The following is a 60,948-nucleotide window of genomic DNA, read 5'->3' as shown; positions in this document are numbered from 1 at the left end:
TTCGCAGTGACTTACAAGCTCCAAAGAGGGGAAACGCGAGCACATAAAACTTAAACATCTCCGCCGTTCAGATCTGCCCAGTGCGATGGCAGTTTAGGTAAAGGGGTCAAATACAACAGCTACGCCGTCAGTGGAAAGAATGTCTGCAAGTGACCCAAGTGGAACACATTCTGTGGGTGTCAGTGCTCCGACTGAAGGAAGTGAGAAGCTGTGATTTTCCGACCGCTATTACAATCGGTCCGTCGACCCCAACTAACCCCACATCTTTCTAGAGCGCCCTCAGCAGTTTATTAATTTTACATTTGTTGCATGTTTTGCAGTTTTGATGTCTTTGCACAAGGCTTGAAAGCACTAATCGTCTGCGTACATGCAAATCACGTCACATGTTTTCCTATATTTTTTCTTCTTCTTCTCTTAGACAGGGCAAGTTCATCTGTAAAGCACCTTTCAACAACAATTCAATACATTAAACTGAAAAATTGCTTTAAGAAAACACATAAGCAGTATAACAAGATGCATATGAATAGGATTTTAATAGAGTACAATTAGGATAAGATCAAATATAAAAATTAAACAAAATTAAAAAACATAGTAAAAATTACAGCACAGTTACAGTGATGGTCAAGGTGTGAATGAGGTGAACAGAATCTTTGATTCTGTGACTTTGTTCCAGATTAAATGATGCTTCTCCATATTTAGTGAACGATACAGGAAGATTTACAGAGAGTCATTTAAGTTTATGAAGTTTTATCCAAAGACCCCTTCATCAATATGTACTGCATTCTGCTATCTGAGGTAAAGTAGGCTGCTGAACCTTCTGGGATATTTTCTGACTTGGATGGATGGATTAATTACTCTGTATTTGTTTCATATTCAGAGTATTTCATATTTACAAAACAAAGGAGTGAATTTTACTCTATGTTGCTCTGCTCTAGATAAAGAACAGGGCGTGGGTTTTACTGTCACTGTCTAGGTAGCTCTGTACAGACATGGTCTCTCTTTCACACACACACACACACACACACACACACACACACTACAGAGAGATCTCTCGTTGCGATGGCACCCAATTTAGCACCGTGTTGGTTATTTATTTATTTTTAATGATATCTAGTAGAGATATATTTTTTATTTAATTTGAGATATAACATCTATACTGAATGTATCAGAACCAGTGGGAACCAGCAGGTGTCAGTGTAGCCTAAAACACAATACAAGTCAGTATTGTATTTGCTCTGTGACTCACCATTGGCAAAAAACAAATGTGAGTCCATATCTCTCAGCATTCTCTCAGCATTTACACAAAAGTGATTTCTCTCCTGGTGCTTACTAGAGTGAGGCACCTCTAGTACTGATTAGGTTTACACATAATCAGTAAATTAGAGTTTTACAATAAAACACAATTTTCTCAAAGTCTGCAAAGAGGGACGTTGTTGGTCGGTGAAGCTATCATACACTAGTTTTAAACCGTAAGGCGTCAAATCTGTGTGCCGCTCTTTACATCTTGTGATCATCCTCCAGGGTTAAGGTGATTTCTGGGGCATATAATATACTAATTAACCTAATGTTGTTGCCATCTTGCTTCAAAAAGAAGTGTTGCAACGAGAGTTTTTTTTTTTACGTCATTACAAGTTTGAGAACACTGAATATATCAGAACCACAGGGAGCCAGCAGGTGTCAGTGTAGCCCAAATCACAATACAAGTGAGTATTGTATTTGCTCTGTGCTAACTCACCATCAGCATTTACACAATCATAAGGGGGGGAAGCAACAAAAGTGTTGCAACACTTTTCAATTTAAATTTAATTGTATTTTCTATTGTTAATGAATTACTTATAAATGCCTTAATTAGATCCATCAACAAGATCAACATTTGGATACACATAGTGTACTCACCTTAAGTTACAGCCTATGAAGAGTTTTTCAGTATTCGTTTTGAAGTCAAATGAAACAGAAAAACAGATAATTTACATGCAAAAGCCAGAGTAGCTGCAATACGACAAACACATGTGTTTCCCACCCTTTGCTGTGTTTTTTGGTGCTGGGGAAACACTTACAAATGTGTTCGAGCCTAAAAAATGGTTTATGCCTAAAAAGGACAACCACAAACTGAGAATTGTAGAATACATAGGTGTCATGTAATGAGCTTTAAACTGTTTTTTGCATGAATTAAAACTAGTTATTGTTATAGCATTATCTAAATACCTCAATGGGCATAGAAGTTTTCCCTTTGAGCCCTGAATTGGACATTCATGACATTTTTTTTTTTTCAAACTTTTTTTGTTGTTGTTGCAATTACCAAGACACAAACACTGGTACTTGTGGCACAGTTATTGAAAGCGCTATCTCATGCAGCCCAGCTATAGACCAGGTATGATGCACCATAAGCATATTGGGCATCATGCAAGAACCACTCGTACGAACAGATTGGTTCTGTGACGAGTTATCAGTGATTTAGGAGAACTTGTCGCATTCACCATTTCTTTCTCGAATTATGGAATTATCGACATTAGCAGCTTGTGCAGACCTATCGAAGGAGTCATGTGCAATTAGTACACTGCTATCCAAACAGAAGTATTTCACTAGTGTATTGTATATTTCATTAATTTAAAGTGATTTTGAATTTGAAAACCGTGTATAAATTACACCTCATAATTATGTTGACATGATTCTGGTTGTGTAAATAAGGTCAGTTGTGAGAAAAGTGTTCAACCAAATTCAACAATCATTGTGTTCATGTGCTCACACATACACTGCTTCATGTCTTTGAAATGAAGTTATGCAAAGCACGCTTAAGGTACAAAATATACTTCCTTAAAATTAAGCTGTAAGTTATCCCCCAAGCACCTGAATAGTATTTCCTATAATGAATTCAAGAAATTCAAGATGGGAGTAAGAGATGATAACGCAAACCAGAAAATACATCCTATTTAACAGGCTTCATAGTTATGTTACAGATGGATTAAATAGTATTAGAACAAAATGCATGTGTATGTATATATACATATATATATATATATATATATATATATATATATATATATATATATAATGTATTTTTTCTCCCTCATTTGGCGCGCCTTGTGGATGGATGGCACCCTTAGCATTCACTTTTACTGCCGCATAAGCGTATATACGGCTCAGAGTTGGAACTTCAAAGCTCTGTGTTACAGCAGTGCAAGAAATACACCAAATACATATACAACGGAGCAAAGGAAGGAATTAAGAAAAAAAGAAAATATTTGAAGAATCACTAATTTCCATTTTCCAAGTTGCTTTTCAGAAACCAGTTGACCAAACATAATTCATGTATGTACTCGAGGTCGAGTCAAATTAGGTTAGTGTCACACTCAGCTCTACTTGGAGGTTTGTGACTTCCTATTTCTGCACTCATACGCCCAATGAGGCAAGGGCACCGTGAGGTACCATGTGATACAGAAACAGAACCCGACAGAGATCTCTTCAGACCTGCCAGGGACAGAGGAAAAGGTGAGAGATGTTTTTTTCTCCAGAAGGTCTGCGTGCTGAGCACGAGGGGGTGAGCGCATTTCACAAGTGTAAGAATCTTGCAATGAAATTAATCCACTGAAATTAATCCATTAATCCACTTTTTTTCACTCCTTACAAATAAAATGTGCATTGGATATGGCTGAAATGCATTTCATTATTAAGACATGGCACCAGACAGAACACTCCATTTATTGTGTGTCTTTGCTTCTGCAGAGTTTGCAACTGAGTAGTGACCACAAATGGCCGAGCTAAACTTGCTTCACTCAGGGCTGAAAAGTGATACATTTTCAGAGTGACACTTTTTATTTAAAATGTGAATGCCTCAGCTTTAACGGGATAAGCATGCATTGAGTTTCATCAGAAATCGTGTGAGCCTCTTGAGTTGATTACTATACGTTGAACGTATTCAAACGCAGAGATATTTGGCGATATCTTTCTGAAGGTTCCACAAGTGACAACGAACAAAACTATAGAGAGGATGTGGGAAATGTGAAAGATACGACTGCAAAGACTCACAATGGCACCACGCGGTCTGCAATCAGAAAGATAATTATCTTTCAGCTGTTGAACTGCAAATAAAAATGCTGTTCTTCAATTCAAGGTTCACACATAATCAGTAAATTAGAGTTTTACAATAAAACACAATTTTCTGCAAAAAAGTCTGCAAAGAGGGACGTTGTTGGTCGGTGAAGCTATCATACACTAGTTTTAAACCGTAAGGTGTAAAATCTGTGTGCCGCTCCTTTCATCTTGTGATCATCCTCCGGGGTTACCACATTTGAAAGATAGTAATAGTGTCAAAGCAATGAGTATTAAAGGTGAACTAGCTTGGGTCTGATCCTTGTATGTTCTGCCCCGAGAATTTGATTTGATAAAAAACTTGTGTCTTGAGGAAGTTTGGTTTTGGCATCAAGGTGATTTCTTAGTCATATAATATACTATTTAACCTAATGTTGTTGCCATCTTGCTTCAAAAAAAGTGTTTCGCAACTAGTGTTTTATTTTTATTTCATTTTAGTTTCTATTGTTAATGAACTACTTATAAATGCCTTAATTAGGTCATCAACAAGATCAACATTTGGATCACCAGGTTGTAAACAATTGGCTGGATGTTTTTATTTCTTTCACAACCTGACAAGCCAAAAAGTATTCTAATTAAATGCTTATGCCTAAACACAGTGTACTCGCCTTAAGTTACAGCCTATGAAGAGTTTTACAGTATTCGTTTAGAAGGTTCTGCAAAAGAGTCAAATGAAACAGAAAAACAGATCATTTGCATGCACAAGCCAGAATAGCTGCAAAACGACCAACACGTGTGTTTCCCACCCTTTGCTATGTTTTTTGTTTTTGGTGGTTGGGAAACACGTACAAATGTGTTTAAGCCTAAAAAACGGCTTATGCATAAAAAGGACAACCACAAACTGAGAATTGTAGAACACATATGTGTCATGTAATGAGCTTTAAACTGTTTTTGCATGAATTAAAACTTGTTATTGTTATAGCATTATCTAAATACCTCAGTATTCCCTCTCAGACCTGAATTGGACATTCATTGTACATGTTCTAATCTCTGTTGTAGATCGTATCAGCGTGAAGCAAAAGACGGAGTTAAAGTTGGACATCAAGACTTCTGCCCTCCAAGATGGTGCACTGTCCTGTCGGCCCGAGGGCAAATATCAGCATTTATCAGCCATCAAACCAAATGGACAGGTTGAGCTCTTTGAGCGTGTTCACCATTTCCCTCCATGGCTTGTTCTCCTCCATTGGAATCCTGGAGAACCTCTTCATCCTGGGGGTAGTGGGATTCCATGTCCGCCGCTCTGTCATTAGCGTCTGGATCCTGAACCTCGCAGCCTCAGACCTGCTGGCCACTGCCTCCCTGCCCTTCTTCACCCTCTACATGGCCCGCGGCAACACCTGGACCTTGGGCACAACCTTCTGCCGCATCCATTCCTCCATCTTCTTTCTCAACATGTTTGTCAGTGGCTTCCTGCTGGCGGCCATTTCTATGGACCGCTGCCTGGTGGTGCTGAGACCTGTCTGGGCCCAGAACTACAGGAACGTCGAACTGGTGGAGAGGGTATGTGGGGTGATTTGGGCCTTGGCTGTGGTCTTCACCATCCCTTTCTACATATTCCGTGATACCATTGATCAACCTAACGGCAAGATCCAGTGTTACTACAATTATGCTCAATTCCTCCCTACTGAACCGTTTGACCTGGGATTGTTATGTAAGCAGCGCAAAGAGGCCTTAGCCTTCACAAAGCTCTTTCTGTCCTTCCTGATCCCTCTACTGATCATCATCCTTAGCTATGTCGCTGTGAATACCGGCTTGGCACGCAGAGGCTACCGCCGCCCTTTCCGTTTTGTTCGGCTTGTGGTGGCAGTGGTGGTGAGCTTCGTACTCTGCTGGGCTCCGTACCACTTCTTCATTATCATGGAGGTGATGGCTCCCAGCGGGCATCCTGCCCAGAGACTGGCAGGCAAGGCCCTCCCAATCTCAGCAACCATCAGCTTCCTGAACAGTGTCCTTAACCCCATTTTGTACGTGTTCAGCTGCCCTGACCTGTGCAAGAAAATCCAACATTCTCTGGGTGCGGTGATGGAGAGTGTCCTGGCTGAGGATCTGGCAGAGCTGGCCCGCCGCCGCAGCACCGCCCGCAACTCTATCTCCACCACTGAGATTGTGTTGAAGGAGAGGAGTTTGACTACAGCTTTTTGTCTGAAAGGAGAGGCTCGGGAGAAAAAGAAAAGTCTTGCTAAACCTGCTGAGAACTGAACGAAAACGTACGTCAATAATAGGCTTTGGTTTAATTCTTGGCTTAGTATCAATACATCAGTACATTTAAAGTTAACTTCCTGTATGCCCCTTTCACAGCAGCCATTATGTCATGTGATCAATTAGACTTGTGTGTACCCTTCAATAACATGTCAAAATGACTGCTGTGAAAAGGGCCTATTGAAAGTGAGTAGAGTTGGGCAGGTAGGCCATGGTCAGATGGATGACTAGAGGCAGATACATAAATAAACAGAGCTGGTAAATTAATAATGGTAATGAAGAAATATCCTAAACAGGCACAACAAAAGGTCTGTAACATTTAACATGATTACCTAAAACATGCCCCCAATCCACCCAAAACCTAAATAAAACCAAAAATAATTTCTTCTTTCTAGGCTTTTATTTTGAAACATGGACAGGATGTATTACATTTCATTGATGGAAAGATCCCCATGACTAGAATTGATGGTACTTTAATTGTCTTGACCATTCTTCAAACTGATTGTTGATCTGTCTGATGTCACTATATAATTTTTTGTTTTATTCACACGAACATTCAAGGATTTATTCAGCATTACTCTGCAGTGTGTACTCATAACCTCCAAATGAATGACTGCTAGAACAATCATACAGCATTCTGCATGATTTTCTTATTTTGACTCTGATGCTTTGCTGATGTGTGTATTTTGTTGAATGACCCATACATTATTGTTCCTTTTTAGTTTCATGCTTTGTACACCAAAGGTGTCTCTCACTAGATGTTATCAGCAGGAGCTGACACAAGCAACATTTTGGAGATGCATAATGCACTTTTTATTTTTGGCCCATAATGCTTAAACTAGATAATTGTCTTAAATTTCCATTATTGTTATAGTTTCCATTCATGTAGTGTCTATATATATTAATGTAATGACATTTCTGAACATTAATAAACGAAAAGAAATATTCATGTGTGGTACTTTGCAATCATGTAGCCCCATGCAGTCATGCTCTTGTTTACACCCGTTCTATTTTCAGAATGACTGACAGCAAACACTATCACATTTTTGTTGCATTTTTAATCGTAACATGACAGTAAAAGAAACATGGCTTGATTGTAAAATGATCGCTTAATTGCCATACACTAGTCAGAAAACCAATCCAGTAAATAGATGGATCTTCTTTTGGCTGTACAATTTGAAGCCACATCGGGTATAGATTTCACAAAAGAGTGCATTTTTGGCATATTTGTACAAAATTAAGTAGTGTTGAGTTTATGTCAGCAACACTTTAAGATCTGTGTGCTGCACACACATGCTTCTATTCTCATCCTCTGAAACAGTATTTAGATCATCACAAGTAACTGGAAAGTGAACTAGTGGAAGTCTTTTAGCTGATGCGGTCGAAGCACCCTGAAAAAAATGAATGCAGTTAAAACACACTGTACACATGCACTTCCACTTGGTGGCACAGTTGCTTTGACTAGATTCCAGGAGCTCAGCTCTGAGGTCGAATCCAAGTCACATTTCTAGAAGATTGTTATGTCCAGTTTCCCTCTCCCTCTGGTTGTTTGAGGGCGCTCTGGTACTGAGGCCAATCTTTTTGGCTGTGCTTTGCCCCCTTCCCAAACAGGGCAGGGATCTTTGCAGCTCCAGCCGGGCATCGGGGCACAGGAAGATGTAGAAGAGGGGATCCAGCAGGGTGTTAAGGCTGGTCAGACCGTAGCACAGGCGATAGATGAGGAAAATGGAACGCTCCATTCCACACGGCTCGTCGGTCAGCAGCAAGGACACAAATCTGTATCCGCCCACGAGGTGATAGGGTCCAAACACAACGATGAAGTTGACGGTGATCAGGACAAGGATGCCCATGATTTTGTGCCGCTCATGGTCAGAGAGAGACGGAGATCGTCGGAGTGTCACCCCAATGTGGGCTGAGGTGTAGCTGAGGGAGGAAGCAGAGTTGCAGATAAGAACTCAGAATAAACTTGATTATCTAATGTCCCCCAAGGACATTTTAGCATTTCCCTTTGTCAAACTGAACCACTCATAAACAAGGAGAAGTAGCTCTCTATCACAAAGCGGGCCCTTCTGTTATTGGATTATTTTAACTTGAGGTTGGTAAAAAAGTATGCTTCCCTTCTGCCAAAGCACAATTTTGACCATTTGTATTATTTTGACACAAAATTCTTGTGCATTCTAAAAGGTCGACTCATTTGACCCCAGAACAGACTAGTTATGGAAACGCAACATGCGTGAGTGTCGTCACTGGGGTTAACTCACCCGAGTATGGCGCATGGCAGCAGGAAGCCCAGGGCCACTGTTGCGATCTTGAAGTGGGCGTATCTGGGGCTGACGGGGTATTGCTCCAGACACAGCAGTCTGTCAGAGTCGAACACTGACGGCAGCAGCCCGCTCAGACAGAACAGGAAGGTGAGGGTCCAAACGGCCACGCCGGACAACGCTGCCACCCGGACTGTGCGCACTCTGCGGCTGCTCAGCGGATACACAATGGCCAGGCAGCGGTCCAGCGCTATCAGGCACAAGAACATGACGCTGGCGTAGACGTTTACGTAAAACACGTAGCCCACCAGCTCGCACGTTAGCTGGCTGTAGGTCCAGTGGTGACTGGCTTGGAGATAGAGGATCCACAGTGGCAGGGTGAGCAGCTGGAGGAGGTCTGAAAGCAGCAGGTTGAGGATGTAGACCAGCTGGCAGCCTCCTCCCCCAGAGCGGCCCAGGTGGTACAGTCCCCAGAGAGACAGCAGGTTGCTGGGGAGACCCAAAGAGAAGATCAGGCCATAGATACAGGTCAGGCCAAACGTGTCCGTGTCCAACGGAAGGTTGCAGCTGTCATTGGACATGTCTCTGTTGGTAAAAGCACCTGATATGGGGAACTACAGATGCAGGATGATGAGTTGTAGAAATACCCATTAATTCACTCAAAGCAAAACCCTGATGAGTTTAATCCATCTGTTTGATGCATCCACTTATCATTTGTCCATTGCATATTATACATGAATGCATTCTCCTGAGTAAAAGGTCTGGCTCTCAGATTATGTGCCGTCAGTAAACCAATCTCCAAAGCAACCAGGATCCATCAGGGGAGAAAAACACCTGCAGAGCAGAAATCAAGAGCATTCTCAGATGGTTTAGTATCAGCGGATGAAACCCATATAATCCAAAACAAGAAGTTTTCACTCACCACTGGAGGCTGTGAGACCAACGTTGTCCCACAAAAGTGTGCTGCCCGCTCTGCAGCTGGGTGACCTGTGCTCAAGAAATGTTGGGAACACGGTGTCTCGACCAAGCCTCGTCTATTCTGTGATCGTTTCCTCCACAGGAAACCCACTTCTTCAGCTTGAAAGGCAACATCCTGAGGCAGGAGCCTTTCTGTCCCAGAACAAAAACATATACTCTGTCTTTTCTCTCTGTCTCCGGCTCTCTTACTCCAGTAGCAGACAGGATGATTGAGGTGGACAGAGGCTCCGAGGGAGGGGGCTAAGGTAGTGTCCACTAATGCCCTTTATATTGTCGGCCGCTGGCTGCGTGCCATTGTACACATTAACCCTTCTGCTATGCTGTTTGAATGTGAGGTGTGTTTTTACTATGTAAGTACTTAGAAATTGAATTTAGCAGATTTTGATTTTGTTTCCATAACTGAATAGAGAAGTGTATTTTAGTGGCTTGTCTCATACATAGTGGGGTAGGTCTCCAGAGAATTAATGTAAGTCAAAGTACTCTGCCGTAAGTGACAAAAATCAAGAATATAGTTGAATAACGGAATTACAGAAAGAGAGAGCATACAAAAAGCCCTGTAGAACAATAATATATTCATTGCACTAAAATTGGAAGTATTAAATTAAATCCTTTAAAAATAGACAGTGACTGAATGTAATTTACCCAGGGTGAACTCTGCTTGTGCACCAGTGGGAAAAAATAAATCTCCCACAATTGAAATTGTTTTGGGGAAGAATGGGTTTGTTGAGACAATGGGTGTTAGGCAGTATTTTGAACATGGCTTCAAGGGGAGGAGGGCCTAATCACTCACTCTGCTTCCTTTAAAAGTGTCACCAATGCCTGATTTATTTAATAATCCCAGATGGTAACTAATATACTGACTATTCCCCTGAGACATTACTACCAATCTATGCTCTCCAGAGCTCTGCATTAAGGTCATCATGCCTCTATTTATACACACTACATTGGACATGGAGGGAAATATATCAGCTGGTTGGTATTATTGTCATGAAACAGGGAGATCTACATAGAAAGACGGGGATGAAGCCATCCAAGGTACCGGGCTGAGCCAAACAAATTCTAATCTTTAATTCTTAAGCTTTGGCGCCAGAGTTCTGCAAAATATATAATCACACAGGAAACTGCAGTGAGAAGAAAAAAAACGGGTAACTGCATTGCGACATCTTTCTGTCACTCAAAATGTCAGTCAGTATACTGGTGACAGGAGACAGAACTACAAGAACATACTGCTCTTTCTTCTAATATCTACTTGATTAGTCCTTCTGAAAATGCATTATCACCATAGGACTACATCTGGGGCTTGTTGGTGGCTCAGTGGAATAAGGTGTGTACTACAGTATCTGGACATACTGCATATGTTAAGCCCATTTTCCATGTCCTTTAAGATCTGAATCACCACCTTACCAATGCCCAATCACTGAACACAAACATTTGTTTAATAATCTGTGTAGGTGGGATACAAATTCCAAACGGGGTTGTAAAAACATTTTACCATATTGTGTTGATTGATCGTCAGCTCTGTTACAGCCTAGTGATCAAAGTATGTGTTTAGGCCCTCTGTTTGACCTGGCCAGATTTAGCTTCTACAAAAACAATTGTGAACACCACAACTTCATATTGTTTGTAGTGTGCGCTGAAGTGATCTCATGATAAGACTCCATGTGTGTTTGCAATTACAATCTGTTTAAAGGTACAGTATAGCATTCTTATAGTGTGTGACATTATATGTCATGTACATTTTGTGTTGGTATTTTAGCACAGACTGTTTTTGCTATAACATGCAACTTCTTGCCCGATGTGAGTGATCAACTTGCATACAAAAAATTGTATAAAAATCATAATATGGTGTTCCTTTTTTGTCTCCACAGTCCGTGATGTGAGCTCTAAGTAGGTTCCTCTTCAAAGTGTTTGTTTCAAACAGGAAGTGAGGATGGTGTCAGATGGCACACTTTCTGTCTGTGAGATCTCAGATAAACCACTTTGAATGATATGATGGCATACTTATGCAGTTATTAAACAAATCCATTGTATTATTACAATTTGATGATACATTACCATTCGAGCATTTTGATAACACATTGTGGAGGAAAGTTATGGACTTTTCCCATTTAGTTGTTTTTGAAAATCTTCTTAGAAAGGCTTGAAAAAAGCAGACTATGATTTACGTTTGAGACTAATTGTATGATATCAAAACAGTTCCAGATAAATCCCCCAAACTGCCAAATCTCATTGAAACAACCCACGTCTTCTCATCTGCATTTATTTTACGTCTCTGGCATTTTACAAAATTGTCTGTATCTCCAACAAACATGATTCATATTGTGAATTTTAAATAGTTAGAATATGAGGCAGAAAGGTTTCCAAACTCTAATTGAGAATCAGTCGCTTTTAAACTCTTGGATGCTTTAGTGTTTATTCCCCCAACAAACACTGGGTAGTCACTAAGCATGAGTTATGTTCCAATCAGTTACTCTGCTTTCATCTTCCTCCGGGACCTTCGGCAGCAGAAAATTTTACAGATGGAGACTGAAGCCCAGACAAAGACTCCAATGAGGGCCATAAGTAAAACTGCCACATCCAGGCAGAAGTAGGAATACCAAGGCAGATTAAAACCTGCTGACTGCAGATGGGCTGCTCCTTTGTTCCGGATGACGTACTCAATCCAAAAGATGGCGGTGTCCATGGGAGACATTGGCCGATCCCGGTGTAGCTGTGAAAGACGCTGTATGTTTTCACGGTACGAGGGAGTCTCCAGGATATCCTGTAAAGCCTCCAGGAAGTCTTCTTTCGTGATTGATTTGGCCTCCACCACCTGGGCTGCCCCGCGTACCTTCAGCCGTAGTACGTTGTCGAACTGGTCAAAGAGCAGGGGCAGGCCCAGAACGGGAACGCCGTGGTAAATGGCCTCGTACATGCCGTTGGTGCCTCCATGGGCTACAAAGGCGCGAGTCTTGGAATGTCCCAGGAGGTCTCTCTGAGGCATCCAGTTCACCAGCAGGGTGTTGTTCCCCAGGGATGAAGGTTTTTCACCCACAAACCTCCACACCACCTTCTGAGGGAGTTGAGCAAAAGCAGCAGCGATGGCCTCTGTGGCCTCACGATGCAGGGCCGACACCAGCGTCCCTAGAGACATGACCACGACTCCATGCTCCCCAGAGCTCTGCATGAAGGCCTCCAGCTCGGTCGGAAGGGGACGGGACTGTCTGCACTGGAACCCCCCTACGTAGACCACGTTGGGCATGGTTGGTCGAGGGAACTCAAAGACAAAATCCGTCCTCACCAGCCAGATATCAGCGGCCCGCTCCAACGACAGCAGGTCAGTCCCAGGAGGGAAATGCCGCCGGAACAGATCGGAGTAGGGATGGTTGATGAAAAAGTGGTATTCAATAAAACTATAAATATAATGCAGCATATTCTTGGTTCGTTCAATAAAATCCATCTGATCATGAAGTTCACTTCCTGACACAGGGACATAGGAGACAGGAGAGGGAGCAATGGTGAAATGGCCCTCCCCATTATTAATCCAGCGCACATTGAAAACCATCGGCAGCTTGAGGTAACTACCCAGAAGAACCCCTAAAGACAAAGCAGGGTCCGTTAACATTAAGTCAAACTTGGCATCTTGCAGCTTCATCATAAAAACAGGGTCATCTAACATTGTCGCAGCAGCTCTAGCAAGGACCTCATGGCCCTTTCCCAACATGGATGTGATCAGCTGCTGTTGGCAGAAGGTGCTTATAAAGGACGGTGACTGGCGGCATTCCATAACATTTTGTATCATTTTGTTGTAGAAGTTCCTGTCCGACTCATCCTCCAGCATGGTCACATTAATGGAGGTATACATCGAAGAGGTACTAGGGATGTACCAGCTCTTGGCAGAGCGCAGCACGGTGATATTGTGGCCTCTGGAGTGCAGCTCTTGGAGGATCACCTCCATGTTGATCCAGTGGCTGCCATCGACAGGCACTACCAGAATCCTGCTGCCGCTGCAACAAGTGGGCCTGAGCAATAGGAAGCAGAGCCCCGTCAGGAATATCGGGATGACGCTAGACATTTCCTGGGAAAAGGCAGAAAAATGTAGTCTTCTAAAATCCAGTAATGTACAGAGTATATATTGTGTACGTCTAAACCTGATTGTGACAGACACAAATGTAGTTGTGCTTTAGTAACCGTATCTAATTTATCACACTGTATTATTATCACACAACAAGTACCACGGAGATGGGAGGGGTTTAAAGAATCCTCTGCAGTGATTTACCAAAAAACTAACAATGAAAAAGCAAAGCAGTGCGGGGACCACTTCATTGGCAGATCTTTATTGTGGTTTGTTACTACTACTGCTACATGTGGAATGTCAGAGAGTTTTCTTAGCCACTTCTGCAGTACAGGGCCACAGTGCGCTACAGGCTATTTCAGCACCATATGCCTGCTATTCTGCTGCCTTAGTGAGATATAAACATACCAGTTTATATTCCCATCATATTATTATATTATATTCAGATAATTTTCTGCACGTGACAAAGTTATGACATGCACATAGAATACTGAAACATATATATATATATATATATATATATATATATATATATATATATATATCTATATATATATATATATATATATATATACATATATATATATATATATATATATATATAGATATATATATATATATATATCTATATATATATATATATATATATATATATATTGTGTATATTCCAGTGACATAAAATCTATTTGTTGTTAAATCGTTAAATTAGAAGTGAAACAAATGCCTCACCTGGTTCTTGTTGTTTCAAAATCCAGAAGTTTGGCTTGAGCTGCACGTCCTCTGAGAGCCCGGATACTATCTGAGACTACACACAGGCTCTATTCTAACAGGTCAAAGTCCAGTATGTGGGTTATAAGCTACTCCCAAAGGTACAGTATGTGCATTGTTTTTAAGAGCAAAGGTCAATGTTAAAGGCATGATGTAAGTATGGTAAAGTGCATTTCAATGGATTTGTAATTTGAGTGAGCCAACATTTTGCATTTGTCTTAATTGTGTCAAGTCATTTTCAGAAAATCTGTGCAAAGTAGAGCTATCAGATGGATGTCTGTTTGTTTTTTTGCCGAATCAACACATTGTGTCTCAATGCAAAGTGACTCATCTGTTTACTCCCGCACAGCTCCAGATTGCAGCTCATTTCACATCTTCGGATGAAAGTTATCTTGTAGATTTTATCGGACCTTCTCACACGCAAGTTCAAGGCGCTGACTTTACAATCGGCTTGTTGAGGAAACTTCAGGGGGAACCGGGTAACAATCCAAACTTGGACACAGTGTGTGTGAGACGGGAGTGGCAGGGAACGAGGGAAGGAGGAAACAGCAAGGTTACACAGCGGAGGGAATAATAAAGTGAGCTTTGGCGACAACAGCAAGCGGCACAGTTCAACAGTCATATCAGTGAACCGCAGCCTTTCCCTCCTCTCCGCTGCCTCAGTGGAGTTACATAACCCCGAGCCAGGGAACAATTCCAGTGAATAGCCGACCACAGAGATGCAGCTTGTGGTCAGGGAGAAGTGTTTCATGTACTGTTCAGTAGTTCAATAGTTTACGCTCTGCCTTTATTATGAAATGAAAGTTACTTTTTATGTATTCAATCTTAATCTTCATTACATCTAACAAGTTGAAAAAGGATGAAATTATAGGAAATTGTGTGCAATTTTAAAGAACGTCAGCCTGGAGCAGGGATTCAAGTCTGGTGCTGGTCCAGAAGTTACATGAGAAAAAATATAGTATATATGCTGTTTAATAATAATAAAAAAGGTTTAGTTGCATTAGTCAGATTGCAAACAAATTCTTAAAAAAAGTCTTAAAAATATTGTCCTTTAATAACGAATCAGCCACCGCTGTTCTGAGAACTTTCCTTATTTTACACGGACTGACATGCTAGCAACACAAATTAGACACATTTGTCATTCACATTCATAAAAATAAAAAAAGACTGCACAGTATTTTTTGTTCAATCGACTGCTGATTGGCAAATCATTATTTTGTGTCAGAAGGGGGTGGGGCATCTGAATTTGATTGGATCCTAGAAGATTTCATTTGCAAAGGAAAGGTATCATTTTTTTTCATCAGGCGTATATCCAACACCTTCAAAGGTTCAAATTTGATTTGATGAAGGTAGAGTGAAGTTTAGTATAAAAACATTGCATAATATATATGCATCAAGGCACACATTATATGTTGTCTAAAACTATTATAATTTGTATTTCAACAGGTTCCTCATATTTTTAAAGGGACAATCCAGCAGGGGGAGACAGAAACACTCTGGACAAAGTTAAAGTGTAAACAAGTTATTCTCAGGATATGAAAATAGAATAAACTGTGTGTGTAAGATCCTACTTATGGAAGCAAAGTCATACAGATTATACTTGTTTAAGTGTTATACGTGTGACATGTAATCATAACAGATTACCAAGTCTAAGAGCTGAATTCACCCCATTTGAACTCACTCACATTTCTCTCCCGGTGTTGGACGGTGACTCAAGTCTCTTGACTACAGTCCTAGTTTGAAGTTCAAAGTCAAGTGTCACTTTGACAAGTGGAAGACAAACACACAGGAGGTGGAATGAAACTGCGCCAAAACAGACTTAGAGGCAGCTGGTTGGGCTGGACAACGCTCGGAGTCGCAGACTGAGGCTGCTGGTTGCTGATGAATGCATGCTTTGCCATCGTGATAACTAAAATACGGAAAGGCCTGAGATTGAAAACATGTATTACCGTTTTTCCCTCATGGGAGTCTTTCTACATTCAGTGCACCTTTTCAAAGTTGACCTCAAGCCCAAATATCTTAACAATGCTCCTGGGATGCTCGCTGGTTCAAAACCTTCCCTTCCTTCAATTGTTTCGTGTCATGATATGGCTCATTTCAGTCCTCATGACAGTGTTCACACCATTCACTCACATGCCTGTGTACTATCACTATTAATCAAAACATCCTCCTCATCTACCAGCCTATTGTTCTTAGAGTTGTTCAGTGTTTACTTTTAATTTTAATTATTTTAATAAACACGTGCCTGATGTTGACCGGTTTGATCATATGGCACAAAGGCTAGCATTTAACACTTCTAGACCTGTAATAACCTTGGAAGATATCATGCATGGGATAGAGCACACTGAGATGTATTGTGTTGAACTCGAGACAGAATGAGTTTTATTGCACTGTTAGAGACGACTCGCATGTCATAAAAATACTAGGAACAGACTGAAAGATTCAGGGACATAAATAAGAAGAATGTTTTATCGCAAATGCATCTAAACTAAAGCACAACTTCCTCTAACTAATAATTACAGTATATTCTAATAGTTAGTAATACAATACAACCGTCCGTTCAGGAAAAGTGATCTTCGCACACCTCATGAAAAGTGCCCAGCCATGTTATCACTTTGCCCCATCACTGCTTTGAGCTTAATGCTAACATCAGCATGCTAACATGTTTACAGTGACAATGTTTGTTTTTTACCATGTTCACCATTGTTGCATGTTAACATGCACTAAACCCAACGTAGGTCTGCAGCTGAGGCTGATGGTATTTGGTCAAAAGTTTAGGATAAAATAAATGTCAACCTTGTGGTGGCGCTAGAAAGTCAGAAGGATCCATCCACTGGGGACCATGAGTTTCTCTTCCAAATTTCCATCCAATAGAAATCTCTGTCTGGACCAAAGTGGGAGACTGAACAAGAGTTCAACATTGTCACCCCTAGACCCACGCCGCTAGCATGGCTTAAAATACATGCCTGCACATGACATCTAACGAAGAGTTGCATTTCAGTATGGTGGCCATCTTTGTATTTTGAAAATGAGCCCATACACACACATATACATGCTTCTAAAGGATAACAACCAATACAAAGACAAAGCAATCAATTCATCCAAAAGGTACATGTGAAACAAACATTGTGAAAACAAGTAAAAGAATAAAAAAAACATCCCTTATTTAATGTTAAAGATTTCTGTGAGAAATCTGTGTGCAACGTCAGTAACCTCCCCCCCAAACTGTTCAGTTTACACCACTACTGCCCCTGTTAAGCTCTCATTACTATATCTTAATGTGTGTCACAAAGGTGAAGTGTGTGCTTATCTCTTCTTTCCATCATCAGATGTTGCAACATTTATGGCCCTCATGTGCTGATCCTCAATCAGTTGCTTAGTGACATTCCACAGAGGCAGCCATGCTTGAATCAGCAACGCATCACACGCAACGCTGATGCTGTGGCAAGTCCAGCATTTTGTTCTTATTGGGCGAAGGTGATGGAATTTGTCCTTGTCTTGATCTCTCTTGCTATTTGACACCAGGTGCAGGACAAGCAGAAGCAGGAGTACACACAGTCCCTGCAAACTGTACCCTGTGGAGACCGAGACGCAGTTAGGGGCGGTCGGACGAGGAGATAAGAGGCGTTAGGCATGCAACAGTTAAATTACAGCCAAGCAATCGGCCCTTTACGAACAGGCACTGCACTAGTTTAGTTTAATATGAACTTGTTTTCATTGCCAGCTTGTCAAATACTTTGGCTTGGTCAGGACCCCTTTGGCATCACTTTCTAACGCACAGGGTCGTCCAGGGTGTCAAACAACAAAAGTACTTCAGGAACACATTGTGGTGAGTGTTGAAATTACTGCGTTTGTAAAGCGAATGTGAGACGCAACCTTGTGAACACAAAAACAGCAACACATTGTTGGTTTGTCACGGGACACGGACAGCGGTCTCCTGGGTCAAAGTCCTGTGTTCGTTTGTCCCGCCACCCCGACCTATGTGAGCATTATTCTGGTCTTCTTCTTAACAGAACTCCCAAAGCACTTGCTCTGAGTGTCCACTGCTGACGTCGATGAGTTCACATTGTACAGACACACAAAGTGCCGTGACTAAGTGCGTTTGATGCCCTGGGACCAAGCTGAATAAGAGCTACAGACATTAATCCTGTTCGAGTATACCGAAACGATCACATAAACAGTGAGGCAACAGTGACTTTTATGCTGGTAAACACGATGGTTGTAAGTGCTCTATAAAGAATACACTTAGGTTACGTCTGTACCTCAATGCCATAGCGTTGGCGTACTGACACCCTGAGGGCTGTGGCCATAGAAGGGATGAGTCCAAAACCGTCCAGCAGAGGTAGGCATAGATACTCCCCGGCCTCATGTGCTGGTGAAGCAGGGAAGACACCAAAAGGCGAGGCAGCCTGAAATAAAAATCACAATTAAGCTCAACAGGAGGAATGATCTTCTAAAAGGTTTCACATCTGGACGACATTGGTCACTGAGGTCATAGCCAAACGTCTCTTCTTGGGCTGTAAAGCCTTTTAAAGGTTTACACACATTGTTGTTGCACTTACACTGCGGGAGGTCTTGGAAGCAATCACAGATGCCAGAGGTCCATTGGTTTGATGCACTGGTCTTGATGAAGGGTTGGGTTACGACCATCCGATTAGGCATGACTTAAACTTCTGACAAAAAAGAAACACTGTAAAGACCAAATCTTTGTGGTAAATGATACCATAAAACACAGACATTACTATGTCTGCACGTTTTTTTTAACATTATATTTACGTTTTATTTTAAGATTGCATATCGGTGTATATAGTGTGTTTGTGGTTCATTTTCATATTATTAAAACGCAAGTCTTGGAGATCGGACATGATTTCTTAAAATTAAGTTTATACTCAAACGTTCACAAATGTAAATCGAAGGTTTTCACTTTTGGGAATGAGAAGTACACACTCAGGAGTACACCAAACTGGTCCGGGTCATGAGCGTCACACACTGCTGGTATTGAGCAAACACCCCGTATCTCACACTTTTCAGGTAACAGGATAAACAGACTGGTGCGACGGCAAATTTTACCCTACCCGCTCTTGAGTCTTTTTAAGCTGAAATGATGAATATCGTAAAACCAGAACTTGTCTATGAAATCATGTATTCCCTGCGCAAGAGGCAGCATTACACATAGTTGGTATGAGTCTGCCCAAGGATGCACTGAAGAGTGACAGTTCACATCATACACAGAAGACAAAGGTGCGGGTTATAAGAAGAAAGGAACATGTGGTCTCAGGTAGTAATAAGAGCAGAGGGACTGGATCACCTGTGGGCTAAAAGGTCTTCGTCCTGTCCTTAATGCATGACCTGTCCACACAAGTGATTGATTACTTGATACCAGGTACAGGGATGGTATATTATTTGCATTTGACAGCTGCAGGAGAGAAGATGATTTGCATATAGAGGTTTGTAGGCCACCTCACAAACTAGAAAGAGAGAATGCAACTAAGAATATCAAATGTCCCTTACACTGGTGCATGAACAGGTGGTTGGACTAGAACTACAATCAACTCAATCCTCCACCTCAAGTTAGAGTGTTGAAAAATACAATACAATTCGGAAATAAATGAGAATTTGGTGGATTGTCTTACCTTACTATGAGCGGCCTTAAGTGACAGGATGGATTTTCAGGGCAGTGTGGCATCTTATAGGCCAGCACAGGATGCATGCCATTAACCGGTCGGTCCAGTCTGACGTCCATATCTTTGACAGTCAGACATGTTTTACCGTCTCTGTGGGAGACTTCGTGTCTGATACCTCTCCACTGTCTTGTGGGGTATTATTTGACCGATCCTTGTTGTTTGACCCCCGTGTTAAGCAGCTGTCCAGATCTTGTTTCTTCCACCTAAGAAATATTAGCCAACTAAGATCTGTATTATCAACAGCTGAATTAAAGATGATCATATGCTTTTATCTCTTCTCCTATTAATTCTTCTCATCCACTTTTCTCCTCACTCTGCAATTAACCGGTTACAGGTAATCCAGAATGCTGCCGCCAGATTACTGACGAGGACAAATAGACGGCCTCACATCACCCCATACTCAGGTCTCTTCATTGGCTCCCTGTAGTATATGATCCACTTTAAAATCCACCTTAAAATCCTCAGAGCACTTCGCGGTCAGGCTCATGCTCTATGGTCTGCTTATAATCTGTTTTTATTGAGTATTCTACTATGCCTTCTTAAAATGCATCTTGTGTTAAAGAATTATTGTAATTTATTGGCCCCGTGTATGGTCATATTGTTTTAATTTAGTTGTATTATTACTACTCCTGTCAAGCACTTTGTGACTTCTGCCTGTACTTTTACTTCGTCACACATCCTTTTCAAATCTCAGACGTCATTGTGCCACAAAATGCACATGATCTCATCTTTAAAGTGTGCAGCTCTGTTCTTAGACGTGATAAGAACAAAAGAGACACATGGCTCGATGCCTTTCTTTGACTGTTACAATGTTGATAAATCAGTTGTGTTGCCTCAGAAAGAGGATAATTTAGACGGACTACATATTTTAAACATGCTGCATTATCAGTTCAATTTACAGTTTTATTTTTAAAATAATTCCTCATGTTACATATTAGCTTAGTGAGAGCTGCATTTTTTTATTTAACATGTTTGAATTCTTGTCATTATGAAGGTTTGTCTTAAATAACAATTTCAGGGAATCTGTTTTGATCGCCTGTCATAATGCAGAGGGCTAAAAGATTCATGGAATAACTTCTGAAAATCTCTTTATGCAACATTTTACTGTATAAAGCAGGGGTGTCAAACTCATGTTAGTGAAGGGGCCGCATGCTGCCCAATTTGATCTCAAGTGGGCCGGACCAGTAAAATCACAGCATATAAACGCATACATAATGACAATATTTCTCTATGTTTAAATCATTGGTGAAGGTTTTTGGATGATAAACCCTATTTGAAGGTATTTTTACAATAAACTAGAAACATAAAGACCAAAAATTCAGACATCAGCCCACTGTTTACCTGCCTGGGCTCTCCTCTGCAGATTCCCTCGCAGTTGAGCAATATTTATAGTAATGTCAGTGGTCTAATGAATTCTGACTCTGGGTCAATGTATAGCGTGCCCTAGGGCTGGGCGGTATGGCCAAAAATTCATATCACGGTATTTTGTAAGATTCTGGCGGTTTCGCGGTATATCACGGCATTTTTTTTCCAAATAAACACATTAATTTATTGACGTCGAAAAGGACCGTCACCGCCATCGTTATTCACCACTCGCTCGCAACTTGCCAGCAGCTGTTTTGATTGGTACATAGGGTGCTAACCTGGAGGGATTTAGGACCCAGGGGAATACCTTGATACTAGTGGCGTATGCGCGGCCGTGGCGACTATTGTCATTCTTCAGCCAGCAGCAACATTAAATGTTTACAGTCACAGATACGTGTACAGCGGTCTGAGCTACTTACGTCTCACGGATATAAGTTGACTCAGGGTGTGCAAGACATGACATCGCCAAAAGGCATGATGGGTAAAGCCCGCCCACTGTGCTGCACAGGAAAAGACTTCTTCCTTCACAAGAAAAGTGTTCCTGTGTGGGCGGGTCGCACAGCCCTAGCGTGCCCGTTTTTCAATTAGCGGTCAGTGGTTCGAGACCCAGCTCAGCTTTCTTTCTTTTTTTCTGCAATCATAACAATTATCCCGCAGGCCAGACTGGACCCCCTGGCGGGCCGGATCCTGCCCGCGGGCCGTATGTTTGACACCCCTGGTATAAAGAGTCAATTTTGTCAACCTTATGGCACTCAAACAGTTCATACTATCTGATTCTCGGACCAGTTGCTCAAACACTTTTACATTTCAACTTTTCAAATGACACTTGGTTTGATTATTTCACAGATATTGTTAGAGTAAAATAATATATATATATATATATATTGACCAAACGTAACACAAGATTAGCAATACTGCACACTGATGGAAATCTTTATATCTCTCCACATTGTAAAACCAATCAATAAATCCATGCATGTCCAAAGCTTGCATTTTGCAGTGAAAATCAGAATCAAACATATTCTAAATTGAATATAGAACATAGACACAGCTAAACATTTGAGAAAACTGAGCGTTATGACTCAGAGCGTCATGTGAAGACGATGAACATTCATGCTATTCACCTCCCTGCCTGAGGGGGGTGAACAGCATGAATGTTCTTCCTGTTTTGCTCTGTTTCGTTGCAGGTAATTGGACTTTTGTCTGGATGAGATGTTTAGATTGAAGTTAGCTGGTTGCTTGTACGAAGGTATACTATCCAGTGGTTCTTAACGTGGGGTTGGGCCCCAATGTGTCACAAGATGCATCTTAGGGGCCATGAGATGATTAATGGGAGTAGAAAGTCATCTAAATTTCATAAACTTATTGAATGTTTATTTGTATGTGTAAAAAGTTAATCTGATACAATGGTTCCCTCTAAAATGAAGTGGAGTAAAGTATACAATTAGACTAAAAGTACAGAACATGAGTAAATGCATTTAGTTAATTACCACCATGAACGAATATGCTCATTCTGCTACTCAAAAATACATGCAAAAGTAGCCCCGAGTCTAATATTCAATTATTTTTTTCATCACTTAATTTGAGGGAAAACTGAACTGTCCTCTCTGGGGGACAGATTCAGTCCCTGCTGAATTCTCAGAGGCAACAGGGAGTGGCTGCAGATCAGAGGAAGTGTGATTAAATCAACTCCTGTACACTGGAGGGCTGGCCGCAGGAGTGCTGCATGCATGGTCTAGACCAAGTGCGCCCCCTGCAGGGAGGTCAGAGCAGTGTATCTGGCCGAGGAAGAGGAAGAGGAAGAGGAAGAGGAAGAGGAGGAGGAGGCGTGGGAGGCGGCTCTTCTCTTCAGCTCTCTGGAGATCTGGAGCCAAGATAGCGGGTAGCAGCAGCATCCATATAGGCAGTCGCTCCACACACTCCCCTGTAAGACACATGCAGAACGGCCTGAACACAGGTGGGAGGCTCGAACAAAAGGTGAACATTTGCATTTAGGTGTAAAAAAAACCCGGACATTTGTACTGATATACAATGCAGCAGATCTGTGTTTCATTTGCCTGTTATACACTTTGCAGCATTACACAGAGTTAGTTCGAAGAGACTCTGCAGTATAATTTGGTCGTAGTTTAAACACAGTCCTTTTTTATCATTCAAAAGGACCAAATTCGCAGTAATGTCGTAATGTATATAAAACGGCAGTTTGAACATCATAGATGGCAGTGTAACTGTAATAGTTAAGCTCTTCTGCTTCAGTTGATATCCTCTCTCTGAGGACTCTATGTTTCTTGCAGCCAAGTCTTTGCTCTTAGCAACAGCAACCAAGATAAAGAGCTTGACAGTAATGTCAAGATGGAAATGTTTGTGGGTGAGATTTAATAAATCAATAAAGTCTGAGAAATGCCAAGAAGGCAGATCCATGTGCAGCCTCAGCATGTGACTTCTCAGCATTCTAACTGTTGTCCCTTTTGATTTCTCTTACTTCTCGCTTCATCGCTGTCAAGTCCAAACTTTATTCCTACGTAATATGTAATATGTCTATAATATCAGTAACATCAATTTTTGTTTTGCAATCTGTGAGTTTAATGTTGTACGTGACATAACCTGTGAAATAATCTCTCCACCTGACAAGCATCTTTCTGAGCATCTGACTGCAACTTGTTGATTCCCATGCAACTGTGCTAGCAAAAACAATCTTTATGTTTATGTCCATGTCTTTTTGGAGCAACAGACCTGGGATCTGCTCAGTAGCACACTTTCTCTCTGCTGCGCTGGCTCTCTCGTGGATTCAATGTGGGAGGGTGACATTAACAACTCAAATTATCACTACGCCCCCGGACATCATTACAGGTCTATAAATCTGAATGCAACATGAAATTGTGGTATTTGAAACACCACAATAAACATAAACATTCACAAACAAATGTATCGCCTCAAATACAAGTTTGGAATTATTTGTTGGTTTATTCAGCATCTTAAGATAACCTGACACATGCATTGGCTACTCGTAACAGAATGATCTATTAGTTGCTGAATATACTTTTTTTTCCCAGTTCAGGTCGAAGACTTGTCATCCCTGATTTTGTTCATTTTTATCGAAGCTAAGCAATTGCACCACCGTACTTTGGCACAGCTGTGCTTTGAGCTAAATGCTAACGACAACAGGCTCAGAGACGATGCCAACACGCTGGTGTAATAAGCAGGTGCATTGTTGACCGTGTTTAGCATGCTAACATTTGCTAACAGCACTAAACACAAAGTACAGCCGAGACTGATGAAGAATGTCATTAGTTTTCAGCGATTTGGTAAAACACCAAAGTATGAGACAAATTAAAGGTTTGACCCGATGGCGAGACGAAAAGTTATCGGATCACCAAAGTTGGACGTGAATGTCTGTCCCAAAGTTGATGGGAACCAATCCAACGGTTGTTGAGAATTCATCAAAACTCCAGATGTCAATCTCATGGTGATGCTTGAGGAAAAGTAATCACTTGGGATTCTTCCTCTGAGGACCCTAAATGTCTGTCAGAGATTTGGTGGCATTCCATCTCCTTGTTGTTGAGATATCTCGTCCTGCATCAAAGTGGTAGAAACACCAACTTACATGCCATCCCCTGAGCCGTGTCACCAGCACCGCTACAAAAATACCAAAGTCACGACAGCTTCAGGAAATAAAGACTAGATGATGTAGAATTACTTCATGCACGGGAAGCACAACTTTTAATGAATATGCAAAAAACAAGTGAAGCAATCTGACTGAATCCACAGTTTTATTCTCGTGATACTCCACTGTTACAGCATTGTCTCCTTCCACCCATGAGAGAGCAGCCCACATGCTGTGACTTGTTTTCATAAGAACTTCTGGCACCTTCCTAGCTCGTGCTCTGCGGTATTGACAGCGATCTGCGGCCCACTCCGCCTCCAGAGAAGCCAACATTACCAACCGCCTCCTTCTCTCCGATGGCAGCACTCCAGCTTCTGCCTGCCTGGCCTCCGACCACTCCCACCTCCGGCCTTATCTCTTCTTCTCTTCACCGGTCCAAAAAACGCTCCGCTTATCCAACATCAGGCACACACAGCTTGGGCCGGGCATGTGCTGTTTGCATGTCGAACATCTGTTTGTTTTTTGGGTTATGTGTAGCCGATCAGTGACCGTGATGTCTATTGAGATTTGTGGTCGTGCAGGCAGGTGTGCGAGTGTTTCGGTGTGGACCATCAGTGGGTGGGCATGCTGTTCTACAGCTAGTTGTTTATTCATCAAGTTATTTATGGCTCTCGTGCAGATTTATTATTTTAATAAACGTGTCCTGTTTTCACTGCATCCTCAGCATAAAGCTCAGCTCCATCTGCATCGACTCCCAACATTGTTTGCATTGCTTATGTAATAACCTGTGTTATCAGGCACACCTACGTGGTGTTGCAGCTATTTCCCCCGTGTGCTGTTATTGCGTTTCATCACCAAAACGTCTTTGTCTTCTCAGCAGCAATCCTAATTATCCAAAGCTCCAGCGGCTCTGTGTTATTGAGCTGGGCGCAAAGCGGACGCAATCCGCTGCATTGTTCACGACATCAAGGCGACAGGGGCCACTCCACTTGACTGAAATAATTTAGTCTCACATTCCCCAACCCAGCTCAGGGAAACTTCTCGGGGAGACACTTGTTTATTCATGCAGCGTCTAAGTTCAGTTTGGTTCATTGGCAACTCCAATCAAGTTTTGCTCAAACAAGATGGCAGCGTCCCCATAAACACTGAGGACAAAGGGACAGGGGCAGCAGACGTTGTTCACATTCAGGGCTCTGCCCCAGCCAAGGTGAGGTCTGGGGGGCATCCTCACCCGCAGAGATTGTTTTTCAAATTCACGGCATGCACTATTGCATACTATAGCCACTTGAATAATAGAATGCCTAAAAATATATGAATATATCATTTGGAAAAAACATGACAGGAAAAAAACACTCTCAATCAGAAAATGCAATCACCCACAAGATGGAAAATGCTATCTGTGCGGTATTACCGGTATGCCGTATCGCTCCCTGACAGACGCCCTCATGGCGAGGGAGGCCGGCGGTACGCAGCCGATACAGTCCAGCAGGGGCAGGCAGGGACAGGAGCCCACTGCACTGGTCACCTTACAGGTAAACACTGGGAGGCAGCACAGGGCAAAGCAGCCTGCACACACACACACACACACACACACACACACACACACACACACACACACACACACACACACACACACACACACACACGATCAACTCACAGTACACAATAACATGATGGTTCATCATTTCAGGAAATGTACTTTATTTTGCATTCATAGACAGACAAACTATAGATCTCATCATATTGTATATCATATACTGTATTATGTTTGCACACTTACAGTCTCCCACGTCTTTATGGCACTCACACAGGCCAGTGCTCCATTGACCTTCATCCTGAACCCTGCTCTCCGGCTGGGCTTGGACCACCTGTCGATACATAGCTCAGCTGGCCATCCACGACCGGGAAGGAGAGGTTACATAATGGTTACTGTTTGTTCACACGTCCATTCTAACATGTGAAATGCCTCCAATTTCCAATGGGTTCCCCTCATATTTTGTACTTTTAAAATACAATGTTTAGTCCACGTTGGGCTAAACATTGTAGAATCTTCTCATCAAATGAATTGGATCAACTCATCTTGTATCGTTAATTCATTGTGATTAGATGCATTCATCAGTCTTAACTTGTCTCATTTTACACTCAAGTTAAATCTCCAACTAATGAGCACCAATATTGTTAGTCTTTTAGAATTCTTCCCAGCATGCATTGCATTTGGTTAGCATTCTCACGACAAGTAATGGAGGCTTATTGTGTGTCTTTTTAAACACGTAACCCTATACGTTTAGTTTACGTGTCGTGTCGTGTATACATGTTCATAATAGCATAATATAATCCAGATTGATTAGCATGATTCCTTTTTTTTTATGGTTATCTAAAGGCAACTCAAATTATTTGGTCCTATTAGGTGAAGATTGACAAGTGATGGAAAAAGTATTTTGATATTTTGTTTAGGTATAATAGCAATATCATAATTAAGTAAAAGCTCTGCATTAAAAATGTTAAATACAAGTAGAGTATTATAAGTAAAATGTGCTTAAAGTTGTTAAAGTAAAAGTAGACATTATGCTGCCAGATTGTGAATCTTTCTTAAGCTATTGGTGTATTATTACTGGTGCCTACGTGTTTGAGTGTTTGAATGAGAGATACTCCTTTGTAAAGGAAAGAAGCTAAATATAGTGGAGTGCTAGTATAAAGTAACAAGAAATGTGTCTAATAAAGTACAGAAGAGTACAAATACCTAACAAGTGTACTAAACTATTTGCATTTGAAGCCACCACTTGTTTGATGTCAACACTTCCTGATTTTAAAAGAAACAATACCAGGACGAGGCAGTTATGTTTCCTCCAAAACATATCCAGCTAAATAAAAAAGTAGTAAATACTTCTAAGACTGAGTTGCTATCTGATCTCCTAGTTTGCATCCAAATGAAAACTCTCAACACATTAACACCAGTTTAGAAAAAAAGAGGATACAAATCTGTAAAGCTTTGTAACCGTGGACCATAACTCTGACGGAAGCCAGCATCCGCATGGAAACCATCCTCCCAGTCCAAAGAAAAGCTCAACAAACCAGTGAGGTGCTTGTTCAGAAGAAACATCAACGCCCCTCACTCACTATGGATTAAACACCGTTGTCTCCTGACCCGAGTTATTCTTCAGCTCCAAACTCAGAGGAGAGCAATATTCCTCTGTTTCTGGTTCATGGCTCAGAGCCAGCCTGCTGTACTTCGAATAATGATTTACACCAGTGAAGTACAACTGAAAATATGTAACCAGGTTTGTTTGAAAAAAATAAAGAATAGATGACTTACACGTCTGAGGGTTTAGTTATCAAGATCCCATGCAGGAAAACAAGTGCGGGCCCCTTTTGCTAAGTACTGAGACTTTACTGCTCTTTCCGTCTTCTCACTTTGACGTTCACGTGTGTGCGTGTGTGTGTGTGTGTGCGTGTGTGTGTGTGTGTGTGTGTGTGTGTGTGTGTGTGTGTGTGTGCGTGTGCGTGTGTGCGTGCTCTTTGTGTGACTGCAGTGTTTTGGTGTAAATATGAAAAGGTGGGTAAACAAGGCAATGTGCTCCCATGCCAGTTAATTCTGCTGACCTGTGGTATTTTGTTCAGAGACCTCAGTGAGAGATAAGCTGATGTCTAAAAATATGTCTGAGTTACACACTGGACACTTGAGTGGGCTATGCTCATGTTCATTAATGTCTCTTTTTTAAGGATTCTGCTGAGTTAAAAACACATAAAATCACATTTGAATTTTACCGTAATAAATTGCATTATAGGTATGGGTTTACTTTGAAGCTGTGCAACAATAAAAATTAAAAAGTAAATTCTCTAATGTAATATCCAATGTGCTGAAACAGGAAAGGCCCAGTTGAGTGAATCCTACCCCTATCAAGCCAAACCTGCCTCCTCTTCATAAGGGCTACAGCTGATACAGGTGATCTCACAGAGGATTAGCAAAGGTGACATTCATGGGGGGTGAAAGAGTATCGCATCCACCCAAAAATATAGAACCTGATCATTCCGAGTCAAAACTGGCAAAGACAATTCTACATGTAGGAGGAGGTAAAAGGAAAGGGTAAATTAGGTAAATTATAGGGATTTATTATTAAAAGAACAGATGATCAGAACTTGATGTACAGATGCCTGCAAGTGTGATGATTGTATCAGCAAAGAAGGAATTAGGGCAGTAGTTAAATATTTTAGGAAAATATTTGCTTTTATCTGCCAAGAGTTAGATGAGAAGATTGATACCAATCTCAAGTATGTTTGGTAAATAAAATCATAGCAAGCAGAAGGTTAGCTTGGCTCACCATATAGACAGAAAAGTTTATTTGAGATACTTCTTTTTTGTGCCAGAATACTTTCTGGCACAAAAAAAACATAATACGGCTATTTGTTTTTAACACATTGTGGCTTTACATGTGTTGTTACGTGAATTAATAAATTGGGGTTACGTTGAGACAGAGACAGTGAAGCTGTCTACCAGTCCTTGTGCTAAGCGCTAAGCTAATCGACTGCTTGCTACTACTTCACATTCACCTTCCTGACTTGACAGTTGTATCGACGGAGCACATTTCCAAAAATTGATAAACTCCGCCTACATTCAAACATACACAAACAAAGGAGAAAAACAAAGTCTCTGGAACAGAACATGTCTTTATCACAGATAAATCCCAGACCTGTCACAGGTCACAGATATCTATAGTCCTGTCATCATGATGTGACAGTTATGTGACTTGACGTTTGGAGGTAATGGCTAACATCACGTGACGATGATTTGATCTTGTGTGATGGGATATGATTCCTGGGATAAGGTCCTTCTCTCCTGCTCTCTCTTTAAAATCCACTGATTCATACCAGGGAGATTGGAAAACCAGGCCGCCATGTGGAGCAGGCTGCCTTGAACTCTGGGAACTCTACAAATTAAGAGGAAAAATTGTGACAAATTAAGCATCTGTACTGAATATTAGCACCGAAAAGAGAAAATAAATCTCTCATGCCCACATGCAATGTGTATTAAATGGTTCACTCACTGTGTTGGCTTGTTTTGCTGCAGAAGCATTTGATCAGATTCTGTTTCTCTGTGTGGTTTGTGGGAAACAGTGGGTATAGCGACACTTTATTCTTCCATTGGCGAAAGCTGCAGTGAAAGCATAGGTGGTTGTTGAAATCAACACCTTTAGAAACTGAGATCATAACCCCTTTTAATGCCATTTTCTCAGCTGACTGAAGTAAACAAGTCTGGAGAAAAACAATCTTTTCAGCCAAAAGGGAAACCCATTATAGTATCTAACAGATGGTTCAAATTTTTAACCAAAATGGACACTCACCTCTGCACCTGCACTTGCGGATGTGCACTTTGGACACATGAAATCCGGCCTGTGAAGCTGGACACAGTGGAAAGAGACAAACCAGAAATCATTAATGTGCAGCAATAATACATTACCTATCATTCGTCTTTTCACATTTCCTGTGTTGGCAAGATGCATCTATGGAAAAACTATTTTCTTTGTATTTACCTGTGCTGCCGTAGAAGGTGTCCACCAGCATGACGAGCAGGAGAGTAACACTTATGATCCTGGACATGATGGCAGCGTGTTTTGCTCCGTTCACGGCAAAGTGTACGATGGTTCTGCAGGAGAAGAGACACACTGACAGTTGTATACACTGAACCTGTCCACGTCCGTGTGGGGCCGCAGAGTTTGATCTAGATCCGTCTGGGCACGTCTCAAGGGGTATTTCTTTTGGGCAATCGCTCAACTGTGCATGGATTCATCCTTACGATGTGATGCACATAGAGATAACGCATTCCTACAAAAAAATAAAAAATTTGGGTTTAAAATATGGGTTGAAGATGTGAGCATTTTAAGGCCGGTTTATTGTAGGTGGAAGGTTACAATACACATTTATTTGGCTGTTTATTGTCCCATGGAACACAAAAACATGGCTATCTGTGTATTTATTTTTTTACCAAATCATATGGTTATTTATTTTCTCTTTTTGTTCAGCCCCCCCTGATAACTGCAGGAGTGCCTTCTGGAGTAAAAATATAAAATATCCCACATTTACACATCAGAATCAGAACTTTTGTTACACATATGGAACTTGACTTGGTGAAAGGTGCATAACAATAAACAAAAAACACAGTGCAATAAAAGGAGACACATCCCTTGGCAGTGGCTTCAGCGTACCGGACGCTGATGAAGGAGCAGAGAATGGACTCGATGATGGCAGTGTAGAAGTGCACCATCATTGTCTTTGGCAGGTTGAAGTTCTTCAGCGGCTGCATGAAGTACATCCTTTGCTGAGCCTTCTTAGTGATGGAGCTGATGTTCAGCTGCTAGTCAGGTCCTGGGTTATGGTGGAGGCCAGGAAGCGGAAAGACTCCACAGCGTTGGGAGTCACACAGGGTGATGGCGGGGCAGGTGGGGCTGCGTTCTTCCGAAAATCGGGTGTTGAAGGCAGAGCTGAAGTCTACAAACAGGATCCTGGCGTAGGTTCCTGAGGAGTCCAGATGCTGGAGGATGAAATGTAGGGCCATTGACTGCATTGCCTACTCTACACAGACCTGTTTGCTCTGTAGGCGGTCCAGGAGTGGGTCAGTCAGGGTTTTGAGGTGGGACAGGATAATACGCTGAAAAGACCTCATGACCAAAGAGGTCAGGGCGACAGGCCTGTAGTCATTAAGTCCTGTGATCCTTATTTTTTGGGGGACAGGGATGATGGTGGAGGCCTTGAAGCAGGCTGGTACGTGACATGTCTCCAGGGAGGTGTTGAAGATATCTGTGAACACCCATTTCCCCCAATTCAGCCAGTCATTTATGGTATCTTTGACAGCTTTGGGATCTCCAACAGAAGTTAAAGTATCTGTCAATTTGAACAATGTTTGGCTGGACAGCATTATTTGTTATGATTAAGTGTTTATTGGGTTTAATAATTGGTTATCCCTTTCTTTGCCTGAGTGATTCCAGAGTTGACTGATTTGGAAAATGTTGACAATGGTTGCATCATAATTACATGCAAAAGTCAAGCCACAAACATTGGAAGGCTTTTCGTCACAACTAAGTATTATCCACTCGATTGAGACTCAAGTCACAAATTAGAAGACTTTAGACTTGTGACTTTGCTTGAAAATGAGCCTTTTGACTTGAAAATACTTGATACCTTCCATCAAATGTAAAGGTTAACATGTTTGTTGTGAAAAATATAGTTTTAAATGAACATGAATCATCACCAATAATTAACTAAGCAAATAACCTATAGATAATAATTCCCTGACCTACCTCACTGCGGTTCAGTGAGCTGACGTGAACTGCTGCCTCTGACATAAAATAATGACATGTGCTATATGGGGATTACCGAGCAGTGTCGTGTCAATGGCTGGTGCCTGAGTCACTCTCTCATTACCAGGCGCATAATTACGCGCTGCGCCCTCCAAACTTTGGCACACCTCCGCTGTATAATCGGAAGTGTCACCACTGTCACTCATATCAAGCGCGCGCTGACGTCCGCGTGCCGCCATACGAGTCAAGACACAATACGAGGAAATCCCCAAGGCCGACAAAACGAAGAGGGGCCCCTTTAAATCGACGCTTCCTCTGTGTTGTGCCAAGAGAGAGAGAGAGAGTGAGAGAGAGAGAGAGAGAGAGAGAGAGAGAGAGAGAGAGAGAGAGAGAGAGAGAGAGAGAGAGAGAGGGAGAAGGAGTGGGAGAGAGAGAGAGAGAGAGAGCCCGATCTGATCAACAACAACACTGTTCTCCTCAGGAGGCGCGTTTACCGGATCCAGCTCTGTCCTGCGGCCTCGGCGAGGAAGAGGTGAGGCAATATGTATGGTGTTTGACAGCATTCCTCAAGGATTGTCGCGGGAATCGATCCGAAAAGCAGTTTATTACAGGGGAGGGGTATCAAACGGAAGCCACGCTATTGAAATACCAGCTGTCAGCTGTTTTCGTGTCCAGGACGGCATTGGCTACACCTGTTAGTTGTAATAGAGCGGAGCAACACGGCGCTTATTTCGGCGTAATAAACAGCGGGGAATTGTTTGTGCGCACTTGCCGCGCGCCGGCCGCTCTCTGACGCATGAGAGCTATTTTTGACAGACGTATTTACTTTCTTTCACAGGCTACGAGGACTTTGTGTCTGTTACCTCCAACATTCTGTCGTTTGCCGTTCATACATTCGTTGTGTTGAATGCCATTGCGGAAGTGAGCGGCTTCTCGTCACGACACAAAGCTTAGGCTGTGTGGACCTCTAGCGGCCAGTCGGGAGAAGTTGTCGAGATGTACGGAGCGTCAGGTATCCCGGAGCTCATCCCGCCCAGCGGGCCGCCCCGACAACCGGGGCCGACGGGGCAGTACAACCCGGGACACCCCCAGGTCAACGGAGACGGCGACGGCGGCGGGGCCAACCCGCAGAGACTCGGACAGAGGGCGCCCAAGCTCGGACAGATTGGGCGAACCAAGAAAGGTGGGTGACTGGTGGGCTTCTTCTTTAAAGCTTGTTTGTTCCTTTGTTTGGTTCATGTACATGACAGTGCCAACAGCAACACGCATAGAAACACTTCCTCCATTTATTAGAATGACATGGTATTAGATGAAAAGAAAACAGACTGACTGAAACAACAAGTACAAGGCCACTTTACATAAGCAGTTATTTTAAATGACAGAGACGAAAAGGCAAAAGCATTTTTGCTTTAATAGTTAGTATAGATAGTATTAAGTTATAGTCGGATTCCGGGCCCAATGAATATTGAGTGGTTCCCTCAATTCATGTACCAGGAGGGCTCAAAAGGAGAGCAAAAATAAATCCTTAAGTGTTCATTTTTTAGGAGATTTTTACAGCAGAAGTCTCCTCCTCTCCAGAACAAGACAGACCAGAGGATTAAAATCAGTAAAAACATAGAATACAGCAGTTTCATGTTAAAAAACAACAACTGCTTTACTCCGACGCTGTTGGGCGACCACAGGAAGTAGTTTATAGGAAAACCAACATCTATAAAAGTGTATCATGAAAATGTGGCCTAAAACTGGATAAAGAGTCAATTGACCTTGATTCAAATTACGGATTTCTCGGGTTTGAAAATGTTTGAAAATATTTGTAAACATTTGCGACATAAAAATATGTAACATAGTCATCATTTTTATACGTAAAAGTTACATAACATATTCTCTCTAAATGAACAGAACCACACCATCTTGCATCAATGCACTCCTCACTGAGAAGCACACATGACCTGACCTTTGACCTTTCCTTCTCAGTGGACTTGGACGATGAAGATTTGGACGACATCATGAACAACAACGGGCAGTGTCCTGTATCCATGTCGCCCATCTCCTAAACTTCACCAAGAAGTGCCAACAAAAAAAGAGATTTCCCCCAGGAAGCCAAAACTCCCCGTCGGCGACCTCGGCCTTGAACCCGTCATGTGTCCGACTGACGCTTCTGATGGCTCAACCAGGCCCACAAAAAATGCCTCATTTAGCGGCAGCTGGAGCCTAGGCCCTGATTGTACATAGTGTTTATTTATCTTACCTTTGGTCAGACTGTGAATGGATTGTATTGCATCGCTCTCTGCTCTGCACCTCAGTAGGCAGTAGATTATCAGGACTTGAGAGAAGGAAGTGTCTATATTTTTCAGAGCTTCTTAACAAGGGCTACATTTATAAAGTTGCACTGAGTAAATGGTTTGGTGAAAAGCAGCTTATCACCTGCCTGTTTTCTGGTGAGGGTTTCTGAGTCTGTGGGTTTGGCTGTGTGAGGGAACACAGACCTGTTAATGTCTAACACACAGGTGAAATATTAAGCTTTGGTTGTGCAATGACTATCGTTCTCTCCTCTCACACCGATGCAAGTGGTGTACTATCCAGTGGACAAAAGCTCGCTATTTACTGAAGGAAAAATAAAACTACTGCTAGTTATTTATTGTTTAAAAAAAAAAGAAGAAGAAAAAAAGAGAAGAAACACTTTGTTGTGTTGTTATGGCTTCTAAATGTTTTTTACTCGTTTCTGAATGGAAATTGCTTCAGTCATCTATAACTGAGATTTAATATGTTTCCAAAATGGTGCACTTTTGTGGGAATGCCTGTTATGTGCAGTGACATGTTGCAGAATTCTATGCATGGAGTCTGTTAAAGCATCAAAACACGTAACTGGTATCCTGTTATTAAGGGCTAATGTAGAAGTATTTCAAACCGCAGCGCCGTTATGCTCTTTAGATCACGCTGAGTCGACACTTTCCTGAGCTCATTGTTGGCCCGGGTCGCAGACTCGGCAGTGAAACGTCGTAAACAACAACAACAACAACCGATTTATGTAGGTTTTGTTCGCCTTCAGAGGCGGGGTTTCCCAGTTGGCCAGACGACTGTGATAAAAAGACACGTACAGTTCGAGCACTTTAAAATCAATTGCCAAATGATATTTGACGCTGTATCAGATTGATGATTGAAATAGATTGGCACACAGACGTAATGTCATTATGCAGCGACACTCACTTTGTATTAATATATACAGCAGCAATCTGCTTACGCGACACCCCGATGGAATCAGAGTGTCTGGCAGGTTCTCTTTAAGAGATAATGTCAACCTTTACTTCACAATTACAGTATGAGATAATGAAAACAAGCAGCTCTCTATGATTACTTCTCACTGCTGGGACAATCTTAACATTGATGCTTTTTTTGGGGTGGGGTGTGGGTAATATTTTTGTTTTTTTAAGATTGCAGTGGACCTTGAAATGACACGCTATTGTCGGTAGCGGCTCATGCTGATGTCATGTTACTTAGTCGGCTGCGACATTGTTACTCTTTCACTGTACTCACTGCATTTCACGGCCCGTGCTCTGACTCAAAGACTGTCTTCGGGGTTGTGGCTCCCATCTGCATGGACATCGATGATCGACCTTTTCATCATGCATCTCGGGAAATTAAAGATGAGTCTTTGTGGAACCTTCGTTTGGATCTGTTGTTTTGATGCACTGGTTTCCAATCGTGTTCCTTAAACACTTAAAAACGCATTCATGTTAAAGGGACAGTTCGGATATTTAGAAGTGCGGTTGTACGAGTTACTTATCCACAGTCAGTGTATTACTAACGGTAGAGGGGCAGAAGCAAAATGTATGATAGACATCTGAAAACTTTTCTATCAGTTACACTATATGTAGAATTTTTCCACTGCTTTACTATGTTGTGTCCCAATCAGGTCATACTTACTGTATCTATGAAACCACGGTTATTCCAAGGCTATCACTGAAGCTGCACATTACAGTAGTAGTGGGATGTGGCTTAATGTGGAGTGGTAAACAGACTTAAATATTGTATGCTAAAGAGACATATTTTACAACACACCCTGCTTTTAATAATAATGTGTCTGATATAATATTAAAGAAAATAATATTATCTGCCTCCTCATTTACAAATCCAGAATCTATGAATATGTAAATATGTACTTCATTGAAAAGTCCTCTCTCTCTGTGTGTGCACTCAAGGTGTTTTTTACATCCCACTCATGTTATTACTTCACGTTATGCACGAATATAGTATATTCATGCATAATATAGTGTCACACTCAAAGATACAAGTACAGTATCAATAAGTAAAGGGCCTTTTTGAGTGGAAGGGAATAACACAATATTTTGTTTATGATTTGATGCTCCTCAAAGGTGCTAAATTCAAAACTCAGAACGTGTCTATTGCCTCTCTACTGCTCTCAGCATGGCGACGGCTGAGCTCACGATGCTAACGGTGCTAACAGGAACTGCATTTACACGCACACGATATTTCAGGTTTTGCAACTGTTCCGAGAAAGACAATATTCCTAATAATCCGTTTATATGGCAAATGGAAATGATCATTCCACCAACATTCCCGTTGACATACAGCCGTGCACGCTCCCGATCAACATTGGAACATTGGAAGGCTTTTCGTCACAACTAAGTATTATCCACTCGATTGAGACTCAAGTCACAAATTAGAAGACTTTAGACTCGTGACTTTGCTTGAAAATGAGCCTTTTGACTTGAAAATACTTGATACCTTCCATCAAATGTAAAGGTTAACATGTTTGTTGTGAAAAATATAGTTTTAAATGAACATGAATCATTTAATTTCCGTTTTATTTCCTGAATCAACTGACTTTAACGCTAATCATTCCGAAGCAAGTGTGCCCTTAATTACCGATCCAACCGCATCTGAGTTAGTTGCAGGTGAGAACAATTCAAACATTTGCAGTACAAAACACATAGGTCATGGTTAGGTGTTGCAGAGAACAGTGGTTGGGTTGAGGGCCATGTTCAGACTAAGGTAATGGGAAACTCAAATCAATAAGGTCCAGTTGTTGACCAATAATTAACTAAGCAAATAACCTATAGACAATAATTCCCTGACCTACCTCACTGCGGTTCAGTGAGCTGACGTGAACTGCTGCCTCTGTCATAAAATAATGACATGTGCCATATGGGGATTACCGAGCAGTGTCGTGTCAATGGCTGGTGCCTGAGTCACTCTCTCATTACCAGGCGCATAATTACGCGCTGCGCCCTCCAAACTTTGGCACACCTCCGCTGTATAATCGGAAGTGTCACCACTGTCACTCATATCAAGCGCGCGCTGACGTCCGCGTGCCGCCATACGAGTCAAGACACAATACGAGGAAATCCCCAAGGCCGACAAAACGAAGAGGGGGCCCTTTAAATCGACGCTTCCTCTGTGTTGTGCCAAGAGAGAGAGAGAGAGTGAGAGAGAGAGAGAGAGAGAGAGGGAGAAGGAGTGGGAGAGAGAGAGAGAGAGCCCGATCTGATCAACAACAACACTGTTCTCCTCAGGAGGCGCGTTTACCGGATCCAGCTCTGTCCTGCGGCCTCGGCGAGGAAGAGGTGAGGCAATATGTATGGTGTTTGACAGCATTCCTCAAGGATTGTCGCGGGAATCGATCCGAAAAGCAGTTTATTACAGGGGAGGGGTATCAAACGGAAGCCACGCTATTGAAATACCAGCTGTCAGCTGTTTTCGTGTCCAGGACGGCATTGGCTACACCTGTTAGTTGTAAAAGAGCGGAGCAACACGGCGCTTATTTCGGCGTAATAAACAGCGGGGAATTGTTTGTGCGCACTTGCCGCGCGCCGGCCGCTCTCTGACGCATGAGAGCTATTTTTGACAGACGTATTTACTTTCTTTCACAGGCTACGAGGACTTTGTGTCTGTTACCTCCAACATTCTGTCGTTTGCCGTTCATACATTCGTTGTGTTGAATGCCATTGCGGAAGTGAGCGGCTTCTCGTCACGACACAAAGCTTAGGCTGTGTGGACCTCTAGCGGCCAGTCGGGAGAAGTTGTCGAGATGTACGGAGCGTCAGGTATCCCGGAGCTCATCCCGCCCCGACAACCGGGGCCGACGGGGCAGTACAACCCGGGACACCCCCAGGTCAACGGAGACGGCGACGGCGGCGGGGCCAACCCGCAGAGACTCGGACAGAGGGCGCCCAAGCTCGGACAGATTGGGCGAACCAAGAAAGGTGGGTGACTGGTGGGCTTCTTCTTTAAAGCTTGTTTGTTCCTTTGTTTGGTTCATGTACATGACAGTGCCAACAGCAACACGCATAGAAACACTTCCTCCATTTATTAGAATGACATCGTATTAGATGAAAAGAAAACAGACTGACTGAAACAACAAGTACAAGGCCACTTTACATAAGCAGTTATTTTAAATGACAGAGACGAAAAGGCAAAAACATTTTTGCTTTAATAGTTAGTATAGATAGTATTAAGTTATAGTCGGATGCCGGGCCCAATGAACATTGAGTGGTTCCCTCAATTCATGTACCAGGAGGGCTCAAAAGGAGAGCAAAAATAAATCCTTAAGTGTTCATTTTTTAGGAGATTTTTACAGCAGAAGTCTCCTCCTCTCCAGAACAAGACAGACCAGAGGATTAAAATCAGTAAAAACATAGAATACAGCAGTTTCATGTTAAAAAACAACAACTGCTTTACTCCGACGCTGTTGGGCGACCACAGGAAGTAGTTTATAGGAAAACCAACATCTATAAAAGTGTATCATGAAAATGTGGCCTAAAACTGGATAAAGAGTCAATTGACCTTGATTCAAATTACGGATTTCTCGGGTTTGAAAATGTTTGAAAATATTTGTAAACATTTGCGACATAAAAATATGTAACATAGTCATCATTTTTATACGTAAAAGTTACATAACATATTCTCTCTAAATGAACAGAACCACACCATCTTGCATCAATGCACTCCTCACTGAGAAGCACACATGACCTGACCTTTGACCTTTCCTTCTCAGTGGACTTGGACGATGAAGATTTGGACGACATCATGAACAACAACGGGCAGTGTCCTGTATCCATGTGGCCCATCTTCTAAACTTCACCAAGAAGTGCCAACAAAAAAAGAGATTACAAGGGCTACATTTATAAAGTTGCACTGAGCAAATGGTTTGGTGAAAAGCAGCTTATCACCTGCCTGTTTTCTGGTGAGGGTTTCTGAGTCTGTGGGTTTGGCTGTGTGAGGGAACACAGACCTGTTAATGTCTAACACACAGGTGAAATATTAAGCTTTGGTTGTGCAATGACTATCGTTCTCTCCTCTCACACCGATGCAAGTGGTGTACTATCCAGTGGACAAAAGCTCGCTATTTACTGAAGGAAAAATAAAACTACTGCTAGTTATTTATTGTTTAAAAAAAAAAAGAAGAAGAAAAAAAGAGAAGAAACACTTTGTTGTGTTGTTATGGCTTCTAAATGTTTTTTACTCGTTTCTGAATGGAAATTGCTTCAGTCATCTATAACTGAGATTTAATATGTTTCCAAAATGGTGCACTTTTGTGGGAATGCCTGTTATGTGCAGTGACATGTTGCAGAATTCTATGCATGGAGTCTGTTAAAGCATCAAAACACGTAACTGGTATCCTGTTATTAAGGGCTAATGTAGAAGTATTTCAAACCGCGTCGCCGTTATGCTCTTTAGATCACGCTGAGTCGACACTTTCCTGAGCTCATTGTTGGCCCGGGTCGCAGACTCGGCAGTGAAACGTCGTAAACAACAACAACAACAACCGATTTATGTAGGTTTTGTTCGCCTTCAGAGGCGGGGTTTCCCAGTTGGCCAGACGACTGTGATAAAAAGACACGTACAGTTCGAGCACTTTAAAATCAATTGCCAAATGATATTTGACGCTGTATCAGATTGATGATTGAAATAGATTGGCACACAGACGTAATGTCATTATGCAGCGACACTCACTTTGTATTAATATATACAGCAGCAATCTGCTTACGCGACACCCCGATGGAATCAGAGTGTCTGGCAGGTTCTCTTTAAGAGATAATGTCAACCTTTACTTCACAATTACAGTATGAGATAATGAAAACAAGCAGCTCTCTATGATTACTTCTCACTGCTGGGACAATCTTAACATTGATGCTTTTTTTGGGGTGGGGTGTGGGTAATTTTCTTGTTTTTTTAAGATTGCAGTGGACCTTGAAATGACACGCTATTGTCGGTAGCGGCTCATGCTGATGTCATGTTACTTAGTCGGCTGCGACATTGTTACTCTTTCACTGTACTCACTGCATTTCACGGCCCGTGCTCTGACTCAAAGACTGTCTTCGGGGTTGTGGCTCCCATCTGCATGGACATCGATGATCGACCTTTTCATCATGCATCTCGGGAAATTAAAGATGAGTCTTTGTGGAACCTTCGTTTGGATCTGTTGTTTTGATGCACTGGTTTCCAATCGTGTTCCTTAAACACTTAAAAACGCATTCATGTTAAAGGGACAGTTCGGATATTTAGAAGTGCGGTTGTACGAGTTACTTATCCACAGTCGGTGTATTACTAACGGTAGAGGGGCAGAAGCAAAATGTATGATAGACATCTGAAAACTTTTCTATCAGTTACACTATATGTAGAATTTTTCCACTGCTTTACTATGTTGTGTCCCAATCAGGTCATACTTACTGTATCTATGAAACCACAGTTATTCCAAGGTTATCACTGAAGCTGCACATTACAGTAGTAGTGGGATGTGGCTTAATGTGGAGTGGTAAACAGACTTAAATATTGTATGCTAAAAGAGACATATTTTACAACACACCCTGCTTTTAATAATAATGTGTCTGATATAATATTAAAGAAAATAATATTATCTGCCTCCTCATTTACAAATCCAGAATCTATGAATAAGTAGATATGTACTTCATTGAAAAGTCCTCTCTCTCTGTGTGTGCACTCAAGGTGTTTTTTACATCCCACTCATGTTATTACTTCACGTTATGCACGAATATAGTATATTCATGCATAATATAGTGTCACACTCAAAGATGCAAGTACAGTATCAATAAGTAAAGGGCCTTTTTGAGTGGAAGGGAATAACACAATATTTTGTTTATGATTTGATGCTCCTCAAAGGTGCTAAATTCAAAACTCAGAACGTGTCTATTGCCTCTCTACTGCTCTCAGCATGGCGACGGCTGAGCTCACGATGCTAACGGTGCTAACAGGAACTGCATTTACACGCACACGATATTTCAGGTTTTGCAACTGTTCCGAGAAAGACAATATTCCTAATAATCCGTTTATATGGCAAATGGAAATGATCATTCCACCAACATTCCCGTTGACATACAGCCGTGCACGCTCCCGATCAACATTGGAACATTGGAAGGCTTTTCGTCACAACTAAGTATTATCCACTCGATTGAGACTCAAGTCACAAATTAGAAGACTTTAGACTCGTGACTTTGCTTGAAAATGAGCCTTTTGACTTGAAAATACTTGATACCTTCCATCAAATGTAAAGGTTAACATGTTTGTTGTGAAAAATATAGTTTTAAATGAACATGAATCATTTAATTTCCGTTTTATTTCCTGAATCAACTGACTTTAACGCTAATCATTCCGAAGCAAGTGTGCCCTTAATTACCGATCCAACCGCATCTGAGTTAGTTGCAGGTGAGAACAATTCAAACATTTGCAGTACAAAACACATAGGTCATGGTTAGGTGTTGCAGAGAACAGTGGTTGGGTTGAGGGCCATGTTCAGACTAAGGTAATGGGAAACTCAAATCAATAAGGTCCAGTTGTTGACCAATAATTAACTAAGCAAATAACCTATAGACAATAATTCCCTGACCTACCTCACTGCGGTTCAGTGAGCTGACGTGAACTGCTGCCTCTGTCATAAAATAATGACATGTGCCATATGGGGATTACCGAGCAGTGTCGTGTCAATGGCTGGTGCCTGAGTCACTCTCTCATTACCAGGCGCATAATTACGCGCTGCGCCCTCCAAACTTTGGCACACCTCCGCTGTATAATCGGAAGTGTCACCACTGTCACTCATATCAAGCGCGCGCTGACGTCCGCGTGCCGCCATACGAGTCAAGACACAATACGAGGAAATCCCCAAGGCCGACAAAACGAAGAGGGGCCCCTTTAAATCGACGCTTCCTCTGTGTTGTGCCAAGAGAGAGAGAGAGAGAGAGAAAGAGAGAGAGAGAGAGAGAGAGAGAGAGAGAGAGAGAGGGAGAAGGAGGGGGGGAGAGAGAGAGAGAGAGAGACCGATCTGATCAACAACAACACTGTTCTCCTCAGGAGGCGCGTTTACCGGATCCAGCTCTGTCCTGCGGCCTCGGCGAGGAAGAGGTGAGGCAATATGTATGGTGTTTGACAGCATTCCTCAAGGATTGTCGCGGGAATCGATCAGCAGTTTATTACAGGGGAGGGGTATCAAACGGAAGCCACGCTATTGAAATACCAGCTGTCAGCTGTTTTCGTGTCCAGGACGGCATTGGCTACACCTGTTAGTTGTAATAGAGCGGAGCAACACGGCGCTTATTTCGGCGTAATAAACAGCGGGGAATTGTTTGTGCGCACTTGCCGCGCGCCGGCCGCTCTCTGACGCATGAGAGCTATTTTTGACAGACGTATTTACTTTCTTTCACAGGCTACGAGGACTTTGTGTCTGTTACCTCCAACATTCTGTCGTTTGCCGTTCATACATTCGTTGTGTTGAATGCCATTGCGGAAGTGAGCGGCTTCTCGTCACGACACAAAGCTTAGGCTGTGTGGACCTCTAGCGGCCAGTCGGGAGAAGTTGTCGAGATGTACGGAGCGTCAGGTATCCCGGAGCTCATCCCGCCCCGACAACCGGGGCCGACGGGGCAGTACAACCCGGGACACCCCCAGGTCAACGGAGACGGCGACGGCGGCGGGGCCAACCCGCAGAGACTCGGACAGAGGGCGCCCAAGCTCGGACAGATTGGGCGAACCGAGAAAGGTGGGTGACTGGTGGGCTTCTTCTTTAAAGCTTGTTTGTTCCTTTGTTTGGTTCATGTACATGACAGTGCCAACAGCAACACGCATAGAAACACTTCCTCCATTTATTAGAATGACATCGTATTAGATGAAAAGAAAACAGACTGACTGAAACAACAAGTACAAGGTCACTTTACATAAGCAGTTATTTTAAATGACAGAGACGAAAAGGCAAAAGCATTTTTGCTTTAATAGTTAGTATAGATAGTATTAAGTTATAGTCGGATTCCGGGCCCAATGAACATTGAGTGGTTCCCTCAATACATGTACCAGGAGGGCTCAAAAGGAGAGCAAAAATAAATCCTTAAGTGTTCATTTTTTAGGAGATTTTTACAGCAGAAGTCTCCTCCTCTCCAGAACAAGACAGACCAGAGGATTAAAATCAGTAAAAACATAGAATACAGCAGTTTCATGTTAAAAAACAACAACTGCTTTACTCCGACGCTGTTGGGCGACCACAGGAAGTAGTTTATAGGAAAACCAACATCTATAAAAGTGTATCATGAAAATGTGGCCTAAAACTGGATAAAGAGTCAATTGACCTTGATTCAAATTACGGATTTCTCGGGTTTGAAAATGTTTGAAAATATTTGTAAACATTTGCGACATAAAAATATGTAACATAGTCATCATTTTTATACGTAAAAGTTACATAACATATTCTCTCTAAATGAACAGAACCACACCATCTTGCATCAATGCACTCCTCACTGAGAAGCACACATGACCTGACCTTTGACCTTTCCTTCTCAGTGGACTTGGACGATGAAGATTTGGACGACATCATGAACAACAACGGGCAGTGTCCTGTATCCATGTGGCCCATCTTCTAAACTTCACCAAGAAGTGCCAACAAAAAAAGAGATTACAAGGGCTACATTTATAAAGTTGCACTGAGCAAATGGTTTGGTGAAAAGCAGCTTATCACCTGCCTGTTTTCTGGTGAGGGTTTCTGAGTCTGTGGGTTTGGCTGTGTGAGGGAACACAGACCTGTTAATGTCTAACACACAGGTGAAATATTAAGCTTTGGTTGTGCAATGACTATCGTTCTCTCCTCTCACACCGATGCAAGTGGTGTACTATCCAGTGGACAAAAGCTCGCTATTTACTGAAGGAAAAATAAAACTACTGCTAGTTATTTATTGTTTAAAAAAAAAAAGAAGAAGAAAAAAAGAGAAGAAACACTTTGTTGTGTTGTTATGGCTTCTAAATGTTTTTTACTCGTTTCTGAATGGAAATTGCTTCAGTCATCTATAACTGAGATTTAATATGTTTCCAAAATGGTGCACTTTTGTGGGAATGCCTGTTATGTGCAGTGACATGTTGCAGAATTCTATGCATGGAGTCTGTTAAAGCATCAAAACACGTAACTGGTATCCTGTTATTAAGGGCTAATGTAGAAGTATTTCAAACCGCAGCGCCGTTATGCTCTTTAGATCACGCTGAGTCGACACTTTCCTGAGCTCATTGTTGGCCCGGGTCGCAGACTCGGCAGTGAAACGTCGTAAACAACAACAACAACAACCGATTTATGTAGGTTTTGTTCGCCTTCAGAGGCGGGGTTTCCCAGTTGGCCAGACGACTGTGATAAAAAGACACGTACAGTTCGAGCACTTTAAAATCAATTGCCAAATGATATTTGACGCTGTATCAGATTGATGATTGAAATAGATTGGCACACAGACGTAATGTCATTATGCAGCGACACTCACTTTGTATTAATATATACAGCAGCAATCTGCTTACGCGACACCCCGATGGAATCAGAGTGTCTGGCAGGTTCTCTTTAAGAGATAATGTCAACCTTTACTTCACAATTACAGTATGAGATAATGAAAACAAGCAGCTCTCTATGATTACTTCTCACTGCTGGGACAATCTTAACATTGATGCTTTTTTTGGGGTGGGGTGTGGGTAATTTTCTTGTTTTTTTAAGATTGCAGTGGACCTTGAAATGACACGCTATTGTCGGTAGCGGCTCATGTTGATGTCATGTTACTTAGTCGGCTGCGACATTGTTACTCTTTCACTGTACTCACTGCATTTCACGGCCCGTGCTCTGACTCAAAGACTGTCTTCGGGGTTGTGGCTCCCATCTGCATGGACATCGATGATCGACCTTTTCATCATGCATCTCGGGAAATTAAAGATGAGTCTTTGTGGAACCTTCGTTTGGATCTGTTGTTTTGATGCACTGATTTCCAATCGTGTTCCTTAAACACTTAAAAACGCATTCATGTTAAAGGGACAGTTCGGATATTTAGAAGTGCGGTTGTACGAGTTACTTATCCACAGTCAGTGTATTACTAACGGTAGAGGGGCAGAAGCAAAATGTATGATAGACATCTGAAAACTTTTCTATCAGTTACACTATATGTAGAATTTTTCCACTGCTTTACTATGTTGTGTCCCAATCAGGTCATACTTACTGTATCTATGAAACCACGGTTATTCCAAGGTTATCACTGAAGCTGCACATTACAGTAGTAGTGGGATGTGGCTTAATGTGGAGTGGTAAACAGACTTAAATATTGTATGCTAAAAGAGACATATTTTACAACACACCCTGCTTTTAATAATAATGTGTCTGATATAATATTAAAGAAAATAATATTATCTGCCTCCTCATTTACAAATCCAGAATCTATGAATAAGTAGATATGTACTTCATTGAAAAGTCCTCTCTCTCTCTCTGTGTGTGCACTCAAGGTGTTTTTTACATCCCACTCATGTTATTACTTCACGTTATGCACGAATATAGTATATTCATGCATAATATAGTGTCACACTCAAAGATGCAAGTACAGTATCAATAAGTAAAGGGCCTTTTTGAGTGGAAGGGAATAACACAATATTTTGTTTATGATTTGATGCTCCTCAAAGGTGCTAAATTCAAAACTCAGAACGTGTCTATTGCCTCTCTACTGCTCTCAGCATGGCGACGGCTGAGCTCACGATGTGCTAACAGGAACTGCATTTACACGCACACGATATTTCAGGTTTTGCAACTGTTCCAAGAAAGACAATATTCCTACTAATCCGTTTATATGGCAAATGGAAATGATCATTCCACCAACATTCCCGTTGACATACAGCCGTGCACGCTCCCGATCAACATCCCCGTGGCGGGCCTCTCTTTTGGGCATGTCTTTCTGCAAGCCATCGGCTAGCTGCTCTGTGTACGACATGCAGAGCTGGGAACAGGTAAGAGACCATGTGTCGCCATTTCCAATAATAAAAACAAGTGAGACGCATATTCCCAAAGCGCTGAATAGAATGCTAAATCCGGAATAATATCGGCACGTCCCACATGTCTTATACGGAAAATACTCCGTTCAGAATATGGCCTTAATAAGAATATCCAAACGGAATACATCTGGAATATTGTCATTCAGAATAATAGTGCAATATTAGTGTATGTGTAAAGGTAATCACTGTTAGACTGAAGGGGTTGCCGCTGTGGGCCACGGCCACATGCACGAGCACGCATTAAGACACAAGCACTGCCGGCCCGACTATATTGATGCTCTGACTGTCGAATAGAGAACCTCTGTTGAATGAGGATTCAACTGTTTTTGCTATTTTTAAAGTAAAAGTAAATAATGTCATCGACTCTAAGGAGAGTCTTGAGAACACAGCATTACGTGAAGCATTTGCTGTTCTGCAAAAGTAATTTCTAATCAGTCACTACATGATCACCACACCATTGAGAATGTTGCAAAAATCTTTATTATTTAAGTACTGTTGGACATGTTAAAAATCCATTCACTTGTCACGATGAGCCAGGTGTATAAAACTATGACATTTAAAAAAAACAGCAGACACTGTTCAGATCATAACAACACATCTTCATAAAAATATGACTTTATAATCTCTGAAAGCTAAAACTGGGCCACAGTGATCTACTTACTATAAAAACCTACACAGGAGCCAAAATGTCACCCTACGGTTTGTCAAAAATAAATAGAGGCAGTTTGATCTCATGGTGGCCGATATGGAAGCTGTTAAAACGGCACAGTGACTACATGATAAAATATTTCATATCGGGGCTGGGTTTGTAACAGACTGGTATGAAAAGCGGCCGGGCCGGTAGTGAGCGTAGTAGTAAACGGCCTGTGTGGTACCCTACACACTGAGCCCTGTGTGTGAAGTCACACCCTGCTCGTCGTGCCGTCTATTTTAGAACCTCCAACAGTTAATATAAAACACATTGTCGCCCTGCGTCTCTGTCGTACAGAGCCTCTGAGTCGCAGCCTCGACAATCAAATTGATTACTTTCAATTACATGGCAAACAGTAATAGATGCTGGTTCTAACACGGAGGTGCAAGGGTTGGCTTTAATCCACCGTTTGGGCTACAACTCAAGGGGTTACACCCAGAGGGCTTGTCTATTGAGTCAGGGGATCCAATTACAATGTATTTGTGAAGATCACTTGTAAACAATTGTAGAATGTGTGGACAGGGTGAGAGACATCATTCATGAAACAATTGAGAGTGCCACATGATAATCGAGGGGTTAACGAAGGTCTGCCTGAAGAAAAAAGAAAAGAAAGTCCCATCTCAGTAATTCTTTGCCTCTATGATTCGCACCATTCGGTTTTTACTCCTCGCCGCCGCTGCAAAAGGGAGGGACTTCTTTGTCAGCTTCTGTTGGAGTCCCAAGCTATGTGGGGGGGCGGGTGGGGGGGTTCTCAGACATACTCTTTAGTGCTGCTCGGCGGACCAGAGCGGGAACCGGCCATGGACGGGTACTTGGACACGTGTTTCTTTCGTGGACAGGAAGCAGCCAACATGGCTCCGCCCAGGACGTCGAGGAGGGAACCGCCCCAGGCGATGAAGATGGCGGCGCCAAACTCAAACCTGGGCAACAAAACATCGTATTCGGGAGTCATTTCAAAATGACAAATGTGGAGATCGAACTTCTGGGAAAATTAGATTTCTCCATTTCTTTTTCTCAGTTGATGGTCAGACGTACTCTAATACGTCACAAAAGTACAAACGTGTTGAATTATGGGATAATGGCAAACGCTCAAATGCCTTGTCAGAGTACCACGAGTTGAGCAAGAGTTGCGTCAACTACAGGAATATCTATCTTAAGTTTGATAACATCAGCTGAGATTAGCCTCCGGAAGCTTCTGGTCAGGGTTGGACTGTAGTGAACTACATAGATCAAGGATGTGTTTTATTACTCATGAAATAAAGAAGAGTGTGTTATTTATTTGATCAGAAGTGACATAGGGTCACTTTAAGCAGCAATACAACAATGTTAATTTCAAATTAAGGTTCCGCATTCCAAAAAGTTACTGTGGAAGCACATTGTGCCATAATTGCACTTTTTGTACAAATTAAAATGTTAATAACATGTTTATTCATGAGCTTTTGAGTGCTGGCAGGTGTAACTTATGTCTGTTTCCCCCTGCGTTCACTCTTTATGCTAAGCTAAGCTAACTGTCTCCAGGCTGCAGCTTCATAATCAACTGACAGATATGAGAGTGGAATCGATCTTCTCCTTCTGACTCTTGGCCGGACAGCGAATAAGCAATTATCCCAAGATGACAAACTATTAAGGGCCTTGAACCCACTGTGTTTTTTTTGTGTGTGTGTGTGTGTGTGTGTGTGTGTGTGTGTGGGAGGGGGGGGTACTTACTTGGTGTTGACTGGAGTGTAGGGATTATAGAAAGCCCGGATCACGTTGTGCGCAAACCAGGAGCACGCTACGATGGCACACAGCCCTGAGAGGACAGAAAGCCAACAACAAAGATCTATCAGCACATCATCAAAAGGGTCAGACCCTTTCACCCTCTCTATAGTCACCAGGCGGCCAGGTGCTGACTCAGCACAATTAGCTTTTTGGGTGTTCTGTTCTCTTCAGAGCCTCTTGTGTTAGAATCAGTAACCAGAAGTACTGCCCTCCTTGAGCCTCGTGACCTCTGCAGGGCTGCAGCAGAGGAGTGGGAGGAGAGCGTTTTGGATCAAACTCCCTCCCACGTCCTGTGTGATGTTGGCAAGGTCGAAGCAGAAACGTGACGATGAGGTGAGTTTTGATGAAATGTTGTGTAACCGTGGTCTCTATTGATTATAATGAGGACCATAGACAATAATATTGATTAGCAAAGTCCCGTACAGTGGCATTGGGCAGCCACGTCAATCAGTTGATTGTGAGGGGGTTATGTCACCTGAGCCACACAGCAGAACATTGTTGGTCCCGATCCTTTTCTCGTGTATATTACCATTTCAGTGGAGTGATTCTAGGGATGGCAACGTTGGTCTGTACACCACGTTGGTCCACTCCGAATCATCACAACACAGAGATGACGTATCGCCATAAAATCTGGTACATACTGTATGTATAATATACAGTACAATGTAGTAGTAGCTGCTTGGACATATGTAAGTGTTCATCAATGCTCAAAGTGCCCTAACTAAAGCCTCACAGAGGTTCTAGCATGGCTACTTAGTCTACAGGTTGGCAGTGACACAGATTTTGCTTTAGGGTTTAGTGTTTCGGGTTCTTTGAATGTGACGCTGTTGATCCCTCCAGTAGAGTTCCACTCGCAGAAGCTGCTCCTGCCGCTCGCAGTGGAACAGCACCTTCGTGTTGGTTTTCCCCTTTAATTTGTCACCCTCACCTCCCACTAGCAGGATGATGCCTCCGGTCATGGCGATGCGGGATTTGCGCAGCTTCTCGTTCCCTCCGCAGGTGGTGCACTTCATGCCCATGCAGGCCACACCCAGACCTGCCACGGACACAATGATGCCCACTATCATCAAGGCACGAGTGGCCTGAAGTGAACCTGGCAGACAGAGAGAAGGGAAATTATTAGAGAAGAGTGCGGGAAAAGTGTGTTGGTTCCGTGTGGGGAGGCAGTAAACAGATGGCCTTTTGTTTTGTGGAATGTGGGAGTGTAGCTTTAAAACAACAACAACAATAACAGAGCATATAGAGCGAGATCTCTGCAGCACAAACTGGTCAATGAGGAGGGGAGACTAATAAAGCGGCCACGGCCTATCAGAGAGGCTTTATGCGTGTGTCCAGAGGTTGTGAATTACACTCACATTAGCCTGTCAGGACATTTGAATGTGAGCTTTTCCTGGAAGAGAAACCATGGGAGACACACGAACACACAAACAGACAGAAAAACCTCCTCTCACACGCTCTGTTTCACTGTGGCGGATCCTCATCTGTCAGCGCCCCCCCTCCTCACCCCATAAACCTACCACAGAGTGAGTCCCCCCCCTTTTGTCTCTCCCCTTGTCCACCTAGAACCAGTCTGTGCCAGTCTAGGCCATCCCTGCCCTGCCCAAACAAACAACCCTGGGGTGGGTAGAGAGAGAGGGAGAGAGAGGGGTGGCGGGTGCAGAGGAGAGGGAGAGAGAGGAGGGGGTGGGGGTTCAACTCTATGAAACACTGCAACATCGGGGAACAATAGGGTTGATTATACAGTAAATGCAGATGGAGAGCAGGATGCACAGTATCCTGGCTCGGAGTCATATCACACTGCTCTCGTAGCCACTTAGGCACATCGGCTGTCAATCACCACAGAGAATGATACCGATAGAAAATACAGTCTTTATGATAATTCACTGCAGTATAGAGGCCGCTCTTGCTTTTGTGACAACATTAACACATGTTCACATACTCTATGTAAAGCTACAGTTATGTGCAACTGTACTATAGCGGCATTGTTTTAGCCCATCATACATCCACAGGTACTCCGTGGCCCATGAGGAGCTCCGGGGCAGAAATCGCCCCGTAGGTCCCTGTTAACGTGTTTGTGGTTATTTGGTAAAACTGCACGATCCGTTTCTTTTAAATATGGCCCTCATTGTTTCAACTAGTACTTTTCTTTAGTTGTGTTATTGTAAGTCCAACTCTTTTAAAAACAAATGTGCTCGTTATCACATACTGATGGACGTAGCACCTATGGGGCCCCTAAGAGTCTGAGGGCCAGGTCTGTTTACCAGCCATTCCTGGTTAGTAATCCAGCTCAGCATTACGCCTGCTCTATATACAGCAGTAACACAATACACTAGATAGTGTGCAAATGACATCTATAAAAAAAATATAAAAATGACAGCGTGTGTTCATTCCAAGAGATGCTTCAGAAGTCAAGCGGCCTATTTTCAGATTTGTCCTTAAATGAGGCCGGAAGTCTGCAGGATTCTCGAGCAGGTGCCACTACCTTCGGCCCCTACGTGTTAAAACCAGAGCTCCCTGTTTGCTATGAATTCATGTGCATTGCTGCATGGGACAATTGTGTGTGTGTGTGTGTGTGTGTGTGTGTGTGTGTGTGTGTGTGTGTGTGTGTGTGTGTGTGTGTGTGTGTGTGTGTTACAGCAGATTATTCAGACATCTATTTTGCAGCACTGGAGTTACCATGGTCACCCTTCCTTTGAAGGATAGCCTCATAGTGACGAAACACACAACTCTGATTTCATATTCAGGAACACTGTATTAGCTCTTGAAATGTGGATATGGCATACTGTGTATGAGTGCATTAGGAAATTATCGGAGGGAGGGGGTACTTTTAGGGAATCTTTTGAATTATTTTCAAACTTTTTTCCCTCTTCTTGAATCAGCTGATAGTCAGGCTGGTTAGTAATGTGATGAGTAGGTAAATCCCTGAGGTGACGTCACCGTGGATCACCCAGGTGCACCGGGTGTGGTCTTTAGGTGCAGGAGACGCGCCGAGGAGGGCCATACTCACTGTCGAGCTGCAGAATGGAGTCGTAGATCTTACACTGGAGCTGCCCGGTGCTCTGGAAGGCGCACGACATCCACAGCCCCTGGTACATGGCCACGGCCGTGATGATGTTGTCCCCGATGTACGCGGACATCTTCCACTGCGGCAGAATAGTCCCGATGATCAGTCCCACGATGCCAATTAACGACAGGAAAAAGCCCAACAGCTGAATACCGGAGTTCGCCATCGTTTCTCAAGAGAGTTCTCCTTTGCTCAATGCACTTTGGTGATCCTGAACTCTTCTCCTCTGCTGCGATGCGTAAAGCTCCAGAAGATGCGTCACTTGTGGTGTCCGCGTGCGCTTTGGGCTGTGTACCGGGGGTCTGCAGTCGGGGCTGGGCGTCCTAGTTGTGGGTGATGGTGTGAAGTGGGTGTGTAGTTATCATGCCTGCTGATGCATGGAGTGGCTCTGTGGTCGCTGCTGGGAAATGTTCCCTCTGCTTCCAGCAAAGCAACAGGTCGTCTCCGCACTCAGCACGCGCTCTTTATCACGTTTCGAGCCTTTTCAGCCGTGGCTGAACTCTTCAGTGACTTCTTTATACAAAATATCTTCAAATGTATAACTATAACTGCAAATATGTATATCTGAACATCTACGCTCCTTTTTAAATGTAATGGTAAAACCATTGAAAACATGGCAACTGGAGTTTGGATATTTTCCCAAATATAAACATCATGCCTATTGATGGAGGAAAGAAATAATGAATATAAGTACAATTGGGGAAGTTATAAAACTATTTAAGATGGAAATTTACGTGGGAATTATGGTTCAAGAGGTTTTAAGTGTTGTTTCTGTCCTCTTATGGAACTTATGGCCCCCAAGGTGCTTGAAATTAAAAAAAATATATATTTAAAATGAGCATAGATTAAAAAGTCCTTTAAAAATAGTTATTTAATGAATATTTAATATATAAGTGTAAGTTCTTAAACTGAATTGTATATATTCTATATTAAAAAAAAAATCTGCTGCACTGAAAAAAGGTTGAGAACCACTACAGTAGTCGATGCAGCCTTCAGATGCTAGATTGAAGCTATAACTCAGCTTCCTGTCACAGCACAAAGTACTATATTCTTTACCACAGATCACTAATCACTGGCTCTGAGCAGATTCATGGCCTCCCTGTTGTGAGAGTCATGTGGTAATGAGGTAAACTGCCAGACAAGAAACAAAAGATGAAATGTCAAGTCACGAGAGTGCTGCAGTAGATATGTGCAGCAGTGCAAAACTTTCTCCCTATACCCGCTGAAAACCTTTAGTGGTGTTTAGATATGCAGCAGGTGGCCTGGATTCCTCACCGTCCCAGAGGCCAACATCTGGGCCCTCCATCATATGGAGTCCAATCCAGCCAGGACTCACCTTCAGATCCACAAGTCTCTCCCATTGAACAGATGGTTTCTGACATGACCATAGTGGTATGGCACCATGGATTTTATTATAAAGCATTACATAGTTTGACCCACTTACATCTACTTGAAATCCTCTGTGTTGACAACTCTTGAGTCTGATTGGAGAACAATGTGGTTCAGATCTCAATGGATTCTGGGGCGTCCCGTGCAGGTTTGGAGTTGAGCTCTGACTGCAATGTGATGAAGAAGAAGAGGAAGAACATATCTGTCCTTTTCAGTCATCTGGAAAAGGATGACCTGCATTCCAGACCAAATTCTTATAATCCACAGTGTATTGAATTGAAGTGTGACTTCTGCATATTGCAATTTTCATTTTGCATTTACACACAGTGGAAGAAGATCTAAAACACAGAAAACAATGGCAGTGCAAATGGAAATGCACGTCATCCAAACACACAATTAGCAAAAGTGCAATGTGCTTTTTGTTTCATATGATCCAAAATAGTTTGTTTTATTTATGTCCATGCCTTATGTCTGTTTTATTGTTTCCTCATTTACACCTCTTGTTACTGACTAATACTTTACAACATATTTACTCCTTTAGCCCCTTCCTGCAATTAATGGGCAAAAACAAAGAGACAATAGCAAGCATTGTTCAAATCAGAGGTCAGACTTTTGGCGCTGCAGGGTGTGACTTCAGACTGTGGCTTAACAATAGGCCTACAGCGATGGAAGAGGAAGTAATAACCCATAAGCCTGGTGGAAGTTATCCCCACTGCCAGGTTAATGGGAATGTGCTCACCTACTGGCTGGATTTCCAACTTATTATTTAATGAGGCTTTAGCCTCATGTCCGTTACCCCTCTTTTCCTCCTCCACTCCTCACTGCTCTCACTTTCTCACATTCTTGCCCTTTCCTCCCCACCTTCACCCACCTCTTCTCTCACTATAACTCTTTCCCCCTCTACTGTATCCAGGCATTAGATATTAAGGCCTATAAGGATTTATTGAGGCCCACAAATGCCCCTTTGTTGCTGGGGGGCAATGACCCCACGGCTCAAGGAATCTGCTTCACTTTGATACAGAGGTAGAGGAGGAAGAGGAGGACGGCGATGGTGTGATGGTGAAAGACTTGTTGGGATCAAGGTAGGATGTGAAAAGATAGAAAGGAAAGGCGATGAGGAAAAACATATGAAAAAAGAGGCGTGCGCAAAGCGCTGGGTGAAGACGTATGAAGAGGAAGATGAGTAGGAAGAAGATCAAGGGGCAGTCCCAGCCCTATAGTGCTGTTGCCACAGGTAACCTGATTTATCTGATGCCCCTTTGGCTGCCTTTCCACCCAGGTCCTGGATTGTAAAGGACACAAAAAAAGAACATTGCTCCCCCCCCCTCCCTCCCTTTCACTACTTTCTTTTTTTTAAGCGTAAACACACATTTGTCTTGCTGGTTTAGCCGTTGCTTCACACTCAATAGGAGCTGGTAAAAGAAAGCAGCTAAATCAGCCCAAAGAAGGGCACTAACAACATTCTCTCGCGGGCTCTCCCTCCCACTCCCGAGGCCTCCTCTGGGGCTGAAGTGAGCGAGTGGAGTGCAAACCCAATGATTGAAGTCCTTTAAGTGCCCTTGGAAGTCACTGAGGCATTAGCAATAAAACACGCTGGGCCCGCGGCTTTACCCTGAAAAGCTCTCGCTGCACAAATGAGGGGGACGGCGCCCCTCTCTACATGTCGCCTGTCTTTTCCCTGCATAGTCTCCTTATGCAACAAGACTTGGCTTTTGTGCAGCAGCAGCAGGACGGGACCAATAGATTGTGTTCTTGGTCTTGTGGACTCACGAGAACTTGGCAAGTGCTCCGTGCAGGGTAGAAATTTATTAAGAGTTGGACACAATGAGTACAATCCCAGAGTCTGTGCCTTTACGCTGCGCCTCAGTAAGCAGGAAAATGGCTACAGTGTAACTGTGGAATGTATTATGTTGTGAACCTCGAACAAGCGCTCAGGTCATACTGCGATCGACGCGCACACACACTCCAGTCCAGTTGGTGGCGGTGATGAGCCGTGACGATGTCTTACAACCGGCGTAGGCCGGTAAAAAAGGGGGGAATATGTCATTATAACAAAGACAAACCCACTTCACTACAAAGACAATCTTTTACAACTCAAGGAACATCATCGTGGCTGATTGATTGAATTATTCCAAAAATATTTCAGACAGTGAAGGTCTCCATTTCACCACCAAGAGTCATTTTATGATTTAAAGGGGCTTCCATGTAACTACATTGAAGTATTTTTTAGCCCCTGCCATCATTACAGAGGCACATTGTGATCATATGATCATATTATCAATGCATGACCAGATATAGATCCTCTATAGATATAGATATAGTTTAGATCGATTTTATTTAAAAAATGATGACTCCAACAACATCAAAGGAGGCTGATGCCTACAAGTAAAACCTTCAAATCTTTAGATTTTGCAAGTTTTGTCCTCACTAGTGTGGAAAAATACTGTAGAGCAACCAATGCTTTTTTGTGTTTTATTTTTGCAGACAATCTGCCGTTCATGGGGTAGAAGAAGTGAAGGAGGATCTCAGCATACTATACAATGAGGTTTGGTCAACACACTATGCCTTTTTTCTTGACGTACTATGCTATGACAAATTTATGACTTTTTTAGAACTTCTATACGAGGACTTTATCTTTCACAACATTTACCACAATGCTGCTGGTTATGAGCAAAAACATCTGACCTCAGAGCTTCAGCACAGAGAAGATGCTCTCTCACTTGGTCTGTATAAAATTCCTCCATCTTTCCAGATGTCCTCCATTGAGGCCACATATGTTCAAGTGTGTGACAAATAAAAGCACCTGCCTGAACACGCAACACTACTGAGTTAAGTAGAACAATTTAAATAATATTCTTTACAGAATGTATAGTTGCAGTCAGCAACAACGTTGGAAAGTGGAGTATTGCTTAATGTTCATGAATAAAAGGACTAAAATACTCAAGATATGGTTCCCATTGACTCTGTGAACACCAGTCCACCTGCAACCGTCTTCAGAATTTTTACTTCCATTAATATCAAGTTGAAAGGTATGCACACCTTTGTGTATGAAATGAACAGTGGATATTTGCGCTTTTTCATTTAGAAATGGAGTAGAGAGGAGTGGATGTGACTTTGATTTTATAGTATTAGTTGTTTTGTATTTTGCATTGGCACACACAAGACTTGGCCCCTAATCTATCACCATATCCGTGATGTTGTATGGTTGACCATTGGTGCTTTCACAATGTTTTTTTATTTTTTATAATGAATCATCAGTAATGTGGAGAAAATAATAAAACAGCTCAAACAGCCTGGTAAGAATATTACACCACTTTACTGTAAAGCAGACTTTTAAACCAGAAAAAGACAACGCTTATCCTACATTTGACATCCAAAATCATATCAGGGTATCAATGTAATATCAATATATTACTCAGTCATAACTCAGACCACTCCAATATTCAACTTCTTGATTTACAGTTGGAAACGTATGACAAAATCTGAATAATATGCCATGTTCCTTCTCACAATTTCTATTATTTTGTTTTGTATCATAATGAATATAAAATAATCTATGGAGAGGCCACACCCCTAGAAAATGTTTGACGCTTATGGTTATTATAAACAATGATATACATATCAGGGAGGTTATGTAGACTTCACAACTTATATTGCAGTTGATTCACACTAATTCATCATTAATGGCCTTAATGTTTCCACCTGTCCTGTAAAATGCATTTATCAGCGTTTTTGTAATTTATATTATACATACTGCTGTCCCTTTGGTAACTACACATTGTTTTCTCTATAATTTTCGCTTGAAAAATACTCAGTACTTTTCATTTGAGCAGTATAGAATTCACACGGGAGTATACACAAATAGACTTTACCATGTGTTATTTCATAATATGTTTTTTTAGGTCTCAAAATGACTTAATTAGTCTTGGCATTCAGAAAATTAAGTAAAAAAAATAAGTATAAAGAAAGAAAGAACAAAATCCACCCTGTTTCCTAATCCTGCCTGTATTACATAAACTACCAACCTCCCTCTAGTTTCCCTGAAGTTCTGTCCTGTTCTCAGAATGCTTTTTAAACTCTTTCATGTTCTATATTTCTTATTGTCCCATCTCTGAATTATATTCATTGCAATGCATGACCACGTGCTCCAGCTCCACTCTGTGCTTGTTCCTTTTAAACTGTCTTACCTGATCTGCCTTTTGCATTTTATAATGTATCCGCTTCCTTCTGCCAAGAGTACATTACGGCTGTTCCAATTCATGATTCTGGCTTCTCACCACGAGCGACTTCAATCATTTAGTTGTCATACTTTAAGAGCCTTCTTCGCCAAATGCATTTGCTTGTTCGTGACCTTTAACGCCCACACTGGCAGCGACCCAACAAACACTGTACTTCTTTACTCTTCCTCTAATCTAAAGAGCATGATGAGGACTCCTCTGCTGCTGCTGCTGAATCTGAGCAAAGGTTTGAATGACATTTGAGTCGAGTTTGGACAGATTCAGCGGCTGTGATGCTGACTGGGGACGTGCTGTGAGAGTGTGCACTTCAAGGTGTTTTCTGAGCAAATTCGCATTGCCGTCTCAGGGCCGGACAGGCTGAGTGTGTGTGTCTGTTATAAATCTGTTGTAAAAGGACTTGCGATGAAAGCCTTTATTCACATCAAATGTTTTACAGTGCTTCAATTTCTATCGCTTTAATTATATTAGGTTCCAACTCTCTGTGCAGCACTTCAAACCTTTTTACGTGATTAAAAATAGAGCTGTCGGTGAAGGTGTTGTAATAAGTGTTCAAAGAAGGACCGGTGAAACTTGGGGACCTGGGTTATTTTTGTGATCAACAGGAAGCCAAAGAGTTCAAGTCGCTCACAGTATGTTATCATAATGATGTGACTTATGTTTGAGGGAGGGGGCCCCAATACGAACAGGATTGCACCTTCTTATATTGATATGCAGTGGGAGACATTTCTCCTTCCAAAAGACTAAAGACATATCTGCTTCCATCAGCAGTGTCCTCATCTTTTGAATGGCCATCATGCTGCTGCCCTCTGCTGGCCACGGGCCAACACAACACTCACTCAGTGCAGTCGTAGGACGCCGGTCCACAAAGTACAGACGGCACAAACGGTCACTTACGAGAAATATGTATTTCAAGCAAACAATTATCACATAAATTAGACAAAACATAATGCAAAAGCAATGAGTGTTACCACATCTACCTTCTCTATGCATGGATTCTGTCCCCATGCTGGCTGTGTGCACACGCTTCTACTATCTGCAAACACAGCCTCGCAGGACATTTCACCGGCTCGCCACAGAAATATGGAATAGGTTATTTTAATAGAAAGTCAGTAAGAAGAAGTGGCGACCAAACGTGCTTCGTCTTCTAAGGGAAGGGGTTGTCGGGCGTGTAGTTGAAACTGGCGTCCAGGAACATGGCCAGGGTGCCCAGGGTGGTGATGATGACGAACAGCCACAGGAAGAGGCGGTCCACCACGAGGGCGATGAACTGCCAGTCCCCTGTAATCTGGAGAACACACACACACACACACACACACACACACACACACACACACACACACACACACACACACACACACACACACACACACACACACCAAAGCACATACTGTAAGCACTGAGTCAGCAATGTCCTGCATGTATGCAATGGCACATGGACATGTCAGGGCATGTTTGGAACACTCTGCAGACAGACAGAACAGCGAGCAGCACATTTCCTCTCACCGAGTCGTCCGTGTCCTGCTTCTTCAGCTGCTCCGCCATGTACGTCACCGCAGCGATGGCCGACTTCAGGTTGGGAGGGAGGATGAGACAGTAGCTGTCAGTGTCCGGGAGCCGCTGGAGCTGAACTGTGCTCTCGCACCTTTTAACACAGAAGTAAGGAAGTAGTGGAAAGTCTTTCAAACCTCTATCCAATTTTTAAAAAAAATGTTATGCACTTGCGCCATGTGCTGTTGATTCAACACGTCACACATCTGTCTTTATATTTACAATATATGCTCTATAGGCAAATCTAGTTTGAACAGTTTTTTGCATTTTGGGAAATACACTCATTCGCTTTCCGGCTAATACTAACAGTAATGATAATTATGTTGATAATAATAATAAGCAACAACTGCAACCAAGGTTTAATATATTTCTTTAGCTGTAGACTGACCACAGTTTAATATCAACTTCATAATTAATACTTCTTATGCTTTTCATTGTGTTGTAAGTGCCAACTTTGTGGCACCAAATCTCCTTCTATTACCTCCCTGTATTATAATTTTTTCTCCTTCATTTTAATCTATCCTATTGTATTTGTATTATTTTATTGTATTATGTGTAAACAAATAACATATATATATATATATATATATACACATATACAAAATATACATATAGGGAGGTGCAAATTACAAATGATATTTTATTTTTAATAAATAATGAATTATTAGAAAAGAAAATAAAACTGTATTGTATACTGTAAAGTATAAATAGAAAACATGTATTATTTTGGATTCCGATTATTTTTACGATTTATTCATCCATTGATTTTTATTTAATATTTAATAGTTTGTCTTACTGTGTCCATGTTTCCACTGTAATTAACAATAATACAATGCTCAAAAGAATACTATGCTGACACTAAGGTGCGTGTCCTCAGGATGAAGTGGAAAAAATGCTGCAACACCTCTCACGAACACTCAATAAGCTCAGATCTATGTTGCGTGTGTCATGAGTCACTAGGCCGCTCCCTCACGTGTCCTTGTGCGCGACAAGATCACGCAGCTCCTCTGAACGCTGAGTGACAGCAGCAGCACTGACGCAGGGGTGACGCTGACACAACGCCGGGTCAACATTCATGTGATGCCGTGACCTCTGACCCCTTCATTCTTCCCCTCACACAGCTGTTCCGCAAAGCAAAACACACGAGGAGCGAGAGTCTCATATGCGGCGTTCTTGCAGTGCCTTCATGCTTTTGTCTGAATAAATAACTTTGATATTACATCGGAGGCATTTAAAGAATCTCTACTTTCACGTGTCCTTGAAATCAGGAGGGAAAATATAATAACAACAGTAATAACGATTCTAATACAAGATACATGTCTCACCCTATGCCAGTCTTTGTTAACCAACCAGATGTTCATGTGGAAATAAAGAGTCACACAGAATGTGAGTGTGGCCTTCAAGACCCCCGCTCTTCGTTTATTTATGCATACTTGACCCAGCAGTATACTCTGCTCTTACAGGGCTCAGGCGCTCGTGTCTGACTATAGTCACACAGGTTGAAGCGAACACTTAAATAGAGTGATAATTGTTTGCCACAGATTCCACTTCCTGCTGCTGCCCTGTGCTTCCCATTGTCGTCCCGTCACCCCTCACCTCTTGTGAAAACTTGGATGTGTTTTGCATTCCCTCGGTGTCAGCGTAACATTACATTTTTTACTTTATACA

The 60,948-nt window shown here is 42.2% G+C and overlaps 9 protein-coding genes across 9 annotated transcripts in view; 4 read left to right on the top strand and 5 right to left on the bottom strand.

Annotated features, from left to right (window-relative positions):
• Nucleotides 1–3,401: 3,401 nt before the first annotated feature.
• LOC306734286 (prostaglandin D2 receptor 2-like) lies at nt 3,402–6,288 on the top strand (the record flags this gene model as incomplete). Its single annotated transcript, XM_079215642.1, is given in 3 exon segments — nt 3,402–3,489; nt 5,089–5,129; nt 5,131–6,288. Coding segments are annotated over 3 exon segments (1,287 nt in total).
• A 397-nt stretch (nt 6,289–6,685) lies between these two features.
• On the bottom strand, nt 6,686–9,130 carry LOC306734170 (G-protein coupled receptor 4; the record flags this gene model as incomplete). Its single annotated transcript, XM_079215507.1, has 2 exons — nt 6,686–8,211; nt 8,550–9,130. The coding sequence occupies 2 exons, from the start codon at nt 9,128–9,130 to the stop codon at nt 7,788–7,790; spliced, it is 1,005 nt and encodes a 334-aa protein (XP_079071633.1). The 3' UTR covers nt 6,686–7,787.
• Nucleotides 9,131–11,994: 2,864 nt separating this feature from the next.
• ugt5g1 (UDP glucuronosyltransferase 5 family, polypeptide G1) lies at nt 11,995–13,581 on the bottom strand (the record flags this gene model as incomplete). The annotated part of the gene is made up of 1 exon (XM_079215538.1): nt 11,995–13,581. One exon carries the CDS (start codon nt 13,579–13,581, stop codon nt 11,995–11,997), a length of 1,587 nt encoding a protein of 528 aa, XP_079071664.1.
• A 9,552-nt stretch (nt 13,582–23,133) lies between these two features.
• On the bottom strand, nt 23,134–26,879 carry LOC306733440 (placenta-specific gene 8 protein-like; the record flags this gene model as incomplete). Its single annotated transcript, XM_079214673.1, has 3 exons — nt 23,134–23,322; nt 26,411–26,565; nt 26,780–26,879. The coding sequence occupies 3 exons, from the start codon at nt 26,877–26,879 to the stop codon at nt 23,134–23,136; spliced, it is 444 nt and encodes a 147-aa protein (XP_079070799.1).
• Nucleotides 26,880–32,545: 5,666 nt separating this feature from the next.
• On the top strand, nt 32,546–35,951 carry LOC306733595 (uncharacterized protein). The gene is made up of 3 exons (XM_079214863.1): nt 32,546–32,823; nt 33,130–33,474; nt 34,266–35,951. Exons 2-3 carry the CDS (start codon nt 33,288–33,290, stop codon nt 34,343–34,345), a joined length of 267 nt encoding a protein of 88 aa, XP_079070989.1. The 5' UTR covers nt 32,546–32,823; nt 33,130–33,287; the 3' UTR covers nt 34,346–35,951.
• A 1,745-nt stretch (nt 35,952–37,696) lies between these two features.
• Nucleotides 37,697–40,718, top strand: LOC306734156 (uncharacterized protein). Its single transcript, XM_079215492.1, has 3 exons — nt 37,697–37,876; nt 38,183–38,515; nt 39,307–40,718. Exons 2-3 carry the CDS (start codon nt 38,341–38,343, stop codon nt 39,384–39,386), a joined length of 255 nt encoding a protein of 84 aa, XP_079071618.1. The 5' UTR covers nt 37,697–37,876; nt 38,183–38,340; the 3' UTR covers nt 39,387–40,718.
• Nucleotides 40,719–42,419: 1,701 nt separating this feature from the next.
• Nucleotides 42,420–45,509, top strand: LOC306733579 (uncharacterized protein). Its single transcript, XM_079214848.1, has 3 exons — nt 42,420–42,668; nt 42,970–43,302; nt 44,094–45,509. The coding sequence occupies exons 2-3, from the start codon at nt 43,128–43,130 to the stop codon at nt 44,171–44,173; spliced, it is 255 nt and encodes an 84-aa protein (XP_079070974.1). The 5' UTR covers nt 42,420–42,668; nt 42,970–43,127; the 3' UTR covers nt 44,174–45,509.
• Nucleotides 45,510–48,031: 2,522 nt separating this feature from the next.
• On the bottom strand, nt 48,032–52,271 carry cldn7a (claudin 7a; the record flags this gene model as incomplete). The annotated part of the gene is made up of 4 exons (XM_079215294.1): nt 48,032–48,200; nt 48,988–49,072; nt 49,970–50,134; nt 52,049–52,271. The coding sequence occupies 4 exons, from the start codon at nt 52,269–52,271 to the stop codon at nt 48,032–48,034; spliced, it is 642 nt and encodes a 213-aa protein (XP_079071420.1).
• A 6,605-nt stretch (nt 52,272–58,876) lies between these two features.
• chrnb1l (cholinergic receptor, nicotinic, beta 1 (muscle) like) overlaps nt 58,877–60,948 on the bottom strand; it is a gene marked incomplete at both ends in the record, with an annotated part of 11,681 nt that continues 9,609 nt past the window's right edge. The window contains 2 exons of the mRNA XM_079215292.1: nt 58,877–59,017; nt 59,236–59,374. Of these exons, the coding sequence (XP_079071418.1) occupies nt 58,877–59,017; nt 59,236–59,374 (280 nt within the window). The remainder of the gene's footprint in view (nt 59,018–59,235; nt 59,375–60,948) is intronic.

This window comes from Taurulus bubalis, assembly GCF_910589615.1.
Source record: "Taurulus bubalis genome assembly, chromosome: 3".
Classification (NCBI taxonomy): Eukaryota; Metazoa; Chordata; class Actinopteri; order Perciformes; family Cottidae; genus Taurulus; species Taurulus bubalis.
This window is presented reverse-complemented; position numbering and strand designations above follow the sequence as displayed.

Bases quoted from the DNA above. Each gene is read 5' to 3' on its own strand.
- LOC306733595 (XM_079214863.1), top strand. From the start codon at position 33,288: ATGTACGGAGCGTCAGGTATCCCGGAGCTCATCCCGCCCAGCGGGCCG. The intron at 33,475-34,265 runs GTGGGTGACTGG...TTTCCTTCTCAG, and splicing joins GATTGGGCGAACCAAGAAAG to TGGACTTGGACGATGAAGAT.
- LOC306734156 (XM_079215492.1), top strand. From the start codon at position 38,341: ATGTACGGAGCGTCAGGTATCCCGGAGCTCATCCCGCCCCGACAACCG. The intron at 38,516-39,306 runs GTGGGTGACTGG...TTTCCTTCTCAG, and splicing joins GATTGGGCGAACCAAGAAAG to TGGACTTGGACGATGAAGAT.
- LOC306733579 (XM_079214848.1), top strand. From the start codon at position 43,128: ATGTACGGAGCGTCAGGTATCCCGGAGCTCATCCCGCCCCGACAACCG. The intron at 43,303-44,093 runs GTGGGTGACTGG...TTTCCTTCTCAG, and splicing joins GATTGGGCGAACCGAGAAAG to TGGACTTGGACGATGAAGAT.